General features: G+C 39.9%; 4 protein-coding genes across 4 annotated transcripts; 2 read left to right on the top strand and 2 right to left on the bottom strand.

The window, feature by feature from the left end:
• The first annotated feature begins 23542 nt into the window (after positions 1-23542).
• LOC138871492 (uncharacterized mitochondrial protein AtMg00810-like) lies at positions 23543-35153 on the top strand. The gene is made up of 3 exons (XM_070149372.1): positions 23543-23668; positions 34440-34536; positions 34678-35153. Exons 1-3 carry the CDS (start codon positions 23543-23545, stop codon positions 35151-35153), a joined length of 699 nt encoding a protein of 232 aa, XP_070005473.1.
• A 4693-nt stretch (positions 35154-39846) lies between these two features.
• LOC138871491 (uncharacterized) lies at positions 39847-40728 on the top strand. The gene has a single exon (XM_070149371.1). The coding sequence runs from the start codon at positions 39847-39849 to the stop codon at positions 40726-40728; it is 882 nt and encodes a 293-aa protein (XP_070005472.1).
• A 4410-nt stretch (positions 40729-45138) lies between these two features.
• LOC104227217 (uncharacterized) lies at positions 45139-47232 on the bottom strand. The gene is made up of 2 exons (XM_009779411.2): positions 46369-47232; positions 45139-45465 (listed from the first exon to the last, which is right to left on the bottom strand). Exons 1-2 carry the CDS (start codon positions 47109-47111, stop codon positions 45396-45398), a joined length of 813 nt encoding a protein of 270 aa, XP_009777713.1. The 5' UTR covers positions 47112-47232; the 3' UTR covers positions 45139-45395.
• A 1050-nt stretch (positions 47233-48282) lies between these two features.
• LOC138871490 (uncharacterized) lies at positions 48283-48965 on the bottom strand. The gene is made up of 2 exons (XM_070149370.1): positions 48717-48965; positions 48283-48582 (listed from the first exon to the last, which is right to left on the bottom strand). Exons 1-2 carry the CDS (start codon positions 48963-48965, stop codon positions 48283-48285), a joined length of 549 nt encoding a protein of 182 aa, XP_070005471.1.
• Between the last annotated feature and the right edge of the window lie 23124 nt (positions 48966-72089).

Here is a 72089-nt window from a genome sequence, read left to right as displayed (position 1 = left end):
AAGATGAAGGGGTAAAACATCTATAGGTAGGTCATCCTAGCTCCAACTCTTAGTACTCCCATAAAGGGGGGAATATGGAGTGATGTAGCATTAAGTCAGAAATATGGAGTGATGTAGCATTAAGTCAGAATTAAGTGGTTCTAGTAACAATAAAATGGTAAAGGAAGAATGCGATAAAAATAAGAAAGGAAGGAGATCGCACTTATCCAAATCCTACAGATATGCTATGATTCTAGAACATTACGCAAGCACGATGTCAAGGAAAGGAAGTAAGGTTGCCTGTCCGGGATGTTATTGATGAATAAGGAGCCGGTGCGAGAGGTAGGTTAAGACAAAGTAAATTACCCAAGAAAGATTACGTGGAATATAAATATAAGAATGGGCCAATAAGTAGTTAGTAGTTGATTCAGGAAGAGCCTGGTTATGGCTAGACAAGAGGATACAGACAAAGCAATAGATCGTGCAAGATAAACATAGCAAAACCTAGTATAGTGAATTCAACCTCGCAGTAATGTCACTATAATACGTGAGATATATTCAAATAGGAGTCGGGGTAGTTAAAGATATTGTATGTATGTTACGGGGATAAAAGAAAGTGCCACTGGGAAGGCAATCAAAATATCAGTTCAGAAGCAACCCTACAAGCACAAGGGCACAGAGATAAGCAACTACGAATAATTATAGGCAAGAAAGGACATCAAAAAGTTTGTAATAAGCTCACAGCTTTATGAGGGTCAGAGGATCCCCTCCTAAGTACTACAATGAAAGACTAGCTAAGGAAATAAGGAAGAAGACTTCAACCTAAACATGGTAACTTGAAGGAGACATGGTCATGTAACAATAGTCTCACAACAACATTTTACGCACTTCATAAGAAAGTTGCACCTACCGTGGCTAATGAATGGGGAGTAAAATCAAAATTGATATTCGAGACCATATGAGTTGCACAAGAACCCCAGCATGCGTGAAAATTAAGATAAGCTAAGTATGCATGCAACAAGGGGGCAGAAAGATCGGAAAAATAAATAGCTTACATTAAAGAAAGCTGAAAAGGAACGAAAGGAATTATTCGATGATTAATCCGGAGTTAGTTACGTTATGAACGCACTTAAGATTTCGGGCTACTATGCAGCATATATGTTGACAATCATATAGCCGTAGAAGACTCTGGTATAAGTTAAAACAAAGAATTGAGCCCAAGTCATAGACAAAGGATTAAATTGTTAAAAGATTGTATCATGAATATTCCATAGCGTCCATGAAGGGATAAAGTAATAACTAATACCATGAGCCGCAGATCGGAAGATAGCTTAAACCTACATAAAGGTTGATCAGAAGGAAGAAGAAACTAAAGAGTTACATTAACGAAGTAAATCAGGAAATTATAAACCTAGTGTGAGAACCTTGCAGGATTACTCTTAATATCCGAGGTACAAGAGGGATAGTACAGTAGCCATATTCTATAACGACCTTATGTTTAAGCTAGTTAGAATAGTACCAGCCTCATAAGAATTTAGTACGAAGATCCCACCGGATTGTGTATGCACCAGAGGTGCAAGTATTATAATAGAGCTTCAAATTATGGACGTGAATTACACCTTGGGAAAGGGAGGTCATGAAAGAGATAGAAGATACTATGTGAGATTTTAATGTAAGGTAAAGGTGAACAACGTATGAGGTACTCAAGTGCAAATGTGAATGGTCCATACTTCAAATAAAAGGCTAGAAGCGTGGGGATTCATTATCCAGGAATGATAGCAGCGTCGTTAGTGGCATATCATCTCATATATGGTTTCTAGGTACCGAAATATCTAGCCAAAACGGAAAAGAAGGGTTAGAGATGATGTGATGTCTCGCTAGATGTTCCAGAATAACATAAGCAAATCTATGGTGCAAGTTAAAGGAAGGTTGCGAATAGTATAAATAGATGCATATAGGCCGCAAGCTAAAGTATAGTAAAGCAACAAGGTTTTATGACATGAGTAAGGATGAGAAAGGGTGAATGAGATGATGATGAGAGTGGATAAGTCCTCGGGATTGAGCCCATCAAAATAAGAGAGCTAATGATTTATCTAAGTTATAGAAAGCTCAACATAGCCCAAACGAACTTAAAAAAGTCTAAGAGTAATAGCATTTGGGAGAGATGGAATGCTGCCCTGCTAGTAGGATAAAGGTGTAATTGTGATAGATAAAGGATGACGGTTGGGCCTTCGATTGAGTAATGATTTGAAGAAGATTTCATAAATTCTACCGGATTAAAATACCCATGTAAGGTAAATCACATTGGGATGCTATGAAATACATTTATGGAATTATAGTATGGCCCTAGGTGGATCAGTCTAATCATTTCAGATGTTCGCCGATGAGACGTGAGCCCTAGCAGCAGTGTTACATAAGAGGCCACATTATTAGTAGTAGATTGCAGATCAACATCAAGGTGAATCAACAATGGATGTATAAAAGTTACAAAGAATGAGATGAGATTGGGCCATCTGTCTTAAGATGAACAGTAATGAAGAAGCGTTAAATGATTTAGCTTTATGCATATAGGATAAGCAATGAGAGTAACCTGGAGTTCGGTAGCAGACCTCAGTAACAATAAATCAAAGTAAGAATTATGGTATAGTATGGCCTACTTAGATGTAGTAAAGCTAATGAAGCCCAAAGGGACAGCTTGACATAATTTTGTATATGTTCACAAAGTGAAGCCTAGAGATTGGCTAAAAGCTAGAGGAAAGAGAAGAGAAGAGTCACATAGGCGCACATACAAAGTTAGAGTCATAAATGCTTCACGATAGAAGGTAGCAACAGTTACGAGATTAGAAGGATTCCGACTACAAGTCATGGTGTGAGAAAGAGACTTAAAAGGGAGAATGCCCTGGCCTTTGGATTTATTCACAGTACAGTTGTGTAGATGGAAATGAGAGTAATAAATCATTCGGAAGACATATGCTATAAAAATGATAAGTGCACTAGTCAACATTTGAGGACGAATGTTCCAAAGAGGGGAATGATATTACACCCCATGTTTTTGTACATAAAAGTACGCCATGAGCAAATTGATATAAGCTCGGGAATTAGGTTATTTTTGGATTTTAAGTATGATGCTATTTCGAACAAGTGATAAGTAGATTCGTGAAGGTAAGAGGGTAAGTAAATAAAAGAAAATAAATTTCGTCAAGGTTTGTAATGTTGGGATAAAATACGGCCAGAGCTAAGAGACCCAGTATTTATGGACTAGTGTCATACAAGGTGCCATATGACCATGGTAGTAAGGTGTATAAGGTGTGTTAAAAGTGAGTAGTATTATAAGTAATTTGAGATAATCCTTAGTTATGTGAATTATTGGATAATGGGGGAATTAACTAGTTAATTAATAATTAATGGTTAATTAACCAAAGTCTTTGAATAAGACTAATGAGCTAAAATGTGGCAGCAAGAATGAGCATAAATAAGTGACTCTTACACCATTAACAAAGTGGCACACTTGGGGAAATTGTTTTGCTAAGTAACTTTTACCAAGTGGGGCCCACACTACTTTAATAATAAGCCTCTCTAATTCATTTAAGAGTGTTATCCATCAGATTTGCATTGGTAACATTATTAGCTACAAAAAGGCTTCTTAAAAATCACAAAATGAGAAGGGTTATATTCACTAAGTGAAGGATGAATCTTCAGCGAATGTAAGATGCAACTCCAAGAGAAAATGGTACCATCTTTCTCATGAACATCATACGAATTTTTTCCTACTTCGATCTGCCGTTATGTATTCTTTGCAAAAGACATGTGTTAGAGCAATTGTCAAGGGAATCGGTCCAGGTACGTTAAGGCTATCCCTTCTTTCTTTTGGCATGATCCATACGATACAAATGAAATGAGCAAAATATGCAACTTTCATAAATGAATCTATTCATAGAAATACTAGGGATGCCTATATTCTTGATTCCCCATGTATCATATTATTCTATCATATGTTCATGGGTATCAGAAAAATACGAAAATTGAAAAGAATTTACTTTATGATGTTACTCAAAAGAAAAATGGTCTTATGACATTCCGAAAGATTTTAATAACGTACTTTTCATGCATTGCATTCATGTACATTGACCCATGACCAGATGGCGTTATATACGCGTATATATGTATGTGTGTATGTATATATATATATATCTGTGTGTGTGTGTGTATGGGATATGAGAAAGGTTATGGCGTTATATAGGTACCACCACCTGATCAGCTGGTATACGTTGATGATTTTTGCCACAGTGGCCAAGATAATATGATGGGATGCCCTCAGAGGCTGATGATGTTATGAAACATGTGCCTATGCACGACATGACATTCATACACATATACATGATACTATAATTATTTTATGATTTATAAAGTTATTCATACTTATAGGTGAAGTCATTTACTCTATATTTCCTCCATGTCTGTCATACACTTATTTATGTGCCTTACATACTCAGTACATTATTCGTACTGACGTCCCTTTTTACCTAGTTACACTGTGTTTCATGCCCACAGGTCCCGATAGACAGGTCAAGAGCCCTCCAAGTAGGCTATCAGCTCAGCAGAAGATGTTGGTGTGCTCCATTTATTTCGGAGTTGCTTGTTTGGTTAGTATGAGTTAGATGTGTATTGTTTGTTATGGCGGGACTCTGTCCCGACCTTTATGAAAATTATGTATTCTTAGAGGCTTGTAGACAGATGTCATGTACGTAAAAGATTATATAGCCTTGTCGGCCTACATTCAGTGTCCAAGTGGTTATTTTGGTCCTAGAGGCCCATATGTCTTATGTATAAGTTGGCATTACCTGTTATATTCTACCTATTTCACGACATCCTCTCCAACTCAGTTATCCATGATAGTATGACATGAAAAGATACATTATGTTGGTACTCGGTTGAGTAAGGTACTGGGTTCCCATCGCGGCCCATCGATTTGGGTTGTGACATAGAACTGCCTAAGTATAGAGGTCCTAAACAGCTCTGGGACCACAAGGAAGGGACGGGTAAAGCACGCTTAGAGCTTGTTAATTAAACTCACTTATATAACCACTAAGGGGGTAATGGGTAGTAAAAGGATATGATCACATGTGCGCCAATGCCGTGTGTAACCCCTGTATTTGAGGATGGCTTACCGGTTATTGTACAGATAGGATCCTATAGGCTAACCAACTTCGGACTTCCCTTCCTTAATTTATGTTTGCTTAGACTGTCCAAACTTCTTTAATTTAAGTATGTGTGCTTAGACTGTCCAAACTTCTTTAATTTAAGTAAGTGTGCTTAGACTGTCTAATATTCTTAAATTTACATATGTGTGCTTGAACCATCGAGACTTCCTTGATTATATATGTGTGCTTAGACTGCATAAACTTCCCTTATTTGCAAATGTGTGCTTAGACTGTTTACCTGTTAAATGACTAATTTACACCACTAAGTTCGGCCAGGAACTACCCTTGTGGACCACGAGGGATGTCTAACACCTTCCCCTCAAGGTTATTTCGATCCCTTACCCTAATCTATGGTAATGCAAACTGGTTATATGATTTAATTGCTCTAGGTGCCCTAATGAACCTTAATCCGTTAGGTGGCGACTCTTCAAATACCCAATTCCCAAAAGGAAATGAGTTGTTCCCAATGAATGTCGAAACCCGGACTCCACAAGAAAAAAGGGGGGCACGACAACATGGTGACTCTGCTGGGGATATTTTAGGCTCTTACCATAACGAACTTGTTTTTGTGAATTAGTCTTAATCATGCTTTATCCCATGCACCCTCCCCTTTATTTGGATTTAACTGTTTATTTTCAAGTATTTATGATTTCCTTTACTTCCTGAAACTGACTTGTCTCTTTGTTTTCTTTTCTGTAACTGTCTTTTAATTATTTAAATACTGTATTTATCATTTTTTTAACGTGCAAATACTTGAGAACATGCTATTTATTGTTGCATAAATCATGATTAACATCATAATCCACTTGTGCGCAATCAATACTATAGAAACGCTTGATGAGTGTTTGCGCTCTTCCTATATATCACCCTTTAAATTCCCAAAGGCGTATTTTGCGGTAAAACTGGTCGATCAAGTTTTCCGCTTGAGGGTCCCAGTCTAGACCTCTATAGCAACCTTACTCTGATTAATTGTGCATGCATCATGATCAAACCTAGCCGAGTTGATGTGTTGTCCGCATAATAACCCTTTAAGACAAGCCTCGTCCAAAAGTCCATCGGGTTTTCCATAATTCCAACGGACGCAACCACGATTGTGTGCATTAATTTGGGAGAAATAAGTTCCAATATGCGAATCATTGTTGTATAAATAGATGAACCTGGAGGGGGAAAGAGCCTAACCATCTTTTGTTTTGCAGAAAATGAGGCACGGAGTCCCCAGATTCGGTATGGTCGGTAGCATACCTTAACTTTTGCTAGATTAGTAGAGGGATCTTCCCTCAAGTGACCAAAATCATGTGAAACGAGTTTTAGGAAATTTGCCTTCACTGTTGCATTTTAAGCCAAATAAAATGTTGATTGAAGCTGCCACTATGTTTTGGGACAAGGAAAGGGTTGTGTTCCGCTTTGGGGACATAGAAATGACTCCTCTTCTAGAAGAAATAGGGGGATTTGTTGGGCAGCCTTGGGATAGCCCTGGTCTATTGGCACCTGAAAATCGCACCACTAGAGTATTCCTTAAAATGATGGGACTGAAGAAAAAGGATGATCTGGAGTGCCTGAAGAACTCCTACATACCTTTTGACTTCCTCTATGAAGGATACAATCACAGTAGTTCTTACCGTATTTTTGATGATGAATTCTCAATCACCTCTTTGGGCTGGGTTCATCGTAGGGTCTTCGTGTTCATTATGTGTTTCTTGGGCATGCTGGTATTCCCAATCCAAGGGGATAGAATCCATACTAGGCTGGTCATGGTGGCCAAAACTTTGATGGACGGGATCGAGGGGCAGACATATGCCATTGTCCCTATGATCATTGCAGATATGTACCGGGCCTTGGAACGCTGTCAGAAGGGGTCCAGATTCTTTGAGGGTTGCAATTTTCTGCTATAGGTTTGGTTTCTAGAGCATCTCCAAAGGGGTCAATACCATCAGGAGTTTCCACGAAGGCCATGGAATGACCACATAACTTTCCATCACCCTAAGAGAATGACTTACATTTCGGACATGTTTGCTCAACCTAAGGATGTTGTAGGATGGGTGCAGTTTTTCAACAAGTTAACTGAGGACCAGGTTAAGTGGATAATCGAGTGGTTCCCTGCCAACGAGTTCATCATCAGATCCAAAGACATCCCACACTTGGTGTTGATTGGGTTAAGGGGGATATACCCTTATGCTCCCCTCAAGGTTATGAGACAGGCAGGCAGGACACAGGTCATACCACGGGTCGCTAAAATGAGTCACTTCATAGATGATTTCTAGGGTGACGCCATCCCATATAAGAATTAAGCACAACATATGTGGACTTTGAAGATCATCGTGGAGAAGGATACCATCGAGCAGGACTGATATCATGCATGCCACTCATACTTTTACCCCTCATGGTTGGATGATAATCTATCAGGAATCTTCGAACCAAGGGTTGGTCCAGGAAACAGGGTCATAGATGAGTTTGCTGAAGCAGAGGTGAAGTATAACAAGCTACAAAAAAGAGTTCGAGAGTCTGAAGCTGAGCATATGCCGCAACATAAGGCCGATATGAAAATGATTAATGAGTGGAAAGAGAGAGCTATTAAATCCAGAGAAAGGATATAATATTTGGAATATAGTTTAATGGAATTGGAAGGGATGATAAGAAAGAGAGTCACTGACTGCCGGAACGCTGAGGGAAACGAAGGAGGGCATTTGGCAAGGGCATTCTTACTGCTGAACCTACGCGAGCTAGGAGAACTGATCGACAATAGCATCCTGTCTGGAGAGGGTCCTTCTAGAACCAAGTAGATTAGGCTTACTCGATTTTCTTTTAAATGTAATAAGGCCAAGTTCCATTAGTAACATTATTTAGTGTCGTTTTGGGTTATTTATTTTTACATTAATGAAATGAGGCAATTATTGGCACTGAATTTCTCTAAAATCTATTTATCGGTAGGCCTACCTCGGGCACAACGAGGCTCCTAAATTAGGACACAAATGTACATTCCCACAATGTGTTTAAATACTGAAAATATTTCAGAACCCTTACTGACTTGTTTACCTTTTGTTTTTCTTTATTCTTTATTCCCATCTCCTAATATTGGTTCGTACATACTGGCATCATCAGTGTATCACACCAGATCTAGAGGCCCTCCACTTCCTCCTCCTCCAAGTAATACAAAGAATAGAGGGAAAGCTAAAATGGAAGACTTAAGTGGTATCCTAAAGGAAAATGTGGAGAATGTAGAAACTTCGAACGGTCAGAGTACTCCAACACCAAATGATTTGGTTTTACGGTTAGAGCAAAAGATACTGGAGCTACATGGAGAACTTGAGCAGGTCCGTAACTTAGCAAACCTATCCCTCACCTGAATGTCCCTAATATCAACCAATAAAACACCAAAAACCCAACACCTCCCCCAAATGCCCCAAACCAGCATCCACAAAACCCTCTCACACTGCATCAATATGCAACTCCACCTCAAAATCTCAATCCCTTACCAATAGAAACTCCACCACAACACCATCATCAACCAATCCAATAACCACCAACCGCTACTTATCACACTCCCCATATCACACAACAACCCATTCCCGATCCTCAAAACTCAACCAATGACCACTACTACACCCATGTCCCTGACACTCACGAAAACAACCCTATATATGTGGAAACCATACCTCACTCTACTCAACCAATCTCCTATACACCAGAATCCGCTGAGAAGGACCTTCTCATCAAGAACATGGCCGAGGAACTCAACAAATTGACAAGTCGAGTTCAGGGTGTCGAAGGAGGCAAAGGGGTAGAAGGTTTGAATTTTGAGGATCTGTGCATATAACCGGACGTGGGACTGTCGGAGGGTTACAAACCTCCCAAATTTGAAATGTTTAATGGAATAGGTAATCCTTGGATTCATCTAAGGACCTATTGTAACAAGCTTGTCAGGGTCAGAAAGAATGAAAAGATCCGGATGAAACTTTTTATGAAGAGTCTTACGGGAGATGCTTTGTCCTGGTACATCAGCCAAGATCCTAAGAAATGGTCCAACTGGGTGAGTATGGCATCTGATTTCATGGACCGATTCAGGTTCAACACAGAAAATGTACCAGATGTTTTCTACATTCAGAACCTCAAGAAGAAGCCCATCGAGACTTTCCGCGAGTATGTTACTCGTTGGAGGTTAGAAGCGGCCAAGGTCAGGCCAGCTTTGGACGAGTAACAGATGAACAAGTTCTTCGTCCGAGCAATGGATCCGCAATACTATAAAGGTTGATGGTTATTGGAAACCATAAGTTCTCCAATATCATCAAACTTGGTGAAAGGATCAAAAAAGGCATCAAGAGCGGAATTGGAACAAACTTTGAGGCACTACAGGCCACGAACAAAGCACTACAATCAGGCGACATATCAAAAAAGAAAGACGTCGGGGCAGTAATGGTGGCTCAAGGCCCAAAATCTCCACTCACATACCAAACATCTCCACTCACATACCAAACACCTCCACCCACATACCAAACACCCCCACCCACATACCAAACACCTCCACCTACATATCAACCCTCATCTCTTAGATATTCCCAACCAGCCACTGTCTGTCACACCTATAATTCCCAACTATCTCATTTCCAGTCACCTCCAACTCGTCAAAACTACCTAAGACCGCGACCCAATTTTGACCGCAGACTACCAACACAATACACCGCTATTGCTGAACCCATCGACCAATTGTATGAAAGGTTGAAGGTCGTTGGTTATGTCACTCCTATTCTCGCTGTGGTAGTGGAGAACACATCCCAATGGGTCAACCCAAACAAAACCTGTGCATATCACTCTGGTATGAAGGGGCACACCATCTACGAGTGCCAAACATTGAAATACAAAATCCACACACCGATTGACAACAAGATCATACAGGCAAAAGAAGTTGCACCCAACGTTCACAACAATCCTCTCCCGGATCATAGGGGTGGTGGAATACATGTGATAGAGATAGACAAAGAATGGGATCCTGAGGGGTCGATTGGGCTTATTCGAGAAGGCGATGACATTAAACCTGCAATTACACTTACTCCTATTGTAGTACAGACTCAGTCGCCAGTTAAGGTTGAGGTAGCCGCATCGGTTCTATTTGAGGTTGAGGTAGCTCCACCTGCAGCCACACCTGTTCCATTTGAAGTAGAAGTAGCCACACCTTTCACAATGACAGTATCAACCACACCTCCTTTTGATTCAAAAGTAATACCATGGGATTACGTTGGCGAAGCTACGCAAAAAGTAAAGGCAAAGATGGAAGAATCTGATGTTGCACAAGGAACGACCAGGACCGGAAGGGTCTATATACCTAAACACTTGGGAGAACCAAGTAAGGATACCACTACCAAGCAGCCTGTCATTGAAATAGGACCAGATGACCTTTGGAGGAAAGTACAGGTGAGGGAATACTCCGTCATTGATTATCTGAACAAAACCCCTGCCCACATCTCCATCCTGTCACTACTGCAAAATTCGGAGGCGCACAAGAATACTTTGATGGAGGTGTTGAATGAAGCTTACGTGCCCAACAATATCACCTGTGGGGATATGGACAACATGGTAGGGCAAGTGCTGGAAAATCATAAGATAACCTTCCACAAAGATGAACTACCGCCTGAAGGGTTGAATCATAACCGAGCGTTGCATATCACGGTACAATTTGAAGATAAGTTCATTGCCAGCGTCCTAATCGGTGGAGGTTCAAGCCTCAACATTTGTCCGTTAGATACTCTGAAAATATTGGGCAAAGGTTTCCATAAAATATGGGCAGGAAGCATGAACGTGAAAGCTTTTGATGGGTCCCAAAGGGCCACGACTGGGAAGATTAATCTTTGTCTACAGATAGGGCCAACTTGGTTCGATGTTGAATTCCAAGTTCTTGACATATCAGCTTCATACAATCTTCTATTAGGACGACCTTGGATACATGCTACTGGGGCTGCAGCTTCCACACTACACCGGGCCTTAAAGTTCGAATGGAACCATCAGGAGGTGATCATTCACGGGGATGGGAGTAACCCCATTTTCACCAGTCAAACCATCCCAGTTATTGGGAACAGAAAAAGGCTAGGAAAGGAAACTTATCATCACATCAAACATGTCAATGTCGTTGAGAAAGACAAATTATGGAGTAATAAAATAGAAAGCATACTAGCATGGCTGGCTATGAACCCGGCAAAGGGCTTGGGAAGAATCTCCAAGGCATCACCAAACCAATACAGCTGAAATGTCATGGTACTACATTCGAGCTTGGATACCAGTATACATGGCAGGAGTATGATGATTGGTCGCCTCCATGGCATGGAAATTATTACCCTCTCGAGCAACCAGTGCCACATCTGGGTCAGACTTTTCACCTGGCTGATACAATATGGGGAACTGCAGAAGAAGAAGTGTTAGCTGGATTGAGGAATCTATTCCTAGAGGACGAGGATATGGATCGCAGTGCAATAATTGAGGAGGAGGGGGAATAAGGCCTCACCATTCAAACTATGGAGAAGGGAGTTGTTCTCAGGAACTGGACTGCCACACCATCCCGGGCTCGCCGAGTCCCTAGGTAGCTTTACAATCAGCTTAATTTTATTTCTATAACCATGCTAGGCATCTAAGATATTTTTAGTAATTTTGTTTTAAAAACTCACTTGTTTTAAAATAATTGCTCGATTCATAGAGCCATACTTGTTTTGGATGTTTTCAGTTTTAATCAATGCATTGCTATTTATTATTCATTGCTATTTTCCACACTTTTCTTTCTAAAGAGTTATCATTACCTTTCCTGATGAATCAGTGAATATGACATATAATGAGACAACACAATATAAGGATAGTGACTCGGAGGAAGAATATGAAATACCTGAGGAGGTTTTTAGAGAAGTTGAGAACTTTGAGAATAAGCCTAAGTCCAACCTGGACGAAACCGAATCAGTAAATTTAGGAGATGCCGAAACCTTCAAGGAGACTCGCATAAGCATTCACTTATCACCGACAGAGAGAGAGGGGTACAATCGTTTCTTAAAGGAATGTGAGGACACATTTTCATGGTCATATGATGATATGACCGGTCTAAGCACATCTATAGTGGCTCACAAGTTGCTTACCAATCCAATGTGTCCACCGGTGAAGTAGAAACTCAGAAAGTTCAAACCAGATATGAGCCTGAAAATCAAGGAGGAAGTTACTAAGAAGATCAAAGCCAAAGTCCTCAGGGTTGTTGAGTACCCAACCTGTTTAACCAACATTGTACCAGTTCCGAAGAAAGAAGGAAAAGTCAAAGTATGTGTCGACTATCAAGACTTAAATAGAGTAAGTCCTAAGGACGATTTCCCACTACCAAATATCTACATCTTGATCGATAATTGCACCAAGCATGAGCTCTAATCCTTTGTAGATTTCTTCACGGGTTATCACCAGATCTGGATGGATGAAGAAGACGCAGAGAAAATAGCTTTTATTACACCATAGGGGTGTACTGCTAAAAGATGATGCCATTTGTTCTGAAGAACGCTGGAGCTACTTACATGAGATCCATGAAAACTATCTTCCATAAAATGATACATAAAGAAATAGAGGTGTATGTTGACAACGTCATAATCAAATCTAAGATGGCCGCAGATCGCATAACAGACTTAAGAAAGTTCTTCGACAGGTTAAGGAGGTATAACTTAAAATTGAACCCCGCAAAATGTGCATTCGGGGTTCCTGTAGGAAAGTTGTTGGGATTCATTGTCAGTCATCGGGGAATCGAGTTGGACCTGTCCAAAGTTAAGGCTATTCAAGAGTTACCACCACCAAGAAGCAAGAAGGACGTGATGAGCTTCTAGGGCGTCTCAACTATATAAGTCGCTTCATAGCACAGTCCACAATTATATGTGAAGTCGTCTTCAAGATGTTGAGGAAAGATGCCGAAACAAGTTGGACCGAAGATTGTCAGAAAGCTTTCGACAAAATCAAGGAGTACCTATCCACACCACCAGTATTGGTCCCGCCAGAGCCAGGTAGACCTTTGCTACTCTATCTATCTGTATTAGTTGGAGCCTTCGGATATGTTTTGGGACAAAATGATAAGACAGGGATAAAGGAGCAAGCCATATACTACCTGAGTCAGAAATTAACACCTTATGAGGCACGATACTCTCTATTGGAATGCACTTGTTGTGTTTTGACCTGGACGGCCCAAAAATTGAGGCATTACTTCTGTGCCCATACCACGTATCTCATATCGAGGATGGACCCCCTAAAGTACATCTTTCAGAAGCCCATGCCGACAGGAAAATAAGCCAAGTGGTAGATATTGTTAAGTGAGTTCGACATCGTCTATGCAACTCAGAAGGCGGTCAAAGGACAAGCATTGGTAGATTATCTTGCTGAAAATCCTGTAGGAGGAGAATACGAACCCTTAAAAACGTATTTTCTAATGAATAAGTGTCATTCGTAGGAAAGGATATCACTGAAACTTACAACGGTTGGAGGATGTTCTTTGATGGAGCTGCAAATTTCAAAGGAGTGAGCATTGGAGCTGTCTTGGTATCGGAAACTGGCCAGCATTATCTGGTGTCTGCTAAACTCAGATTCCCCTTTACCAATAACATGGCATAGTATGAAGCCTTCAGCATGAATATTCAGGAGCTACTGGTAATCGGTGATTCAGCTTTTCTTGTGCACCAGGTACAAGAAGAATAGGCCACCAATAATGCCAAGATTTTGCCATATCTGCACCATGTGCAGGAATTAAGAAAGAGGTTCATGAAGATAGAGTTTTGGCATGTTCCCAAAATTCAAAACGAGTTTGCCAATGCATTGGCCACTTTGTTATCTATGATACAGCATCCAGACAAGAATTTCATTGATCCCATCCTAGTGAGGATTCATAATCAGCTAGCGTATTGTGCCCATATTGAGGAGGAGACTGATGGAAAACCTTGGTTCCATGACATCAAGGAATATTTGGCGAAAGGAGAATACCCGGAGCATGTGAACCATACTCAGAAATGCACACTTCGAAGATTGTCCAATCACTTCTTCCACAGTGGAGGAAACTTGTATAGAAGTACCTCTGATTTGGGGTTGTTAAGGTGTGTCAATGTAAAAGAAGCTTTTAAGCTACTTGAAGAGATACATGATGGGACATGTGGCCCACATATGAATAGTTTTGTCTTGGCCAAGAAGATACTTAGGGCCGGTTATTTTTGGATGACTATGGAGACAGATTTCGTCCAGTATGTCTGTAAATGCTACCAATGTCAAGTACATGCCGATATGAAAAAAGTGCCGCCAAATGAGCTAAATTCAACAAGCTCACCTTGGCCATTCGCTGCCTGGGGAATACATGTCATCGGTCCGATCGAGCCTACTGCTTTTAACGGGCACAAGTTTATTCTAATGGCCATTGACTACTTCACAAAATGGGTAGAGGCTATATCCTACAAAGCTGTAACCAAGAAAGTCGTTGCGGACTTTGTCAAGGATCGTATTATTTGCCGATTCGGAGTTCCCGAGTCCATTATCACTGATAATGCCACCAATCTCAATAGTGATCTGATGAAAGCCATGTGTGAAACTTTAAAAATCAAGCACAAGAACTCCTCAGCATATAGACCTCAGATGAATGGAGTCGTAGAAACCGCCAACAAGAACATCAAGAAGATACTAAGGAAGATGGTAGAAAACCACAAACAATGGCATGAGAAGTTACCCTTTGCCTTGTTGGATACCGCACTACATTTCGCACATCAACCGAGACAACTCCCTACATGGTGGTTTATGGTACCGAAGCTGTCATCCCAGCCGAGGTAGAGGTTCCCTCTTTAAGGATCATACAGGAAGCCGAACTCAGCGATGCAGAATAGATAAGGAGCCGCTATGAGCAATTGGCCCTTATAGATGGAAAAAGAATGAACGCAGCATGTCATAGTCAGCTTTATCAGAACAGAATGTCCAGAGCTTTCAACAAAAGGGTCTAACCAAGACAGTTTGCACCAGGACAGTTGGTGCTGAAGAAGAACTTCTCACATCAAGATGAAGCCAAAGGGAAATTCTCTCCCAACTGGCAAGGTCCCTATATAATTCACTAGGTGCTAACTGGAGGAGCACTCATACTTGCAGAAATGGACGGAGAAATCTGGCCAAAACCAATCAATTCAGACACAGTCAAAAGATACTATGTTTAGACTACTAACATTTTCTTCATCTGATGTAATTGAACTACGCTTCACCTGATTACCGTTTAAGAGGGGATACGTAGGCAACCCTGTGGGTTCAATCATATCATAATAAAATTTTCATTTCCCGTAGAACCAAAAACTAGGGCAGAATTTTGATGAGAACCCACAAAATTCCGGAATAAGTCCAGCCGATGCTATCGCATGCCAGGAAGTCAGAAATTGGGGGAGAATTTTGAGAAGGATTCGCAAAATTCCGAAGAAGGTTCAACAAGTTTCATCACTTGCAAATAGCCGAAGGATCACTTACCAAACTGGGGCAGAATTTTGAGGAGGATCCTCAAAATTCTAATACAAGAAAGCTACAACATCTCTGAAATGTGTTACAATCACTAGTTCATCTAAAATTACGTGATATTTCCCTATATTTTCTAAAAACAATAACTTTATTTTTAACCAATAATTGGATATTTTTGAAAACTCTATTTCTGTAACAGCCAGGTGTTACCCAGGGAAACTAAAACAAGGCCTCCAGAACAAAAGAGCAAAGCCAGCAGACGAAGGCACGAACCAACCTCCCCATACAAAACTTACAATTTTTCTTTGAGCGCATGCACATCTGACGTAACCATAGCATTCGCAAATATATGCACGCAATAGAATCACTATCAATCGGACCTTCAAGCACCGAATATATCTCCAGCTAAGACATATTCTACTCTTATTTTCTACTTGTTCTTTGCATGGGACTAAGCCATGTCCCACACCTTGCATGAGGCTAATCCCTTCCTCCATACTGCTTCCATATTTGCATAAGGCTAAGCACTGCCTTCCATTTGCATGAGACTAAGCCATGTTTCCATATTGCATGAGGCTAAGCCCTGCCTCCATATTTGCATAAGGCTAAGCCCTGCCTCCATATTTGCATAGGACTAAGCCCTGTCCCAAATCTTGCATGAGGCTAAGCCCTGCCTCCATATCTACATAAGGCTAAGCTCTGCATTCCATCTTCATGGGACTAAGCCCTATCCCGAATCTTGTATGAGGCTAAGCCCTGCCTCCATATTTGCATAAGGATAAGCTTTGCCTTCCATTTGCATGGCACTAAGCCATATCCCGAACTTTGCATAGAACTAAGCCCTGTACCGAACTTTGCATGGGACTAAGCCTTGTCTCGAACCTTGCATGAGGCTAAGACCTGCCTCCATATCTGCATAAGGCTAAGCTCTGCCTTCTATCTGCCTGGGACTAAGCCTTGTCTCGTATCCTGCATGAGACTAAGCTCTGTCTCCAGTTTTGCATAAGGCTAAGCACTGCCTTCTCATGGGACTAAGCATTGTCCCTCCTTGCATAAATGTCGCTCTATTTCGGCATTATCTATTTTCTCCTCATTCAGGCGAAGCTCTTCCCTTAACCTCATAAGACTAAAAATTGTCTTGTTGACTTTAGCATCATATTATTACATCTCATGGGCTGAAATATCAACAACTTGTCCAAAGGCGTCATCGTCTAAAGGCATCATCCTCATAGCCGGAAGACACCATGCCATGGCCTGAGGATCTCTCAAATTTGCATATCATTATTCAAAGGTGTAATAGTTCAGAGGCACCATTTTCATGGCCCGAGAACATCATTTCATGGCCTTCAAATCTCTTATCTCACAATTTATGGCCCGGGACATCATATTCTAAGGACGTCATCCGCATCGTCCAAAGGCAATCTTTTATGGTCCAAAGGGAATTTGCATCACGTTTAAATTTTCGCAGTAACCTATGTACTTGCATGCGTCATATTTTGAGTTTGCAGGTTGTCCCGGAGGTAACCGTTTTCAAATAGGAGCAACCTTCGTTCCGATTCCTGCTCATACCATTTTCACTTTGCCATTCATAACCGATTCTCATATGTTACCCATCCTACCTCGTGATATACAGCTGTCTGCCCTATAATACATCTGATACACTCCATACCCATAATCATAACTCCATCCAACATTACCCTTCACAAAAGAACCCTTCCTGAAATTAGCTACCATTCCTATAACAACTCCATCGGCTTTCGCTCGTCGTTGGGTCCGGAACTACACATGGCCTGGTTCCTGTAAAACCAGGGATATGTAGGCATCTCAAAGACCAGAGTTCGGCCTCTATTTTTCTAAAAACATCCCATTTGGTCAAAATTAGCCATCATTTCTTTACCCGAAAACTCTTTCATCATTACCGGATAAAGAGGGGCAGTTGTTGATACCTAATTTTTCCCTATAATATTTTTAAAGTGCATGTATACCTTCAAAACTATGCATTAGCATCAATTGATATTTTTCCATAATTTCTATATTTTTTAATTTAATTTATCCTAATATTTTATTTATATAAATAATTACAAAATTGCATCACAAATGACTTTATAGCATTCCATGATTTAATATTACTATTTATGGTTGTATTTAAGCTCAAATTATTTCATAAATGGCCAGTTTTGTACCCTTTGGCTACAATTGCAATAATTTTGCAATTATAGCCCATGTGTACCTTATTACATTATTTTAACAGAAAATAGCTCATTGTATTTTCTAAAAATTTAATAATTATTTTAAAACATTTCTATGCATTAAAATTATTTTTTATACTCTGTTACTTATTTTATAGAATATTTCTATTTAATTACGTGGGTATTTATTAAATAGCCCCTTATTTTCAAATTTAACCCACCAAACCAGCCCAAATACCCTCTAGAATTGGACCAATCCCTTTAAGCCCAACACACACCTATCTGACCTAATCCCTCATTCAATCCTGATCGTTGATCATTTTTGATCAACGGTCCACAACCCATCTTACCATAATTAACCTAAATGACCCCCTTCCAAACCCTTTCATTCACTCCCTCACATGTCGTCCTCATCTCTCTCTTCTCATAAAACTTTCTCAACTAAACCCTAGTTCTCAAGCACTGTCACTTGTGTATATCTCAGCGTGGTGATGTTTTCTTGTCTTCTCCGCTCAGTCTTGGCCTCTTACACGCCATGGCTCTTTGATATCTTGGATCCTTGAGAAGATCTCAAACAACCTAGCTAGTTCTGGGTTGAAACCTTCGTTTATTAGCCTGTGTCAGGCCATTTTCTCAAATGTGAGTGAAAACTTCTCTTTTTTTTGTTACGAATCTATGGTTTCTAAACTTATGCTCTCATCTCGGTTATGTTTTCAGAAAACCCAAGTCCATTACCTTCGATCATTTCCAAATCTGTATAGATCTGAGACGAATCGAGCACTATTATATATTTTTCTCTGAATATTTCTGGTTTTAATCGACTATTCTTACTTTTCCCTAAATCTAGGGTTCATTACGAGTTGTTTCTCAAAGGTTTTCTGACTTCTAATGTTTAATCGATCCTCTTTTCATCTTCTTGACTAACTTGTGCAAAAGATGCTTAAACACTAGTCAATTTTATGTGAAACTCTGATCTTCTAATTTTTGATTCAATTTTGAGTCTTTCAGTGTTACCAATCGCATTAACTCATCCTGTATTTTTAACTTACACGATTTTCCTTTGTCAAATCCATATTCTATAAATTTACCCTAATTGAGCCCTATTAGGGTTCGAATCTGTCTTTCTAGCTAATTTCTATATTTTTGTGAAGTCTTTACTTAGTTTATTTTCTATTTATGGGAGTTGATATATTCTTTCCAGAAATCATTGTTACTTAGAAATTTGGCTGATTGATTTGCTCTATTAGAGAATTGTATGCCTAAGTCTTGCTTGTTTCCCTATTTACGACCTTAATTAGTCATTCTTGCCTTATTTGATTACATGTATATTTACTGATTCTTTTACATGATTCTTCCCTTAATTAGACCCCTGATTATTTTATTCTGAACTCATTTATTTGGTTTGACTTGAACTTCTTTCCTTAATTAGACTCCTTATTATTACCGTTTGGCTAATTGCCTTCAATTAAGAGAGGTTTATTCTAAACACTTATGTGATTGGATTCTGTGACTTCCTTAATTGACTGAAGTTGATTCTTTTACCTTAATTACTCTACTCTCGAACTACTATATAATCTCTCTTATTTTTACCTCTCAGACACGAACACACAGTTCAGAATACACATACATACATTCAAACTCTCTCTTTTTTCTTTGTTAATTGTGCTAACTATTGGTCTAGCTGGCATAAAGCCAAGGCTAGATAGTGGAATTGCACCTGTTTTTACGTTCTGCATTTTCCTCTTTAACTGGTATGTTTCTAGTTAAATCTTGAAACTCAACTTTATGTGTCCCTCCATGCTTATTACCGCACTAGTTCAATTGGCTATGTTATTCAATTTGTTTCCCTGTTTGCTGTTTTATTAAGCATGTCTAAATTTTGCCTTATGTGCAATCAGCATGTCCAACTTCACTTGGTTAATTGATACTTGCCTAGCATGTTTACTTAGTCCCTGCTTACCCCCCCCCAACTGATGCGATCATGTTAGCAACTTAGCCTCCTAATGAACTTGATTACCCCTAATTGTATGATTAATCTTGTCCAATGCACCCCTGTTTCAACATGACTTCTTTTTGCAGTCCTGCTCTATGTTCTCACTATCTATTATCATGGCTAACTAGTTAAGTCTCTGAGTCAACAGACTTCTAAGTATTCTGTGCATTTGTTGTCTATATACTTCCACCTTCATGTATCCCTGACATAAACTCTATATGTCCCCAACCCCCTTCACCCTTGTGTGTAAACTGTCTGTTAAATGGTGGTGATTCTAAGTGTTCTAAGTCTGTGTGATTGTATCCTTGCTCTTCTCATAACTGATTTCAAAATTGTTTACCCCTCTTAATATTTCTTAAACTTTTTCTGAAAATCTTTCCATTCCTAAAGGTTGTCTTTATATTGTTTTACTAAGTCTTTCAAAACTATGTCAAGTACTCTCACCCTACTCTTAGACTATTAAGTTCTGCCCCTCTAGTGTTTGTACTGCTTAGGGATCCTTGAGATCCCTCTGAACTCTAGCACACCAAGGTTGGCCCTTCCACACTGCACATAACCAATCCCTATTTGAGAAAGGTCTTGGTGTGAGCACTGCCCGGGATCCTTGAGCTTCTTAGGGAACTCTGACACATCACGACACATTATTGGTTGTGATATCTTTGGCTTCTGAGACTGTATTGAAGGCTTGGCATCCCCAGGTTTACTTTGGGCCTGATTTAGGCTCTATATAGTATAATTTTATTTACTTATGTAATTCATTTGATCCTGGTTTGTAATAATTTTCTTTGTAAACAGATATTAGGGTGATTAGTAAAAATGGGAGGGTTCCTATATGATTTTTATAGGGAAACCGGGTAGAAATTATGCTTTTAGGTTTATATATGTTGAGCTGCAGTAGAAATCATGCTCTTAGGTTTATATATATGGATTTCCTACTTTGGGTTTATATTATGATAGAAATCGTGCTTTAGGTCTATATGCTATGTTACTTGCATTAGAAATATGTTATAGGTCTATGTTATTTGCATTAGAAATCCTTCCTTAATTACTTTTGCATATTAGAAAACATGTTATAAGTTCATCACTTCTCTTATGATTCTACATAAGTTGCTACCATCTCTCTCTGTGCATTAGGAATCTTGCCTTAGGAATCTGTTTTGCATTTGCTCTAAATTGTGTCTACGTCGCTTAAATGAATAATTGTCTATAAAAGGGGTTTTAAAACAGTCCAGCATGTAGATATCATGTTCTAGTGTAAACATGCATGAAATCAGTTTGCAACATTAATTACCTAGATCAACATGCCTATAGGACTGAATAACTTTAAGGTGTTTTTAATTAGTTCTCAGAATTATGATCGCACACAGCCCATGCCTAGGCAAGCCTTAGGTAATTAATGGTCTAAACTGTAAAGTTATGCTTTGCTTATTTGTAAATTTGCCCAGGTTTAACATATTCTAAATCAGTAGGCAATTGATCAGGTTATATTACTTCGCTTTTAAAATAATGCTGCATATTCTGTGATACTCATCTAGATATCATTTTCCAAGGCCTTCTGAAATTCTATAAAATCGGTTTTTTGAGACGTGCTAATTATTTATTTACATGTGGAGGTAAACATGAGCCCCTTAATTGCTTCTCTATTTGATAGTCCTATATGTTCTTTGTTGTCGCTTAGATTTTACCTTTTAAATACCTTAGGAGTGTCTAGAACTGCCTAAGTATAGAGGTCCTAAACACCTCTGGGACCACGAGGAAGGGACGGGTAAAGCACGCTTAGAGTTCGTTAATTAAACTCACTTATATAACCACTAAGGGGAGGATAATGGGTAGTAAAACGATATGATGACTTGTGCACCAATGCCACGTGTAACCCCTCTATTTGAAGAAGGCTTACCATGTATTGTACAAATATGATCCTATAGGCTAACCAAATTAGGACTTCTCTTCCTTAATTTACGTATGCTTAGACTGTCCAAACTTCTTTAATTAAAGTATTTGTGCTTAGACTGTCCAAACTTCTTTAATTTAAGTATGTGTGCTTAGACTGTCTAAACTTCTTAAATTTACATATGTGTGCTTGAATTGTCTAGACTTCCTTGATTATATATGTGTGGTTAGACTGTATAAACTTTCCTTGTTTGCAAATGTGTTCTTCGACTATTTACCTGTTAAATGACTAATTCACATAACTAAGTTCGACTAGTACCCACTGTTGTGGACCACGAGGGGTGCCTAACACCCTTCCCTCAAAGTTATTTCGAGTCCTTACCCTAATCTCTAGTAATGCAAACTGGTTACATGAGCTAATTGCTCTAGGTTCCCTAACGCACCTAATCCATTAGGTGGCGACTCTTTAAATACCCAATTCCCAAAAGGAAAAGAGTTGTTTCCAATGAATGTCAAAACCCAGACTCTGCGAGGAAAAGGGGGCGCGACAACTGCTATTCAGGAATTAAAGAACATTGTCACTCTCAAGATCTCACTACCTATGAATTGAGAAGGCAAACCATGAAGATGGATGCACCTAATCTCAGAATAGTTGAAGGTGCAGACTTAGAGGATGATGAAATGGCTATGATCACAAGGGATTTCAAGAAGTACGTAATGAGAGTAAAGGGTTCTTCGAGAGGTGCAACCTTCAACAAACCAAGGGCCCCTAAAAATAGACCAACGAGGGCTGCTACAAATGTGGTAAGACTGACCACATGATCAAGAATTGTCCTCAGTGGGAAATTGAATGGAAGAAAGAAAGGGCTGAACGAAGAAATAGGAAGAAGGAACAGGTTCAACCCAATAAGAACAAAGGATCAACAAAGGCTATGGTTTCTGCTTGAGGAGAAAGCTTAGAAGAGAATTCAGAAGATGAAGCTGGAGATGAACAAGCACTTATGGCCATTGGAGAATCAGACGATGAACAAGAGGTAAGTGTGATTCATCTCAAAGACAAGATTAAATTTTTGTCTAAAGAAAAGCTATCTGAATTACTACTAGACTTTATTGATGAGTCTGAGATCATAAACAATGAGAAGGAACAGCTGTCAGGGGAATGCTTGATCCTAAAAGCTAAGTGCAAAAATCAGGAACTCAGGGCTAGTGAAAGTGATTGTAAAAATACTATGTTGAAGAACCAGGTTCTTGAACTTGACACCACTGTCTTAGAACTTAGATCTGAAAATTTAAAACTGAAGTTAGGAACATGTAAAAATAAAGCTGATCACACACATCTCACCTTAGAAGAAAATCTAGGAAAAATGAAGGATGAGTTGTACAAGAGAGATGAGCAGATAAGAGTCCTAAAGAAGATCTAGGCAAGGTGAAGCATGAACTAGACAGAACTTGCAAATGGAATAATTCCTCTGATGCACTATCCTGGCTACAAGAGCACCACAGTAGCAGTAAGAGTGGACTTGGCTATGGGACCCCAACACCTAAGTGGGATCCCAAAAGCGAGTACATCATACTTCCTGAGAACAAAATCTGCACACACTGTGGCAAGACTGGTCATTACAAAAATGAATGTAATGCAAAAGAAAAGGCCAGTCAAAAGAATAAAATCTTTGTTCTAGAGAAAAATAGGCTGCCTGGATGGGCTAAAAAGAATTTAATTCACCCATTTGCCTATAGAAAGGGACCCAAACTAGTTTGGGTTCCTAAGACTAACCCCTGATTTTGTTTTGCAGGACCAAGTGAAGGGAAGTAGCTAAATATGGTACATGGATAGTGGCTGCTCAAAGCATATGACTGGAAGTAAGAACCAGTTCCTTTCACTTAAGGACCTAAAAAGAGGTAATGTCTCCTTTGGAAATGGGAAGAAAGGTGAGATCATTGGGGTTGGAAAGGTAAGTAAGACAGACTCACATTCCATTGAGAATGTATACTTGATAGATGGCTTGAAATATAGCCTAATCGGTGTATCACAACTATGTGACAGAGGTAACCTAGTAGCATTCACCTCCACCAAATGTTTTGTGATTAACCTTACCACCGACAATGTCACGACCCAAATCGATAGGCCGTGACGGACACCCGGTACCTTACTCAACCGAGTACCAACGTAACGTATCTTTCTTATTATATCATCATATACACATGACATACGAGCCTAATAGGCCAACATGATCATTTATAAACTCAAAACATAGGCCGACAAGGTTGTACAATCTTTCACGTACACGACATATATCTACAAGCCTTTAAGAGTACATAAATGTCATAAAGGTCAGGACAGAGTCCCGCCATACCAAACAATACACGTCTAAATCATACCAACCAAACAAGCAACTTCGAAGCAAATGGAGTACACCAATATTTTTCGCTGAGCTGATATCCTACTCTGAGGGCTCTCGATCTATCTATCAGGACTTTCGGGCATGAAACGCAGCATCCCCAGGCAAAAGGGACGTCAGTACGAATAATGTACCGAGTATGTAAGACATATAAATAAATACATAGGAGACATGGAAGAAATATAGAGTACATGACTTAACCTGTAAATCTGAATAACTTTGTAAATCATAAATTACTTTTAGCATCATGCATATGCGTATGATTGTCATGTCGTGCATAGGTACATGTTTCATAACATCATCAGCCTCTGAGGGCATCCCATCATATCAAATCGTCCACTATGGACAACATATACTAGCTGATCAGGTGGTGGTGCATATATAATGCCATAACCTTTCCCATATCCCATATACATATATATACATACATACATACGCGTATATAATGCCGTTTGAATCATATTTCAGCCATTGTGGGCAGTTGATCAGGTGGTGGTGCATATATAACGTCGTAACCTTTTCCCATATACCATATACCATATACATATATACGTGTATATAACGCCATCTGGTCATGGGTTAATGCACATGTATGAAATGCATGAAAGATACGTAATAATCTCAATATTCCATTCGGATAAATTTTTCCAACTACGTATTATTCTGAGACCCATGAGCAGAAGACAAAATATTATGACACATGGAAATTCAAGAACATAGATATCTCTAATACTTCTATGAATAGAGTCATTCATGGAATTTGTGCATTTGTACGTTTCGTTCGTATCGTATGGATCATGCCAAAAGAAAGAAGGGATAGCCTTAACATACCTGAATCAATTCCCTTGAGAAAGATTGCACCATACTCCCTTACAATTGCAAAATCTTATGTTGCATATGAAATATCAATCCAAAATGGATATTCCAAGTCAAATCCCTTCTAACTCGTAGTAAAAGTTTTTCTTTTTTTCCCTTTTTTTCCCATTCAGTGCCACAATTCAAAGCTTCTTTGAAGCTTACGTTATTTGCATAAAATTTCAGCTCCCCATATCATTTTGTTTCCATCAATAGCAGTGGTCTTAACTTAAAATAGCTTGAGAAACTGATGAGTCTTATAAACTTTATACTCAACTTAAAGAAGCACTATAATCTCTAATACAAAATATGTTGAATTAAAGTTGCAGACATATACTCCTTCCCCAAATTGCCTCTTAATCAACGTAATGGGTCCAAATATCCCTTCATGCTTCCGCTATTAATAATGTCTCCAAAGGTTCCCCTTTGAGTTGATATTTTATCCCTTATAAAATATGAGAGCTCTTAGCAAACATGAGACCTAATGTACTTATAGCCTTGAATCCTTAAATCTTTGCCACATAATTCATAAGTTTTAAGGGTCATCAAGCTTGGGGTGGCTTGTTGCCACGTTTGGGTCTTGGATATAAATATATATTCTTATCCACTTATTAGTTAATCGGGTAATGTTTCGTTACCCGGTAATTAATCTATTACCCGCATAATTTAAAAATTACCCCAAATTACTTAAAATTTTATTTATGACTAAAATACTTTATATATACTTTATAGGTTATACTACCATGGTCATATGGTACCTTGCATGATACTAGTCCATAAATACAATGTATTTTAGCTCGGGCAGTATTTTACCCCAAAATACCAAACTTGGACGAAAATTCATTTTTTCGACTTGCTTCCCTTTTCACCTTCACGAATTTATTCATCACTTACAATCCTTATAATCTCCAAATATTCTTTTCCTTGGACTGAGGTCGATTAACTTTCAACAAAATTCAACGCACAATATTACAGGGTGCAACATCATCGTAACTTAATATTGCGAAGCGTAACATCACCGTAATGTAATACTGCAAGGCATAACATCAACGTAATACTGTGGGGCGTAACATTATTCCCCTCTTTGGAACATTCGTCCTCGAATGTTGACTGATGCATTCATCATTTTCATAACTTATACCTTCCGAATACTTTAGAACTTCCCTTGCCATCTGGGAGATTGTTCTGTGAATGAGTCCAAAGTCCAGGGCATTTCCCCTTAGGCCTCCTTCTCACACCACAACTTGTAGTCGGAATCCTTCCAATCTCGTAACTGTTGCTACCTTTCATCATGCAGCCTGTACGATTTTGACCTTGTAAGTGTACCCAATCTCTAGGCTTCATATATAGAGCTTGAAAAGATGTCCCTTTGGGCATATATGAGTATACTGAAGTTTCGCTTGGTACTTTGTTAAATTTACGAATATTGCTATATCTCATCACATAGGTCCGTTTAGCCATTCGTATGAATTTAATGCCATAACTCTTACTTTAATTTATCGTTGCTGAGGTCTGCTACCAAATCCCAGCTTACTCTCATTTCTTATTCCATATGTATAAATTTAAGTCCTTTAATGCTTCCTCATTACTACTCATCTTTAGAATGACGGCCTAATCTCATCTCATACTTTGTGACTTTTGTCCATCCATTGTTGATCCACCTCAATATTGATCTACAATATACTACTGATAACGTAAAACTTCTTACGTAATACTTTGCCCCTAGGACTTACGTTACCTCAAGGAATATTCGAAGTGATTCCCATAATCGTATTTCATAGTGTCTTAATGTGATTCAATTTATGGGGGTATCATAATTTCATGCCGCCAACGAAATATTTTCTCCTTCTCTTTTTTTTCTTCCAAATCATTATTCAAACGAAGGCCCTAACGTCATTTTTTATCTGTCACAATTATACCCTCATTTTATTACCAGGTCAGCATTTCATTCCTTTTAAATGCTATTAATCTTAGGCTCCTTTGAGTTCATTAAGGCTATAGTGAGCTTTGTATAAGATAGAGAAACTGTCTGCTCTACCATACTTTAGCTTGCGACCTATCCATATCCATTTATAAACTTTCCTTCAACTTGCTTGCACCATAGATTTCCTTACGTTATTCTGGATTGTCAAGAGAGACATCACATCGTCTCCAACTTTTCTCTATTCTCTTAACTAGATCTCTCAGTACATAGAAACCATAGGCTAGAAGACATGTCGTCGATGATGTCGCTATCATTTCCGGTTATTGGATCCCTGTGCTTATAGCCTTCTATCTGAAGTATGGACTATTCACGATCTTCTGCCTTTGAATATCTCGTACGTTGTTCACCTTTACCTTAGTTACCTTAAAATCTCGCATTGTATCTTCTATCTCTTTCCTGACCTCCCTTCCACATAGGTATAATTCATGTCCGTAACATAAAGCTCTATTATAATTCTTACACCTCTGGTGCATACACAATCTAGTGGGAGCTTCGTACTAACTTCTTATGAAGCTGGTACTCTTCAGTTGGCTTCATTATAGAGCTATTATAAAATATGGCTAATGTACTATCTTTCTTATACTTCTGCTACTTAAGAGTGATCCTGAGGTCTATAATTCTCTTGGTCTCTCCTGTTTTTCTTAGTCGATGTAACTCTTTAGTCTCCTCTTCTTTCTGATCAGCCTATATGTAGGCTTAAGATATCTTCCGACCTGCGGCTCCTGGTATTAGTTATTACTTTAGACTTTCATAGACGCTGAGGGATATTTATGATAAAATCCTTTAACAATTCAATCCTTCATCTATGACCTGGGCTCAATTCTTCCTTTTAACGTATACCAGAATCTTCTACGGCTGTATATGATGCAGGTATAAAACTCCAAACTCTTAAGTGCATTGATAATGACACCAACTCGGGATCATTGATCAAATAATTTCTTTCGTTCCTTCTTAGCTTTCTTTAATGTAAGCTATTACTTTTCTTGGTCTTTCTGCCCCCTTGTTGCGTGCATACTTAGCTTATCTTAGTTCCCACGCATGCTTAAGTTTTTGTGCAACTCATATGACCTTCGAATATTACTTTTAATTTTTGTTCCCGTTCATTATCCACGGTAGGGGCCACTTTCCTTTGGAGTGCTTACAATGTTGTTGTGATATTGTTGTTACACGACCATTTCCTCTTTAGGTCGTTGTGCTTAGGTTGAAACCTTCTTTCTTATCTCCTCAGCTAGCCTTTCATTGTAGTACTTAGGGATAACCCTTGATTCTTGTAAGGTTGTGAGCTTACTACGGATTTGATGTCCTTACTTGACTATAGTCATCCGTAGTTGCTTGCTTCCATGTCCTTGTGCTTGTATGGCTGCTTTTGAACTGATATTTTGATTGTCTTCCTAGTGGCACTTTCTTTTATCACCGTAACACTCATACGGTACCTTTAACTACCCCGACTCTTGTTTGAATATATCTCAAGTATTATAATGATATTCTTTGAGGCTGAATTCTTCATGTTGGGTTCTACTATGTTTAATTCACATGATCTGATGACTCGTCTGTAACCTCCTATTTAGCCATAACTGGGATCTTCCCGACCACTAACTACTTGTTGGCTCATGCTTATATCAATATTCCTCGTAATCTTTCTTGGGTTATTTTCTTGGTCTTAACTTACGTCGCGCACTGGATCCTTAATTATCAATAACATCTTGGGCAGGAACCCTTAGTTATTCTCCTTGATGTGCATTTGCATAACGTTCTGGAATCGTAACATATCTGTAGCATTTGGATAAGTGCAATCTCATCCTTTCTTATTTTTATCGCATTCTTCCTTTTATCATTCCATATCCCCCCCCCCCTTAGGGGAGTAGTTAAGAGTTGGGGCTATAATGACCTACCTATAGATATTTTAACTCTTCATCTTTAGCATCATTTCACATCATCGATGATCGTTACTTACCTTGCAGTAATCCTTAAGTACCAAGGATGACAAATTCCCTTACTCGTGAGGGTGACACTAATGTAACTGGTACATATAGTCCCTTAAGCTTTTACTAACATTGCTTGCTTTAGGGAAGCGTCTTTCTGAATGACCATTCTTTGAATTTCTCATGAATCTTCTTCTGTTGTCCGTCCTATTATTTCCGAAACGCGATATGAAATTCTCACAATGCTGACTATTATCAAATCACTTAGTCCCTAATTCATATTTAGTTTATCTTGTTCACCAGTCCATATTAATTTCTATTACTCTGGGGTCTAACTTCTCCTCTTGGTAATCGCACTAGAGTTGCGAACTTATTTCTAGAAATAAGGATATGACTTTATGGCCTATATTCTTTTGTTGACTTAAGGCCCATCACCTTTCGTCTCTTTCTTTATTTGACTATAGGTTCTGTAACACTCTATCGTTATCATCCATGTATCACACCTTATTCATAATGCTTCCTTATCTCTCTTCTCATTACTCTGCTATTATTTCTGTATATCACTTTTCTTGTGAAAACTTCAATACGACATTCTTTCGCTTTTAACTTCCCTATGCTCCATCCAATGGCTCTTCACGTTGCTTAACGTTCTCGCTTTACTAGGGACGCTAGCCACACTAAGGTAATATTTATTCCTTCAGGCTTATAGTGCATGTCTTTGTAGTAATCATATCTGGCTGCACTATTTTAGAGTGCACCATCTAGGTATCTCATAAAGAGATCTATTAGCACATTTGCATTATCCTTCGGAAATGTCAACTGACGCAATCAATTCATCCATCATATCTTCTTATACTACTTTTGTTAACCCCCATAGGGCATATCTGGAAAGGGTGCGACCAATTGTATATGCCTCTGTTACTTTTGAATATAACTCAAAAAGCTTATGTTCCTCTGCCTCAATTATTAACGTTGTTAACCTTCATTAACTGGGTACCTCGTACCCTTTTTCACCTTGCTCCTTTTACTTGCTGAAACTTGTATTTATCTTCTTAATCTCTCATTGTCCTTTACCATAAAGATGGATAGGCATTCCTGCCTTAAGGCTTCTTATGAGGAAGCTTACACCTTTCAGTACACCCATGATATGCTAAAGACCTCATATTTACTTATTGTAGGTATCATACAAAAAATCCAATTCCTCTGACTCAGCTCTTCTACAACTATCTCTCTTTCCAACCTTCTTTCTGGATGTAGGCATCGTCTTATTACGAATAACATACATTTTCGGAATTTGAATTCTTATAAGTGAGCTCTACCACACGATCTAGAGTAAGAAGAAAGAGTGACAATCTTAAATGCCCTATAGCCTCCTGCTTATAAGTGTGGTGCACGACACACCCATAAATAACTCTACTAGACACGGCTTGTAGACTTCCTAGGACAGAACTGCTCTGATACCACTCTGTCATGACCCAAATCGATGGGCCGCGATGGGCACCAGGTACATTACTCAACCGAGTACCAATGTAACGTATCTTTCTTATTACATCATCATATACACGTGACATACGCGCCGAATAGACCAACATGATCATTTATAAACTCAAAACATAGGCCGACAAGGTCGTACAATCTTTCACGTACACGACATATGTCTACAAGCCTCTAAGAGTACATAAATATTATAAAGGTTGGGACAGAGTCCTGCCATATCAATCAATATACGTCTAAATCGTACCAACCAAGCAAGCAACTTCGAAGCAAATGGAGCACACCAACATCTTCCGCTGAGCTGATAGCCTACTCGGAGGGCTCTCGGCTTGTCTATCAGGACCTGTGAGCATAAACTGTAGCGTCCCCAGGCAAAAGGGATATTAGTATGAATAATGTACTGAGTATGTAAGGCACATAAATAAATACATAGGAGACATGGAAGAAATATAGAGTACATGACTCAACCTGTAAGTCTTAATAACTTTGTAAATCATAAATTACTTTTAGCGTCATGCATATGCATATGAATGTCATATCGTGCATATGTATATCTTTCATAACATTATCAGCCTCTGAGGGCATCCCATTATATCATATCGGCCACTGTGGGCAAAGCATCATCTTATACCAGCTGACCAGGTGGTGGTGCATATATAATGCCATAACCTTTCCCATATCCCATATACATATATATATATACGCGTATATAATGCCGTTTGAATCATATTTCAGCCACTGTAGGCAACATCATTATAATATACCAGCTGATCAGGTGGTGGTGCGTATATAATATTCGTAACCTTTTCCCATATCCCATATACATATATTTACATATATACGCGTATATAATTCCATATGGTCATGGGTCAATGCACATGTATGAAATGCATGAAAAATACGTAATAATCTCAATATTCCTTCCGAATAAATTTTTTCAACTACATATTATTCTGAGACCCATGAGCAGAAGATAAAATATTATGATACACGGAAATTCAAGAACATAGATATCTCTAATACTTCTATTATGACACATGTATAAATTTGTGCATTTTCACGTTTCGGTCGTATCGTATGGATCATGCCAAAAGAAAGAAGGGATAGCCTTAACATACCTGAACCGGTTCCCTTGAGAAAGATTGCATCATACTCCCTTACAATTGCAAAATTTTATGTTGCTTATGAAATCTCAATCCAAAATGGCTATTCCAAGTCAAATCCCTTCTAACTCGTAGTAAAAGTTTTTCTTTTTTCCCCCTTTTTCCCATTCATTGCCACAATTCAAAGCTTCTCTGAAGCTTACGTTATTTGCATAAAATTTCAGCTCCCCATATCATTTTGTATCCATCAATAGGAGTGGTCTTAACTTAAAATAGCTTGAGAAACTGATGAGTCTTATAAACTTTATACTCAACTTAAAGAAGCACTATAATCTCTAATACAAAATATGTTGAATTAAAGTTGCAGACATATACTCCTTCCCCCAAATTGCCTCTTAATCAACGTAATGGGTCCAAATATCCCTTCATGCTTCCGCCGTAAATAACTTTTCCAAAGGTTCCCCTTTGAGTTGGTATTTTATCCCTCAGAAAATATGAGACATCTTAGCAAATATAAGACCTAATGTACTTATAGCCTTGAATCCTTAAATCTTTGCCACATAATTCATAAGTTTTAAGAGTCATCAAGCTTGGGGTGGCTTGTTTCTACGTTAGGGGTTTGGAGATAATTATAAATTGTTATCCACTTATTAGTTAACCGGGTAATATTTCGTCACCCGGTAATTAATCTATTACCCGCATAATTTAAAAATTACTCCAAATTACTTAAAATTATATTTTTAACTAAAATACTTCATATATACTTTATATGTTATACTACCATGGTCATATGGTACCTTGCATGGTACTAGTCCATAAATACTGCATATTTTAGCTCGGGTCGTATTTTACCCCAAAATGCCAAACTTGGACGAAAACTCATGTTCTTTGACTTGCTTCCCTTCTCACCTTCACGAATTTATTCATCACTTACAATCCTTATAATCTCCAAATAATCTTTTCCTTGGACTGATATCGGTTACCTTTCAACAAATTTAAACGCACAATACTATAGGGTGCAACATCGTCGTAACTTAATACTGTGAAGCGTAACATCACCGTAATGTACTACTGCAAGGAATAACATCGACGTAATACTGCGGGGCATAACAGACAAGATTGTTTTGCAGGGAAAAGAGTTAACAATATTTACATTGTAGATTTGTCTACTCTTTCATAAAATGAACCCATTTGCTTAAGTGTGTTGGACAATGATCCCCTCCTATGGCACAAAAGACTTGGTCATGCAAGTCTAAATCAACTCAACAAATTAGTCACCAAGGACATGGTGATAGGGTTACCTAACATCAAGTTCAAGGAAGACAAAGTTTGTGAGTCTTGTGCAAGGGGGAAGCAGGTAAGATCCTCTTTTAAAAGCAAGAAAATGGTAAGCACGACCAGGTCGAAGGAACTGGTTCATATGGATCTCTGTGATCCAATGAGAACATTGAGCAGAGGTGGTAAGAAATATGTGATGGTACTTGTTGATTATTACTCTAGGTTTACTTGGGTATTGTTCTTAACATCTAAGGATTAAACATTCGACATGTTTACTGACTTTGTTAGAAAAATTCAGAAACAACTAGGTAATCAACTTGCATCAATTAAGTCTGATCATGGAACTGAATTTGAAAATGCTAAGTTTGTTGAATTTTGTGATGAGCATGGTATAGATCATAATTTCTCTGCCCCTAGGACTCCTCAACAAAATGGAGTAGTTAAAAGAAAGAATAGGACTCTTGAAGATATGGCTAGGACCATGCTTCTTTCTAGTAAACTGCCTCATAGCTTCTGGGCAGAGGCTGTAAATACTGCATGTTACATCATTAATAGGCGCATGACTAGACCTCTTGTAGAGAAGACTCCCTATGAGTTACTTAAAGGGATTAAACCAAATATATCCCATCTTAGGGCATTTGGATGCAAGTGCTTTGTGCACAATAATGGAAAGGACTCCCTAGGTAAGTTTCATCCCAGAAGTGATAAGGGAGTATTCCTGGAATATTCTTCACATGGCAAAGCTTATAAAGTGTACAACAAAATAACTTTGTGTGTAGAAGAAAGTTTACATGTAGTTTTTGATGAAACTAACATTCTTTATGAGAGACAGGAACATGAAGATAAAGCTATTGGGCTAGTAAAATAATTGAGTGAAGTCACAGCTCAAGATGAAGCTGCACCAAAAGAAGGAAAAGGTGATGAAACAGGTTCTTCCATCCAGGGCAACCTGACAAGGAGAACTGAACAAAGAAGAAGTGAATCTAATTTCCAAATGGAACCTGTCCATGAGCCTGTTCCTCAGCAATAGAACATGGGAGAAATTCCAAACAGAAATCAGTTGGTTGTGAAACCTTACAAGTATCAAAGTTCTCATCCCATTGAGAACATCCTTACTGACCCAACTTTTGGAGTTAAAACAAGATCTCAATTAAAGAATCTATGTGCCAACTTTTGGAGTTAAAACAAGATCTCAATTAAAGAATCTATGTGTTTTTTGCATTTTTATCTCTTATTGAACCTAAAAATATTGTTGAAGCTTTGCAGGATGCATACTGAGTGAATGCAATACAAGATAATCAGTTTGAAAGAAGTTAAGTGTGGCATCTGGTCACAAGACCAAGGACAGATCAGTAATTGGCACTAAATGGGTCTTCTAAAATAAACTTGATGAAGATGGAACGGTTACAAGGAACAAGGCAAGGTTGGTGGTCCAAGGTTATAGACAAGAGGAGGGCATAGACTACGATGAGACGTTTGCTCCAGTTGCAAGACTGGAGGCAATAAGACCCCTTATAGCCTTTGCGGCACATATGGAATTTACCCTTCACCAAATGGATGTAAAGAGTTCCTTCCTAAATGGCTACTTAAAGGAAGAAGTCTTTGTCTAAAAACCTCCAAGGTTTGAAAGTAAGGAGTGTCCAGATCATGTATACAAATTGGACAAGGCCCTATATGGACTCAAGCAGGTTCCTAGAGCATGGTATGAACGCCTATCCAAATTTATGCTTGAACATGGATACAAGAGAGGTAAGATTGACATCACTCTATTCTTGAGGGAAAAAGGTAATGATCTAGTAGTAGTACAAATATATGTTGATGGCATAATTTTTGGGGCAACCACTTAAAACCTGAGTAAGGAATTTGCTAAATTAATGGGGAGTGAATTTGAAATGAGTATGATGGGTGAGCTTAACTTCTTCTTAGGCTTACAGATCAAACAAAACCCAAATGGAACCATGATCCATCAGCATAAATATGTAAAAGAGCCAATTAAGAAGTTTAAAATGGATGAATCAAAGGAAATAGACACACCTATTGCAATAGCTACTAAATTAAACATAGATGAACCTGGTTCATCTTTTGACCAGAAGTTGTATAGGGGTATGATTGGTTCACTTTTGTATATTACTGCTAGCAGACCTGACATTGTTTTCAGTGTAGGGATTTGTGCTCATTTTCAAGCAAATCCTAAGGAATCCCACTTGATTGCTGTCAAAAGGACACTGAGATATTTGAAAGGCACTACTGACCTTTGCCTTTGGTACCCTAAAGGTAGTAACTTTAATCTAGTAGGATATGATGATGCTGACTATGTAGGTTTCCTTATGGATAGGAAAATCACCTCAGGTATGGCTCATTTTCTTGGTTCATGTCTGGTATCATGGGCCACTAAAAAGTAGAATTTAGTGGCTTTATCTACTACTGAGGCTGAGTATGTTGTTGCTCCCTCTTGTTGTGCTCAACTGTTGTGGATCAAACAGCAGTTGATGGATTTTGGCATTAATGTTGGTTGCATCCCTATTTTTTGTGATAACACTAGTGCTATTAGTATGACTAAGAACCCAGTTCATCATAAGAGGACTAAGTACATAGATGTTAGACATCACTTCTTAAGGGACAACTATGAGAAAGGATTGATCACTATAGAATTTTGTGCTACTAATAAGCAGATTGCTTACATCTTTACTAAAGCACGGAGTAGAGAAAGCTTTGAAAGGAACATGTTAGAATTAGGGATGATTAAGATCACCTAATGGGACCTGCTCAGAATGCACAATGGAAAAAAATGAAAAAAAATTGGCTAGGAAATCTTGAACTTGTGTAAATATCTAGATTAATTTTCACTCAGTTTCATACTATAAATAGTATACTCCTATGACATGTGTTTATATGACTCCCTGATATCTAACAAAATTTTCTCTATTTTGGTAAATTGAGGCATGATCAAGAAGATTCTAAATGAAGAACCTGGTTCATCAGTATTGGTTCATCTGAATAACGAGGTATGTTTTTTATACTCTGCACAATTAGAAATATAAATATTTAAATCATGAACAGAGTCTTACTTATGTTCAAAAAACATCATAAAATTCTATCCATTTATTTTTGAACCAGTTCCATCTCTACTAGAATTCTCACCACAAAAAATGCCTAAAATCTAGGAAAGCTTAACCGCTCATTCAACTTGAAATTTCAGGTTAATTGGACTTCTAATTGACTGCAAAAAGCTACCGTTAGTCATTAATTAAGTTTCTCTCTTTAAATACCCATCATCACCTTATGCCACCCTCATTATTCCAAACCATCAAAATTTCTTTCACTCTAAATTGTTCACTCTTCCAAAATCCAAACTCCCAAATTCTCTCACGAAATCAGTCACAATGTCGAACCCTCAAGATAACCTAGGCACTCCTCCACAACCCACTTCTTCTGATTCTTCCACACCTCCTCAACCCAGTAATACCCCCCAGCCTATGAGGAAACATGTTAAGATGCTCGCTCATAAAACTATGGCTACAAGTACACTGTTAAAAAGATTGAATGCACAATTAAATGCTAGACAAGCCCAAGAATCTGAACACTCAGACGATTCCTTCAAGTCTGCAAGTGAGGGGGAAGGAATTAGGTCTTCTGATTCTGAGAAAATTCAGAGTTCCCCTTCTGAGGTACGTTCTGTTTTGGTTGAAAGTATAGAAAATAGGTTTGTTCTTGTTGGGTCTGTTAGAGATATGAAAATGCACGAGTTGAGAAGAAGAGGAGGTAAAAATAAAAATGAAAAAGAAAAAGAGAGAGAGAGGGTGCAAGCTGTGATGTAAAGGGAACAGGGGTAGAAGTGGTTGACTCATCACCTACCTCTGAGATGATTAGACCAGCAATTTGTGGGACTGGGGGTGAAATTGTAGGAGAAAGTGGCAAGAAAATAGGGGGAAGTGGATCAGGGTAGGCTGCTGAGGGATTGGTAAATTTGAGTTCTCATGTGGATGAACCCGGTTCATCTATTGAAAAAACCCTAGCAGACCTTCTGAAGAAAGTAGGTGCCAGTTATAATCCCAAGAAAAAGAGAACTCCAACACCTAAGGTTCCAAGCACTACAAAGAATACCAAGAAAAGAAAGGCCAATTCCCCAACAACTGCTGAAATTCCCTTGCCAAAGGGGAGAACCACAAGAAGTATGGTAAAATACAGTGAGAGTGAATTACAAAAGGTTTTGGCTGAAAGCAACAAAAAGAGGATAGATAAAGGAAAAGCTAAGGTTGCAGAGACTTCTGAGGTTGTTGATGTTGAGGAGATGGAACAGGTCCATTAAAAGGAACATACAACTGTGGAGGTTCAGACCCCCAAGCCTAAAAAGACCAATACCTCTTCTAAGAAGTCTTTATCAGGGTCTAAGGCTGCTGAATCTTCATTGGCCAAGAGGACAATGTCTGCAATAAAAAACAAACCAGTTAGAATTGCTGAGGATGAGGAATGGAGTGGTGAAGAAGAGAGTGAGTCTGATGGTGAACAAGACAAGTTGGCCAAGTTTGGCAAAAGAAAAATTTTGAAGGGTAGATTATTGAAAGACTTGGTGGAACCAGGAATGGTTTGTTTGGTTGATGCACTAGCTGCTCAGGGCTGGAAGGACATGGTCCTTCAGATGGATGGAAGGCTAGCTAGGAATTAAATCATTGAATTCATGGCCAATGTCGAGGTCAAGGATGGCAGATTCACCAGCCAAATGAAAGGGGTTCAAGTGACCTTCGATGCAGAGAAGTTGGGTGAGATTATTGACATCCCTGCTGAGGGATATGATGACTACACTAGGCAAAGATGGCCAAGTTTGGATTCCCTTCCTCCTGCCTTTGAAATCACTATGAGATTTTGTGATGTTGAAGAAGTGAATGAGGCCAAGTTTTTGCACAAGAGTGAAATGAATCCACAACACAACGTCTTATTTGAGTTTGTCAACAAGTGCCTACGGCCCATGCGGAAAAAAGGCACATTACTAACTATATGGACTTAGTTTTGATTGAGTGTCTTAAAAGTGGAAGGAAAATCATTGGCATGCATTCATCATCAAGCTACTGGACAGGGTTATCAATGGCTCCAAGGCCCATACCACCCCTTATGAATTTATTCTGACTACTGTTTTGGATCGGTGCAAGGTGCCTCTAAAGAAGTGGGAAATGGCCACAAGCGAGGACCAATTTGGCATTAATACTTTGATTGCTTGTGACTATCTAGTCAATGTCATTCCCAATGAACCTTGTTCATCCAAGAATACACCTATCAATAGTAAAGTCAAGGCTCTAGTTCTGGAAAGTGGGGCCAAGGATGCTGAGATAGCTAGGCTGAAGGCTCGCTTAGCAGAGGTTGAATCTGAGAAGGATGCTCTCAGAACTGAGCTCACCAAGGAAAAGGAGAAGAATGATGGCATTCTTCAAAATATGTTGAACCTTCTCCAAGCCCAAAACCAACCCTCTAGCTCTCCCAAGCCTTAGGACTTCTAGCCCTCATCTCCTGAACCTGTCTAGTACCACCAGTGACCCAGATTAGGGATTTCTCTTTCTTTTGCTCATGTTTTGAATATTTTTGCTTTCTTTTTGTGGATTGTGGTAGCAACATATCTTCTATCAATGATATCTAATATTTTTTCTCTTGTTGATTGTTTATATTTCCTTGATAGTTTGAATATTTTTGCTTGATTACTGATGATTAATCCATGATTGCACTTGATGTTGCCCCAGTGGCCATGAGTAATTGTTAAAATTCTAGGACTCACACTTTGTTTATGCAACTTTTCGATGATGCCAAATGGGGGAAGAGATATTGTGCTTTATATATTCTGAATAAGTGATGTTTATAACCTAATAAACCTAGTCCTTGATAATAAGTAAATTTTTCTAACTTTGTGTTGATGAATAGGTTGAGTTCTGACAGGGCCTAAGTGAGTGAAAAGCATAGAGTTTGTCATCATAAAAAAGGGGGAATTTGTTAGCCCAAGCAAAGGTGAAGTTTTGAAGACTTATAAAGGAACTCAGACATGGGCCAGGTCCATCTTATGAAGCACAGTTATCATAAACTCAAACATGTGAGATGAACGTGAAGGAGACAAACCTAACTTATCAGAAGTGATATCTCCTGATCATGATTGAAAAGGTTGTATATTGGATAAGGAGAAAGACTCCTTACACAAAGAGAATACGGTTTAGGAAAAGGATAGAGTTAAAGTATGAGATCAACTAGAACTCTTCCACCATGAAAGAGTAGCATCAGTATCCTAGTCAATCTCTAATTGTTAACTCCTTAAATATTAGTGTTGTTCTCTTTTACAGGTAATGCACATAAGCAGAAGTTAAACGTGAATTGAGAGCAAAATAGCAAGGCAATTTTACAAGAAATTTATGTGTGATTCAAGCGTGCAAACTTGAAGCTACTTGAACCAGATAGAAGAACCAGTTCCAAGTGTCTATATTTTATTCTAGTTCAATTGTAGTGGGTGATTTTACATTATACCTTTCATCTTATTTAGAAGTAATTGTAAGTTTCCAAGTTAGAGTTAACTTGAAGTTGTCGCAACAGTTGAGGTTGTATGCCACAACGGGATTAGAGTTAATCCTAGGTTTAAAAAAGAGTTTTTTGTAAATGTAGTTTTTGGCTCAGCGATTTTAGTGGAGAGTTTGGGAAAATCCTACTGGAAGGTGGGTTTTGGTTTTTTCACCTTTTGAGCAAGGTGTTTTTCACATAAAATCTTTGTATTCTTTATTTTCTGTATTTATTATTTTGCAACAGTAGTAGTTGGAACACATAGAAGAACCAGGTCCTTCTATAATCAAGTTAAGTGAAAATTGGGTACCACACAAATCATCCCCTCCCCTCTTGTGTGGTATTGAAGTATAAAACATCAGGTCTGTACCACTCCCTAGGGTGGGCATGCCATGATCAAGGTAAGCCACAACCATCCTAAATGGCTTTTCTCTGCTATCTATGCTAGCACTCACTTACATGATAGAATTAGATTATAGCAAGCCCTTGAGGATATGGCCTCTATCTATAAAGGAAGTTGGCTTGTATGAGGGGACTTCAATGAAATCCTAAAATCCAGAGATAAGCATGGGCGGGAATAGCATTAGTGCTAATAGAAGAAACCATTTCTGGAGTTTCCTCAGCCACTGTAAATTAGTTGACCTAGGCTTCAAAGGCTCAAAGTATGCATGGTCCAACCAGAGGTACACCAACAGGCAGGACCTTATCCTTGAAAGGTTGGATAGGTGCCTTCCCACTGAGGACTGGATTAAGTCTTACCCAGAAACCTTAGTTACCCACCTCCTCAGGACTCACTCTGACCGCTGCCCTCTTCTTTTAAGCATCACCAGCCACCAACACAGTGATGATAGTAGACCATTTAGGTTAGAGATAATGTGGTGTGGCCACCCTGACTTTCACAACATTATGCATAATAGTTTCACCTCTACCAATGACCTGTTGGAAAATACCAAAACTTTTAAGGCAAATGTGACCACATGGAATAAAGTAGTGTTTGGTAACATCTTCCACAAAAAGAAGCACATTCTAGATAGGTTGAATGGCATTCAGAAAGCTAGTGCTTACCCTTTCAGCTCCTTCTTGCAAAACCTAGAAGCCAATCTCCAAGCTGAATGCTCAGCAATCCTCCAAAATGAGGAAGATTGGAAGCTGAAATCTAGAGTCGATTGGCTATCTCAAGGTGATGCTAATACCAAATTCTTCCACACTATCACACTCAACAGAAGGAGGAGGAATAAGATTCTTAATTTAACTGATGAGGTGGGGAATCAAATCACAAACCCTAAACTCATCAAAGAAGCTACTAGAGATTATTTTAAGAACATCTTCACCACATCCCATACATCATCCACCCATAAGAGAGGTCACAGTGAGAATATTCCTCAAACTCTAACTGACAGCATGAGGGTGTCCCTAGACCAACCGCTTAGAACTCTGAAACTAAAGTAGTCATGAACTCTTTCAAATCACTCAAGGCACCTGGTCCTGACGGGCTGCACCCATTATTCTACCAAAAATACTGGTCCATCCTATCAACCCATGTCAACCAATTCTGCCACAAAGTCTTTAACACTTCAACCATGCCACCTGAAGTTAATAGAACACTCATGTGTTTGATCCTTAAATACCAAAATGCTACCCTTTTAAAGAGCTTTAGACCCATAGGGTTGTGCAACACAATGTATAAATCTGTCACAAAAATAATAGTTAAAAGGATCAAACCTATCCTTCAAACTATTATTGGGCCATCTCAGGCAAGCCTCCTCTCTAATAGAAGAGATTCAGATAATGCCATAATTGTTCAGGAATACATCACCCATTTCTAAAAGATGAAAAGGAAAAATGCAAACATGATCCTCAAAATTGATCATGAAAAAGCCTTTGACAGACTTCAGTGGTCTTTCATCAGGGACTCCCTCATTTTCTTCAATTTCCCTCTTAAGCTAACCAACCTGATCCTCTCATGCATCTCCACCTCTTACATATCAATACTGGTCAATGGAAGCCAAACTAATCCTTTCAATCATATAAGAGACATTAGGCAGGGAGACCCAATCTCCCCTACCTCTTTATCATCTACATGGAAAGGCTCTCAAGAGACATTGACCAGGAAGTCCTTAAAAAGGAATGGCTCCCAATCACCATCAGTAGGAATGACCCCAAAATCTCCCACCTATTTTTTGCTGATGACCTCACTTTGTTTGGCAGAGCTACCAAAAAGAACAGTGAAGTTATCCTGACTACCTTGGAAGAGTTTAATAATGCATCGAGCCAAAAGGTAAACGTCAAAAATCTAAGGTTATCTTTTCTAAAAACTACCATGAGGATTGGGCTAACACGTGCAGCTCAATGTTAGGAATTAGGAAAAGCAATTATTTTGGTAAGTACTTGGGCTTCCCATATCTTCCATATAAGGCCCACCAACAGAGAATTCCAATTCATTCTTGACAGTATGAACACCAAACTAACAGGATGGAAAACCAAAATGCTTAATATGGTTGGGCGTACAACTTTAGCCAAAGCAAGCCTAGGGAGCATTTCCAACCATGTCATGAGTTATATTAAGCTATCGTCCCACATCTCTAACCAGATTGATAGAATCCAAAGGAATTTTATCTGGGAAACAACTGCTGAAAAAAGGAAGCTTCATATGATCAATTGGGATGCCATCACCAAGCCTAAATGATGTGGAGGCCTGGGAATTCAGCAAGCACTCATAAAAAATAAAGTTAGCATGACCAGTCTAACTTGGAGGCTTTACAATAACACTGACACCATGTAGGCTAGAGTTCTGATTGGAAAACACTATAGTGAAAATCATACTAGAGCAAAACCAAAAATTAGGACTTGGTAGTGTATTCAGGAAGGCTGGAAAGTTTGCCTTAAGGCCTCTAGATGGATTGTCCACAAAGGGGATAGAGTCAACCTCCTCTCTGACAATTGGATCCCATGCACCCCCTCAATAAACTCATCTAGGGGCCATGGTAGAGCAACGACCTAACCATCAAGATAATTCTATCCTCAGCAATGGGGAATGGAATTTTGATGCATCCACTACCCCATTCACATAGACATCAAGCGTGTGATCCAATCTACTTTCATTCTCATATCTTCCAACTCTAAGGATCAGCTCATATGGAACCTCACCAGCAATAGGCTTTTCCGCTCAAAATTAGCATACAATCTGATTAGTTCTGAAACCAACCTCTATTCTTTTTATGATGATACCTTCAGCTGAATCTGGAAGCTAAAAGTTCCCAACAAGATTAAATTCTTCATCTGGATGATGCAACATAACAGACTCCCCATTGTCATGCACTTAAAAAACATAGGATTAAATGTCAATCCACTGTGCCATTTCTGCTCCTCTAGTGTGGAAGATATCTGCCACATCTTCTTCGAATGCACCAATGCCAAGGCATTCTGGAACTCTCTAACTATGAAATGTATCAATGAATCCTCCCATCCACACCTTCAATTCTCAATGACCCACTGGGAGGATACTTGGCACAAAATCAAGAGCATGCAGTTCAATAATGCTATCACCTGGAAATCTCCGCTACCATTATGCTTTTGGGGACTATGGCTAACTAGGAACAACAACCTTTTTATAAACAAAAAGAACAATGTCCCAGTCAAACAGACTATTGCTAGAGCCACAGAATACTATAATGTTGCAGTGCAACATAAGGTTAGGACTGGAAAAAAATGTGATCCATATCAAATGGAGTCCATCCCCTGCTGGCACATACAAACTCAACATTGATGGAGCAGCATACCCAATATCCCGAGTAGGGGGAATTGGGGGGGGGGGGAATAATTAGGAACAACATGGGTGACTGGGTTATGGGCTACATGAGAGGCCTACCCCATGCCACAGCCCTTGAGGCTGAAATTCAAGCCCTATGGAAAGGGCTAACACTGACACTCCAGCACAAGCTCACACCACTTATAATCTCCACTGACTTAGAACAGGTTATCAAAATGATGAAGGAAGGGAATTTGCATTTTTAGCTCTGTTATTCATGAACGTGGGTCCTTGATGGAGCAGTTGGGGAATCCAGCACTGGAGCATGAGTTCAGGGAACAAAATCAGGTGGCAGACCTCCTTGCAAAGGAAGGAGAAGGGAAAAAGGCTTTTGATAGGACAGAAGTTTTGACAGTTCCTTCGGTGTTTGTAACAAGTCACTGTGGGCAGACATCCTAGGAATTATATTTGTCTGTAATGTAAATGTAAACAATTATGTAGGACAAGACAATGATAACGAAACAATAGGGAGCATCAGCTCCCAAACAATGTTATAACTATTTTTGGTATGTATATATAATTATCCAGTTCACAAACAAAAAAAAGTTACAGACACTTTGTTTAATAAGTTATATATAAATCAATTCTTAATTTTATACGCATTTCAAATGATAGATTTAATATAAGGACAAGTTACGTTATCCTCTGCGAAGGATTGAAGGATAGATTTATCATTTAGAGTTGCGACGCAAAAAACAAATTATATTCATCTAAACCTAAATAAAATTGACATTGGAGTCCCGTCGAATGATTTATGAACAATTAATTTGTACTCTAAGAAAGACTAGCCAACTACCACAAAATAGAGTACATGATGATTATGGTTACGTAACTCAATAAAGAGTTTGAAAAAAAGATAGTTTTATTGAAGTACATCAAATAATTCTGGCTGTTATCCCGGGAAATGAATTAGGACAAATTGACCTAAAACTACTACATATAAGTTATTTGAACTTTTAATTTGGCATAAATATTTGGGACCCCTAGATTTGACAACTTTTGTTTTGTATTTTCTTACACTTCATGTGATCTTTAACACCCCCTGAACTTGAAAATTTGATAGTCTTGACCCTTTTAAATGTTGATGTGGCAAAAAACGTGAATACACTTTCTTAATTAGATGCGTGAGAGGGAAGAAAAATCGAAAAATTAGCTTGCAAATGGAGTATTTTAAAATTTTAATTGCTATATAATCAAATATAATAATTTATTTGTTCCAAATATATTTCTCGTTATTTCTTCTTAATATAGATTGCATATTTTTTTCTGAATTGTATTTTTTTCTTAAATACAATGAATATATGTTACTATGTAATTCTTATCTTTTTTGCCGGTCCAAATCTACAAAAATTAGATAAAACTCTATTTATTTTAGCCAAATGAAAAAGAAGATTTAGCAAAAGTAATGCAGTTCAAATGATATATTTTCTACAAAAAAAAGTATTGTATATTTTTATTTTTATTTTCATGCAATGATTATTTATTTAAATTATGAATTTTGTTTTAGTCTAATTCGCAAATATTTGCTCGAAATTTTATTATTCTTAGCTAAAATTCTTATTTAACCAATATATGGAGTTCCAACAATGTATTTTTATTTTTTTAAATGCAATGATAATATGTTCTAATTGTGTATTTCTTCTTTTCCTGGTCAAATATATAACAGTAACTTGATTAAATATCATTATTTTTAGCCAAATAAAAAATTATAGTCAAAATAACGTTGTTTCAAATTTTTTTATCCATATTTTAGCACGAAAAAAATAATTTAAATAATTGGTGGACTTAAAAAGATAAATATATATATTATTGTGAAAAAATACCATATGAAAAAAAAATTCATGTGGTATTGCGGGTCGAGCCTATGTAATTGCCAAGTTTAAGAAGTGTTAATGACCACATGAAATTTAAGGAGGAACTAAACAAAAGTTATCAAGAGAGTCCCGAACTATTCTGACTTTTAATTTTGTGAAACAACTCAGTATTCCATATACGAGATCTACACTCAATTTGCTCGGTTTTAATATTGCACGTTTCTTATAGCAAAAATATTTTAGTGTATTGCAATATTGACATCTCAAATTTCAATTTTGATTTAACAAATAAATACTTGCCAAAACAAGAAGAAAGCAAATGAAAGAGCAATTCAAGGGGGAAAAACTTTCCCAAGAATATAGCTCAAAGATCTGCTTAGAGCTGTATATTTATATATTGTGATCTACCACAAACTTATACATCACACTATTATAAGGTTCTACAAGACTTAAACGTATTATGTGTAGGTGGCATCACCAATCACTTGTTATTCTCATCCTGCCGATATGCTTTTGCTGAAGCATAACCTTGACCAACAACTGCTTAAAAATCCTTTCCTTTTCCTGCATTACATAAAAAACAAACATGTCTTATTTTAAGTGGGTGGGTGGGTGGACGGGTGTTTCTTTAATGTCACAATAATAATAAATGCTAAAACAATCAGAATCTGATTAATGATCTGGTATCTCAACAACTACTTCTCTTTTAAATGCAATGTGCATACTCAGCAAAGCTTCTAACAATGATTAAATGAAATATGATAGTTTTTGAAATATATTATAATCGACTAATGCTTTCCATTAGAGACAACTCACAAAACTGGTTTTCTTGGATCTAAAGGTTTCCATTCTTTGTTTTGTTTCTGTTCTGTTCTGTATGGAAGCAGGATTTCCCAGAATCATCCAACTAGTGAAGTGACCATAGAATAAGTTAAAGAGAATGTATTGAATAATCTACTTTAAACTTTTTTTTTAATCTTTAAACTCGGACAAAACATATGGCAGGAACACTCCCAAGATTACATGACCAGGGGTGAAGGTAGCATGCATGTAAGTTACGAGTTTGGCTAGACCCAGTAACATTTTGCTCGTATTCTACTTATATATTAAAAGAATTACTCCTAAAGATGTACAAATATTAAATTTCCTGGTAACTCTAATAGTCAGTGCTCAAATCCTCGCTCCACCTTTCTACATCCCAAGTCATTTTAGCAAATTCATCGTCCGTTAAAATTTTCAAGCAGTGGCAGATTCAGACTTTAGATATTATGCATTATAAGTTGAGAGAATTAGTTTTGAAGTATATATTTAATTCTATCTATACTTATTTTTGCGAATATTTACAAAAATCGATCTCAAAATATTAAATTCTACTGAACCTGCGAACCCATGTTTGGATCCCCTTAGTGATCACAAGAAATATCCAGATTTGTTTGAATTGAAAAATTAAGTAATGAAGATATATACCTGTTGCTGTTATTTCTGCTATTAGTGCTACTGCTAGAAGTGCTGCCACTGCTTCTATTTCTGCTACTACCACTCTCACTTGAACTAGAAAATCTCTTCTTCCACCAGTCTTTTTCCAAACTTTTTGAAGAGTTTTCACACTCTTCAAGCTTAGGAGAAACTTTATTAGTTGTATTTGTTTTTCTCTTTGATCTCAAAGGAACAGGGGAAACCATCTTCAGAAATAGCCCTCCATTGTCAAGACTTCTACTTTTCATCATTTGATTCTTCTTCTTCTTATTCATGTTGCTACTCTCTTGCCTCTTTATCTTCACCCTATGCTGCACAACTTGGTTTTTCTCCTTATTCATTAAGCAATTTTCTTGAGATTGAAAGGATGTAGTAGGCTGCTCAACAAGATCCTTTAATGAAAGCTCATAGCAAGATTCAGGCATGTTCTTAACCATTTCCATTAGTTCCCATTGGCCTCTAGCTATGGCTTGAGCTCTAGAACTCGGCGAAAGTGACCGATAATTTATACTATGATGAACTGGACTTATTGGAGGGCTATTTTGCCATAAGGGTGGTGATGAATCACCAGATTCAGCACCACCATCTTCATGTTCTTTCATTTCTTGAATTCTAAATTGAATCCCTTCTCCACTATCATTGTTAGTCCAATTGCCATGCTTTTTTGATACTTCGAAACCAAAATTTAGAGGCTCCCAATCGTCATTTGGTGTTTGTTTTCTTGGATCAAACATGACTATTAGAGGGAGGAAATGAGGTGAAGAGAAATAGGGAAGATAGGAAGAAGTGGAAAAATCATGAAAGAGTATGTATGAAGGAGAGGAAGGTGTGTGTTATTGATGTGTGTTTGGTCCATTTGTCACTTTCATTTTAATAACAACAATTTTTTTATTGGTGTGTGTCTCATATCTTTTGTTTGTAATGTTAGGTCCTTACTTTAACAAAGAAAAATTCGGTTAAAATTTTAGGAGAGAGAAAGAGGTTGAAAATTAGTACCCTAAAAGTAAAGTTGTCCAAATAAAGTAAAGTATGAGTTCGAAAGCATAATCAACAATAATATGAACCACATACAACAACAATAACAACAACAACAACGGCCCAGTATAATCCCACAAGTGGGGTTTAGGGAGGATAATATGTACGCAGACCTTACCCCTACTCCGAGGGGCAGAGAGGCTGTTTCCAGGAGACCCTCGGCTCAAGAAAGCAACAAGAGACGATATATTAGTACCATCAATAGACTCATAATAAAATAACAGCAATATAAGAGATACGAAATACGGAATACGAAATACGAAATAGATGGATGGTATAGTAAAAACCAGCAGATAAAGCCCTGCATCAGTAGACGACCAATATCATCCTCAGACTAACTCCTAACTGGCTAGTCTCACTCTATTATGATGTTGAAATATTCACAACTTTTCCCTAACCTACAACCTTAATGCTCGACCTCCATAATTCCCTTTCAAGAGTCATGTCCTCAGTAATCCTAAGTCGCGCCATGTCCTATCTGATCGCCTCTCCCCAATACTTCTTAGGTCTCCATCTCATTCTCCTCGTGCTTACCACAGCCAGTCGCTCACACCTCCCTACCGGTGCATCAGTGCTCCTCCTCTGAATGTGCCTGAACCATCTGAGTCTTGCTTCCCGCATCCTGTCCTCCATGGGAGCCACGCCCACCTTCTCTCGAATATCTTCATTCCTAATCTTATCCATCCTTGTATGCCCGCATATCCACCTCAACATCCTCATCTCTGCTACTTTTATCTTCTGGATATGTGAGTTCTTAACCGGCCAACAGTTAGTCCCATATAATATAGCAGGCCTAACCACTGCTCTATAAAACTTACCTTTTAGTAACGGTGGCACTTTCTTGTCACACAGGACTCCCGACGCTAACCTTCACTTCATCCACCCCTCCCCTATACGGTGTGTGACATCCTCGTCGATCTCCCTGATCTCCTGAATAACCGATCCAAGGTACTTGAAACTACCCCTCTTGGGAATGACTTGAGAGTCAAGCCTCACTTCCACTCCTGCTTTCGTCGGCTCAACCCCAAACTTGCACTCGAGGTATTCCGTCTTCGTCCTACTTAACTTGAAACCTTTAGACTCAAGAGCATGTCTCCCAACCTCTAGCCTTTCGTTGACACCGCCCCGTGTCTCGTCAATTAGAATAATGTCATCAGCAAATAGCATGCACTATGGCACCTCCCTTGAATATGATGAGTTAGTGTATCCATCACCAGGGCAAATAGGAATGGGCTGAGCACAGACCCTTGGTGCAACCCCGTAACAACTGGAAAATGCTCGGAGTCGCCTCCTACTGTCCTAACCCGAGTCTTAGCTCCAGCATACATGTCTTTAATCATCCTAATGTAGGCAACTGGGACCCCTTTATCCTCTAAGCAGCTCCATAAGACTTCCCTAGGAACCCTGTTGTACGCTTTCTCCAGATTAATAAACACCATGTGGAGATCCTTCTTCCTATCCCTGTATTGTTCTACCATCCTCCTAATAAGGTGGATAGCCTCTGTGGTAGATCGCTCCGGCATGAACCCGAACTGGTTGTCTGAAATAGACATCGTCCTTCGCACTCTCATTTCTACCACTCTCTCTCAAACTTTCATGGTATGACTCAATAATTTGATACCTCTATGGTTGTTACAGGACTGGACATCACCTTTGTTCTTATACACAGAACCATTGTACTCCACCTCCACTCTTCAGGCATCCTATTAGTCTTGAATATAACATTAAACAATCCAGTAAGCCATTCCAAGCCTGCTCTACCCACACATCTCCAAAGTTCAACCGGAATTTCGTCTGGCCCGGTAGCTCTGCCCCTTCTCATCTTACGCATTGCCTCCATGACCTCATCGATCTCAATGTCCCTACAATTACTTAATTCATGGGGACTGTCGGCATTCCTCAATTCCCCTAGTACAATATCCTGATCCTCTTATTCACATAGAAGTTTATGAAAGTAGGTCTGTCACCTCCTCTTAATCTGGTCATCTCCCATCAAAACTTTGCCGTCATCATATTTTATGCACCTCACTTGGTCCAGATCCCGAGTTGTCCTCTCTCTCACCTTAGCGAGTCGGAATAACTTCTTCTCCCCGCCTTTGTTCCTTAGTTCCTCATACAGACGAGCAAAAGATGTCGTCTTAGCCTCCGTTACTGCCATCTTCGCCTCCTTCCTAGCTACTTTATACCTCTCATTGTTCGCTCTCTTCTCCTCCTCGCCAGTGCTCCCTACTAATATGAACCACATATTGCTCGAAATATATGATATTCTTTTGTAGCAAAAATATCATGCTAGAAAATTAAGCTTTATTAGTGTTGTACGTTGTGCTGTGGTGATTGTACTACTGCATTTGATTGAGAGGGGATGAGAATGTAATGGCTTTCAAGATGGTTGGTTGTAGGGCCTCCTTTCCTCCTGAATTTCCTGGTTTTTGTCTTGCATTGTGGAATTAATTATGGCTTTAGTCTCCTTTTTTTATATGGCATTTAAAGAATCTCTTGTCCTAGTTGTCTCGCAACGTATCTTTCTAATGGAGAAATCATTGCTTGGTATGCCAAAATATATTAAGCTTAAAGTAATACGCCTCTTCTTTGCTTAATGGAGTAAGCTAGCTCTAAAAATCTTTGTTAGAGTCATTCTAACTTTCATGTATTACCAAAAAAATGTACTACTGAATATGCTGCCCGGTTTATTAAGATTATTTAAAATAGAATAATACAATTTTATAATTGAAAATTCTTTAATTTTGACCTCATTATTTCACCCTAATGGCATGCCCTTAGAGACATAAAAGTGTAAAGATCACAAATTTTATACATATGTTTAGTATGTGCCAAAAGTCGTTCGTTCTTCTTAAATTTTATATCTAATTAAATAATTTCAACAACAATAATGACATATGTCATATGTCATTATTTGCAGCAACAGTCTATTATACATGGCTGGAAAGGAACATGCGAAGGTTTCAAAAGCAATAAACTACATATGCAAGGAGAGTTCGAGAGATTGTATTGCAGTTTTATATCAAAGGCCAACAAAGGAGTAAATAGAAGACCTTATTAGAACAGTTAAATAGATTTCCTACTTGAGGCAATGTATAACATACTAGTCTATTAGGAAAAGAAACAGAATTGTAGTACTGTAATAGGAGTATTATAAAGGGTCTAGCTCTAGAGTCCCATGGGCTAGCGGATGTACATATTTTAATTGGTTAAATACAAAAAATTTGATTTGACCAAAAAAAGAAAAAGAAACTTTCAGAAATCACTATGTTTTAGGGGTTATTAGCTAGTTGTAGCTACCATTTACTATATTACTTCCTATAGCTATGTTTTCAAGTTTTTAGGGTGTATTCGATGTATTTAAGCTACTGTATTCATGAATACAGTAGCATTTCTCGGCGTAAAACAGGGGATTACAGCTAGACAGATTATTGTAGTCGACTGTATTCACAATATGTATTTGTGAATACAGTAACGTAAATAGCGCAATTCATGGTCTATTCAGCTGTTTTTAAACGGAAAGTGAATCAATTAGCACAATAGACTCCTAATATAACTCAACAAACACAATTATAAATCTGAATACATAAAATACATAAATTACATTAATTAAAAAATATATGAATACATTGAAGGAATAGCGACACAGTGAATACAATGAAATACATGGAATACAGCGAGATACATTGAAATACAATGAAAAAAAGAAAACAATGAATATAATGAAATACATAGAATTCATCGAGATATATTGAAATACATTGAAAAAATATTAACAGAATCTTCAAGTTGCTCGGCCCCAAACTCTGTTATCTTTGTTCAAGAACAACCCTAATGTCGTCTCGTCAAGAGGGCCGCGATAAAATTTCTCTAAATAACGGAACCGATTCGACTTCCACCCAAAATCATCACTTCGAAAGCTTTCTGCTTCAGAGTCTCAACAATGGCGGCTTCGTTACAATTACTGCAACACCTCTCAACCAACTCCAATTTCATTCAAAAACGCTGCCCAAACACACCGCTAAATGGGGTACTCTTCGCTGTTTCGCGGCCTCACCCACCAAAAGCTACGACATCACTCTTCTCCCCGGCGATGGGATTGGAGCTGAAGTTATTTCTTGTGACGACCCGAAGGGTCATCACCGTAGTTCTTCCTTGTTCCGTGCTTTCGAGGCCTTGAAAACCTCACTTTTAGTTGCCTCGATTGGCGTGCGTAGTTCGGGCGCATAGCCGAAAAGTTTTTATGTTAGAATATGTGAATTATGTGAAACATTTGATGAATTTTGGTATTAATATGCATAATGTTGACTTCGGTCAACATTTTGGGTAAACGGACCCGAACCTGTGATTCGACGGTCCCGGAGGATCCGTAGAAAAATATGGGACTTGGGCGTGTGCCCGGAATCAAATTCTGAGGTCCCAAGCCCGAGAAATGAATTTTTGAAAGAAATTGTTTTTCTGAAATTTGATATGAAAATTTGAAATGAAAAGGAGTTAGAAAATATAGGTATCGGGCTCGTATTTTGGTTCCGACGCCCGGTACAAGTCTTAAATATGTGTTAAGCACTATCTGTAAAGTTTGGCTAAAAACGGACGTCATATGACGTGTTTCGGACTAAAAATGGAGAATTTGAGTTATGAAAGTTGAAGAAAGAAAATCATGTGTTTGAGGCTTGATCCTATGTATATGATGTTATTTTGGCGATTTGATCGCACGAGTAAGTCCGTAAGATATTTTTAAGGTTGTGTGCATGTTTGGTTTGGAGCCCCGAGGGCTCGGGTGAGTTTTGAATGGGGCCCGGGAGGTCTTGGACATAAGAAAATGCAGGTTCAGGTGTTTCAGACACCAGCGTGGCCGCGGTCATTTCCGCGCGGTCCGCGCAAGAGCCGCGCGGCCGCGATGCATTTTTGTGCGGTCCGCGTGGCTGAGTCTGAGGGCTAGGGTTCCAGGTCAACCAGCGCGGCCGCGCACCAAAACAGTGCGGTCCGCGCTGGAAGAGTTCAGAGAAGCCCCAATTTTTCTCTCACTCGGCGCGGCCGCAACACATTTTTGTGCGGTCCGCGCCAGGTTCTCAAAAAGGTATACAAGTTCGGAAATCTCAGTCATTTTTCACTTTTCAAAAACCCAAAACCTAAGAGGCGATTTTCCAAACAACTTTTCTTCTCCAAAACGATTGGTAAGTGATTTCTAACTTAATTTCTTTATCCCTTAACATCTTTTAACATAATTTCAACTTCAAATCAAAGATTTTCATGGGGAAAATTGGGTGTTTTGGGTAGAACCTAGGTTTTCTACAAATTGAGAAGTTGGACCTCAATTTGGGGTCCGATTTAAAAACAAATCATATATTTGGATTCATGGGGGAATGGGTAACCGGGTTTTGGTCCGAACCTCGAGTTTCGACCACGTGGGTCCGGGGGTATTTTTGACCTTTTTGGGAAAAACCTTGAAAAATCTATTTTCATGCATTGGGGATGATTCATTTAGTAATTATTAATGTGATTAAGTAACTTATGACTAGATTCGAGCGGATTGGTGGTGGAATCAAGAGGTAAAGCTATACTAGAAGCGTGAGTTGAGTTTGGAGCATTCGAGGTAAGTGTTTGTTCTAACTTTGGCTTGAGGGATTAGGATTTAGATGTTATTTGCTACGTGTTAATTGTGGAGTACGGTGTATAGGCATGGTGACGGTTATCTATGCACCGGAGTCTAGCATGACCGTGAGTCGTAGTTACTTTTAAATTCGAAAGATGTGAAACAGTTGAGTTAATTACTTGCTAATATAATTATGAAGTGATAGTTGAGAAGCAGATGAGTTAAAGAAGGAAGTGTGGTATTTTTCCCTTGCCGGGACCTACTGTTGATTTGTTCTCCCTTGCCGGGATGTTTAATCTTGTTGTATATTCCCTTTTCCCGATTGGTTATGACTGATGATTGGGTGAGAAAGAGCGATTATGCACGAAGGGTCTTTCCGTGCCATGTTTTGATAATTATGCACGAAGGGTCTTTCCGTGCCATGTCTCTATTTATTTGAGCACGAAGGATGATGTCGTGCACTATATTTGACAGTTTTGGTGAGAATTGAGAGTAAAAGCACGAAGGTTGGTGCCGTGCAGTTGTTGATTCACTTGCTCTCTTTCATAGATGCTAATTATTCAGTTTCCATCTCTCTGTTCGTTGGTCTTATATCTAAATTGTTACACCCCACAGCATGTCCCCTCCCTATTATCTGTTTAAATTCTGTATATCTTTCCGTTGTTGCACATATATCTGTATAGGTTATTTGAGGTAGGTCCGGTCTAGCCTCTTCACTACCTCGCCGGGGTTAGGCCAGACACTTACCAGCACATGGGGTCGGTTGTGCTGATGCTACACTTCTGTGCCCTTTTTGTGCACAGATTCGGGAGTAGCTTACGGACCGCAGTAGCAGTTGATTGGGAGCGCGCCTTCAGTCAAGAGACTCCTAGGTAGTTCGCTGGCATGCGTGGGCCCTAAGTCTCATCTATTTTATTTCTGTTTGTTTTCATTGTATCGAAGTAGACTCCTTATGTATTTTCTTTCAAACTCTTATTTGTAGTATCTTATAGTAGTCCGTGAGTATTGTGACACTAAATCTTGGGTAGAGGATGATGTTAATTTTTCCGCACTTTCGTTCATTTAATATTAAATTAAGGCTTCCGCTTGAATTTATTATTTTTATTATTATCTTGTTGAAAATTAGTTGAAAAGGTATGTTAAGGTTGGCTTGCCTAGTTCCGATAGTGGGCACCATCACGACTCCCGATGGTGGGGAATTCGGGTCGTGACAAGTTGGTATCAGAGCCTTAGGTTACTTAGGTCTCACAACTCACGGATAAGCTCAGTAGAGTTTGAGGGATCGGTATGGAGATGTCTGTATTTATCCCGCAGAGGCTACTGAGTTAGGAAAACTTCACCTTGTTCATTCTTGTCGTGTGATTCTGTTTCTCAAGTACTGATTGTCTTTCCACTCTGTTCTTTCGCAGATGGCGAGGACACGTGCTTCCTCTTCTACCGCGCAACAGCCTGAGCCCCCAGTAGCAGCCCCTATTAGGGGCAGAGGGCGAGGTCGAGGCCGTGCCAGAGGCCGAGGCCGGGGTAGAGTTCAGCCCCGAGCAGCATTTCCAACGACGGAGCCTCAGGTCGATTTTGAGGAGGCGGTTCCGGCCCCAGCTGTTCCAGTGGGCCCAGCTCAGGTCCCAGAGGGTTTCATAGCCACTCCAGTGCTTCAGGATGCTTTGGTCCGACTGGTAGGCTTTATGGAGGGCATTTCTAGGGCGGGTTTGCTTCTCGTAGCTTCAGCCACATCTCAGGCTGGGGGAGGAGTTCAGACTCCCGATACTCGTACTCCAAAGTCGGTAGCTCCTCAGGCTCAGGTTCCGGCAGTTCAGCCAGCTGTGGCAGCCCAGCCAGGTATTGCGGCTCAGTCCAGTGATGGTGCGGCTATGTCTGCGGATGCTTTGTGGAGGCTTGATCGTTTCACCAAGCTCTTCACAACCACATATAGTGGCACCCCCTCAGAGGATGCTCAGGATTTCATATTCAGCTGTCATGAGGTTCTACGGACTATGGGCATTGTAGAGACCAATGGGGTCGACTTCGCCACTTTTTGCCTGGCAGGATCCGCCAAGACTTGGTGGAGGGATTTCTGTTTAGCCAGGCCAGCAGGGTCGCCATCATTGACCTAGGATCAGTTTTCAGAGTTATTTCTGGGGAAGTTTCTTCCAATTACTCAGCGAGATGCTCTTCGCAGGCAGTTTGAGCGTCTCCAACAGGGTCCTATGATGGTCACCCAGTATGAGACCCGGTTCATTGATCTCGCTCGTCATGCCATTGTGATACTCCCCACCGAGAGAGAGAGGGTGCGGAGGTTTGTTGATGGGTTGGCTCAGCCGATCTGTGTTCAGATGGCCATGAGTGCCGGTGGTGAGATTTCATTTCAGGAGGCGGCAGATGGTGCCCGCCGGATAGAGATGGCACTTGCTCAAGGAGGTGGTCATGGGTCTGATAAGAGGCCCCGTTATTCCGGTAGATTTAGTGGTACCTCATCTGGATGTAGGGATTCATATGACTGAGGCCACTCTCAGAGGCCCTTCCAGTCGGAACTTCAGGTTTCTCATGGTACTCCAGGCGGTGGTGGTCCTCAGTAGTATTATTCGGGTCAGCAGACCTTCAGCGCACCACCAGCCCCCATCAGTGCTCCGCCACTTCAGAGCTTCAGGGGAGGACATACAGGTCGACAGGGCCAGCAGCCCCAGCAGCCGAGGGCATGTTATGGTTGTGGTGACCCGAGTCACATTGTTAGGTTTTGCCCTAGAGCCTTGAGTAGTTCTCAGCAGCAGGGTCCTCGCCCTACGATTCAGGCAGTAGGTGATCCACAGGATGCCCAGCCAGCTAGAGACGGGGGTAGGGATCATAGGGGTGAAGGGAGAGACCGTAAAGGTGGAGCTCGGACCGCCAGAGGCAGGGGTCAGCCAGCAGCCGATCGCCCCAGAGACACAGTTCAGGGAGGTGGGGGTCAGCCCCGTTGTTATGTTTTGCCGGCCAGGCCAGAGGCCGAGTCATCAGATGCTGTGATTACAGGTACTATTCTGGTCTGTGGTGGGGGTGCTTCTGTGTTATTGACCCGGGATCTATGTATTCTTATGTGTCGTCCTATTTTGCACCCTATTTTATCATGCCTAGTGAGGCTTTGGGTATTCCTATATATGTGTCCACACCGGTTGGTGAATCTATAGTGGTCGACCAAGTGCATCGTTCATGTGTGGTGGTATTTGACGGTCTTGAGACCCGTGTCGACTTATTGCTTTTAGATATGGTGGACTTTGACACTATATTGGGGATAGACTGGTTGTCCCCGTATCATGCTATTCTGGATTGTCACGCCAAGACCGTGACCTTGGCCTTGCCAGATTTGCCCCAACTTAAGTGGAGAGGGACCCCAGGCCATGCCACCCGTAGTGTTATTTCGTATGTCAAGGCTCGACGTATGGTCGAGAAGGGGTGTCTAGCATATCTAGCGTATGTTCGCGACTCTAGCGTAGAGGTTCCATCAATTGACTCTGTTCCTATTGTTCGGGAATTCCCCAAGGTTTTCCCTTCAGACCTGCCGGGTATGCCGCCCGACAGGGATATTGATTTCTGTATTGATCTGGCTTTGGGCACTCAGCCTATTTCCATTCCGCCATATCGCATGGCCCCGCCAGAGTTGAAAGATCAGCTTCAAGACTTGCTTGATAAGGGTTTCATTAGACCCAGTGTATCACCTTGGGGTGCACCAGTGTTGTTCGTGAAGAAAAAGGATGGATTGATGAGGATGTGCATTGATTACCGGCAGTTGAACAAGGTGATGATAAAGAACAAGTATCCACTGCCGCGGATTGACGATTTGTTCGACCAGCTTCAGGGTGCGAGGGTGTTTTCAAAGATAGATTTGAGATCTGGCTACCACCAGCTGAGGATTAGGGCGTCTGATGTCCCTAAGACAGCATATCGCACTCGGTATGGGCACTATGAGTTTTTGGTCATGTCATTCGGATTGACTAATGCCCCAGCAGCGTTCATAGAGTTGATGAACTGAGTGTTCAGACCTTATTTGGACTTGTTCGTGATAGTCTTCATTGACGATATTCTTATATACTCCCGCAGTCAGGAGGAGCATGAGCAGCACCTCAAAGTGGTCCTTCAGACCCTAAAGGATAGTCAGTTGTATGCTAAGTTCTCAAAGTGTGAGTTTTGGTTGAGTTCGGTCGCATTCCTGGGTCATGTCGTATCAGCAGCAGGTATTCAGGTAGATCCGAAGAAGATAGAGGCAGTCAAGAACTGGACTCGACCAGCTTCAGCTATGGATATTCGGAGTTTCCTGGGGTTGGCAGGTTACTACCGTCGGTTCGTGGAGGGGTTTTCATCCATTGCAGCCCCTATGACCAGATTGACCCAGAAGGGTGTCCAGTTCAGGTGGTCGGACGAGTGTGAGGCGAGCTTTCAGAAGCTCAAGATGGCTCTGACTACGGCACCGGTATTGATTTTGCCCACAGGTTCAGGGCCATATACGGTCTATTGTGATGCGACTCGTATTGGGCTTGGTGCAGTGTTGATGCAGGAAGGCAAAGTCATTGCCTATGCTTCGAGGCAGTTGAAGATCCATGAGAAGAATTACCCGGTTCATGATCTCGAGTTGGCAGCCATTGTTCATGCCTTGAAGATCTGGAGGCATTACTTATATGGCATGACGTGTGAGGTTTACACTGATCACAAGAGTCTTCAGTATCTGTTCAAGCAGAAAGAGTTGAATTTGAGGTAGAGGAGGTGGTTAGAGTTGCTAAAGGATTATGATGTTACTATCTTATACCACCCGGGGAAGGCCAATGTGGTGGCCGATGCATTAAGCAGGAAGTCCGCCAGCATGGGTAGTCTTGCTTATATTCCAGTCAGCCAGAGATCGCTTGCTTTGGATATTCAGGCCTTGCCAATCATCTTGTAAGGTTGGATCTTTCTGAGCCTATCAGAGTGTTAGCTTGAACGGTTGCTCGTTACTCACTATTAGAGCGTATCCACGAGCGGCAGTTTGAGGATCCCCATTTGTGTGTCTTGAGAGACACGGTGCAGCGTGGAGGTGCCAAGAAAGTAACCTTAGATGATGATGGTGTATTGAGATTGCAGGGGCGAGTTTGTGTGCCCAATGTTGATGGGATTTGAGAGTTGATCTTAGCAGAGGCCCACAGTTCTCGGTATTCTATTCACCCGGGCGCGGCGAAGATGTATCAGGATCTGAGGTAGCACTATTAGTGGCGTAAGATGAAGAAAGACATCGTTGCGCATGTGGATCGGTGTTTGAATTGTCAGCAGGTTAAGTACGAGCATCAAAGACCTGGTGGTCTATCTCAGAGGATTGCACTTCCCGAGTGAAAGTGGGAGAGGATTACGATGGATTTCGTTACTGGACTTCCGATGACTCGGAAAAAGTTTGATGCAGTTTGGGTCATTGTTGATAGGCTGACCAAGTCAGCGCATTTTGTTCTTGTTGCAGCCACCTATTCGTCCGAAAGGTTAGCCGGGATTTATATCAGGGAGATTGTTCGCCTTCATGGGGTGCCACTATCTATCATTTTAGATCGGGGTACGCAGTTTACCTCGCCTTTCTGGAGAGCGGTTCAGCGAGAGTTGGGCACCCAGGTTGAGTTGAGTACATCATTTCATCCCCAGACGGGCGGTCAGTCCGAGAGGACTATTCAGATTCTTGAGGACATGCTCCGAGCCTGTGTCATTGATTTTGGAGGCTCGTGGGACCAGTTTTTGCCTTTAGCAGAGTTCGCCTACAACAACAGCTACCATTCCAGCATTCAGATGGCTCTGTACGAGGCGTTGTATGGTAGGCGATGTCGGTCTCCAGTTGGATGGTTTAAGCCGGGAGAGGCTCGATTATTGGGTACGGATCTGGTTCAGGAAGCCTTGGACAAGGTCAGGATTATTCAGGATAGACTTCGTACAGCTCATTCCAGACAGAAGAGTTATGCAGACCGCAAGGTCAGAGATGTTGCTTTCATGGTTGGTGAGCGGGTATTGCTCCGTGTATCGCCTATGAAGGGCGTGATGAGATTTGGGAAGAAGGGCAAGCTCAGCCCTAGGTTCATCGGTCCATTTGAGATTCTTGATCGTGTGGGAGAGGTGGCTTATAGACTTGCCTTGCCACCTAGCTTGTCAGTTGTGCATCCCGTGTTTCATGTATCTATGCTCCGGAAGTATCGCGGAGATCCATCGCACGTGTTAGATTTCAGCACTGTCCAATTGGACAAGGATCTGTCATATGAGGAGGAGCCGGTGGCTATTCTAGACCGGCAGGTTCGACAGTTGAGGTCGAAGAGTTTTCCTTCGGTGCGTGTTCAGTGGAGAGGTCAGCCTCCTGAGGCATCGACCTGGGAGTCCGAGTCCGATATGCGGAGCCGTTACCCTCATTTATTTCCCGACTCAAGTACTTCTTTCTTTTGTCCGTTCGAGGACGAACGGTTGTTTTAGAGGTGGAGAATGTGACGACCCGAAGGGTTATCACCGTAGTTCTTCCATGTTCCACGCTTTCGAGGCCTTGAAAACCTCGCTTTTAGTTGCCTCGATTGGCGTGCACAGTTCGGGTGCGTAGCCGGAAAGTTTTTATGTTAGAATATGTAAATTATGTGAAACATTTGATGAATTTTGGTATTAATATGCATAATGTTGACTTCGGTCAACATTTTGGGTAAACGGACCCGGACCTGTGATTCGACGGTCCCGGAGGGTCCGTAGAAAAATATGGGACTTGGGCGTGTGCCCGGAATCAAATTCTGAGGTCCCAAGCCCGAGAAATGAATTTTTGAAAGAAATTGTTTTTCTGAAATTTGATATGAAAATTTGAAATGAAAAGGAGTTAGAAAATATAGGTATCGGGCTCGTATTTTGGTTCCGACGCCCGGTACAAGTCTTAAATATGTGTTAAGCACTATCTGTAAAGTTTGGCTAAAAACGGACGTCATATGACGTGTTTCGGACTAAAAATGGAGAATTTGAGTTATGAAAGTTGAAGAAAGAAAATCATGTGTTTGAGGCTTGATCCTATGTATATGATGTTATTTTGGCGATTTGATCGCACGAGTAAGTCCGTAAGATGTTTTTAAGGTTGTGTGCATGTTTGTTTTGGAGCCCCGAGGGCTCGGGTGAGTTTTGAATGGGGCCCGGGAGGTATTGGACTTAAGAAAATGCAGGTTCAGGTGTTGCAGACACCAGCGCGGCCGCGGTCATTTCCGCGCGGTCCGCGCTGGAGCCGCGCGGCCGCGATGCATTTTTGTGCGGTCCGCGTGGATGAGTCTGAGGGCTAGGGTTCCAGGTCAACCAACGCGGTCGCGCACCAAAACACTGCGGTCCGCGCTGGAAGGGTTCAGAGTAGCCCCAATTTTTCTCCAACTCGGCGCGGCCGCAACACATTTTTGTGCGGTCCGTGCCAGGTCCTCAGAAAGGTATACAAATTCGGAAATCTTAGTCATTTTTCACTTTTCAAAAACCCAAAACCTAAGAGGCGATTTTCCAAACAACTTTTCTTCTCCAAAACGATTGGTAAGTGATTTCTAACTTAATTTCTTTATCCCTTAACATCTTTTAACATAATTTCAACTTCAAATCAAAGATTTTCATGGGGAAAATTGGGTGTTTTGGGTAGAACCTAGGTTTTCTACAAATTGAGAAGTTGGACCTCAATTTGGGGTCCGATTTAAAAACAAATCATATATTTGGATTCATGGGGGAATGGGTAACCGGGTTTTGGTCCGAACCTCGAGTTTCGACCACGTGGGTCCGGGGGTATTTTTGACCTTTTTGGGAAAAACCTTGAAAAATCTATTTTCATGCATTGGGGATGATTCATTTAGTAATTATTAATGTGATTAAGTAACTTATGACTAGATTCGAGCGGATTGGTGGTGGAATCAAGAGGTAAAGCTATACTAGAAGCGTGAGTTGAGTTTGGAGCATTCGAGGTAAGTGTTTGTTCTAACTTTGGCTTGAGGGATTAGGATTTGGATGTTATTTGCTACGTGTTAACTGTGGAGTACGGTGTATAGGCATGGTGACGGTTATCTATGCACCGGAGTCTAGCATGACCGTGAATCGTAGTTGCTTTTAAATTCGAAAGATGTGAAACAGTTGAGCTAATTACTTGTTAATATAATTATGAAATGATAGTTGAGAAGCAGATGAGTTAAAGAAGGAAGTGTGGTATTTTTCCCTTGCCGGGACCTATTGTTGATTTGTTCTCCCTTGCCGGGATGTTTAATCTTGTTGTATATTCCCTTTCCCCGATTGGTTGTGACTGATGATTGGGTGAGGAAGAGCGATTATGCACGAAGGGTCTTTCCGTGCCATGTTTTGATAATTATGCACGAAGGGTCTTTCCATGCCATGTCTCTAATTCTTTGAGCATGAAGGGTGATGTCGTGCACTATATTTGACAGTTTTGGTGAGAATTGAGAGTAAAAGAAAGAAGGTTGGTGCCGTGCAGTTGTTGATTCACTTGCTCTCTTTCATAGATGCTAATTATTCAGTTTCCATCTCTCTGTTCGTTGGTCTTATATCTAAATTGTTACACCCCACAGCATGTCCCCTCTCTATTATCTGTTTAAATTCTGTATATCTTTCCATTGTTGCACATATATCTGTACAGGTTATTTGAGGTAGGTCCGGTCTAGCCTCGTCACTACCTCGTCGGGGTTAGGCCAGGCACTTACCAGCACATGGGGTCGGTTGTGCTAATGCTACACTTCTGTGCCCTTTTTGTGCACAGATTCGGGAGTAGCTTACGGACTGCAGTAGCAGTAGATTGGGAGCGTGCCTTCAGTCCAGAGACTCCTAGGTAGTTCGCTGGCGTGCGTGGGCCCTGAGTCTCATCTATTTTATTTCTGTTTGTTTTCATTGTATCGAAGCACACTCCTTATGTATTTTCTTTCAAACTCTTATTTGTAGTATCTTATAGTAGTCTGTGAGTACTGTGACACTAAACCTTGGGTAGAGGATGATGTTAATTTTTCCGCACTTTCGTTCATTTAATATTAAATTAAGGCTTCCGCTTGAATTTATTCTCTTTATTATTATCTTGTTGAAAATTAGTTGAAAAGGTATGTTAAGGTTGGCTTGCCTAGTTCCGACAGTAGGCGCCATCACGACTCCAGATGGTGGGGAATTCGGGTCGTGACATTTCTGTTGAAAATTTTGCGAGACAATGGAGATTAATCAGTGGATAATCATGGTTGTATTCATGGAGAAAGTCTGGTGTTGAGAGAGAAAGGGTGGAGAAAAATCTGAAAGAATGAGAAAGAAAAATAATACAAAGCGTATTTTATGGCTTAAGGGTAGGAGGTGGCCATAAATAGATATTTGGCTATAAAAATCAAAAGGTAGCTATGTAATATATTTTTTTAAAAGGGTATTTATTTAAAATAAATAAGGTATCAACATTTGCTATAGGAGTTAAAAATTCCAAAAAAAAAATAATGGCATATCCAGTGTGATCTCACAAATAGAGTCTAGGGAGAGTAGAGTGTATGCAGATCTTAGATTTATCTTGTATAAGGTAGAGAGACTGTTTCTGACAGACTCTCGGTTTAAGAAAAATATTTTCAAATACATGTTTAAAAAATACAAGAGTAAAGACATTATGATGAAAATACAAAAGAGAAGAAAAATATTGGTAGCAAAAATAGTAAGATAACCAAAGCAAAGGAAACAACAGTGCAATAATAATAATGATAATAATAATAATGATAATAATAATAATAATAATAACAATAATAATAATAATAATAATAATAATAATAATAATAATAATAATAATAATAATAATAATAATAAGAGGGAACATCAAAGGTACTCTAAACTAGACCACATCCTCCCATAGACAAAAGAGAAATCGCTCGACTATCTGCTAATCTTCTACTCTAATTCTCGGTCTCCGTGCTCTCCTATCAAATATTATCATACAAAAGAAAACAAAGAGAATAAACTATTTAATCAAAGCAGGGGGGAGGTTCAACATAGTTGGTGGCCTAAAGCAAAATTTGGAGGAGAGGCCTTAATTTTTTTAAAATATTTTTTATATATTATTTGAAGTTTATTTTCCTAATCTTTTTAGATACAAAATTATTAATAATTTTCTTATAATCGAATTATATTAATAATTATTTTTCAACTGATAATATTGCTTATCCGATCCGTTTAGCTTCTCGTAAGACATTGTAGATCCTATACAAACCCTTTCTCCCCGAATGTAATTGTTATAGTAATATTATTCTATAAGGTATATCGGCATTTGACAAAAAAATCAAGTCTTGTTATCTTATTAAGTATATCGATTAGAGTCTTATCTTCTACTTGTAATATATCTTTTAATGCTATATAATTTAAAAAATAAGTCTAAACTATCATGTCAGAGTGGGTATTATGTTTTAATCGAGGGTAAGTCAATATCTTTTCAAATTTTTATCATCTTGTGACCTCAATTTTTATCCCTTAAATAAAGAATTAAAAGTATTTTTATACACTTCGGATTATTCAAATCTCAACTAAATTCATAAAATTACTATTGTATACGGTCAAAATCGAGCTTTCCCTTTTTGTGCAACTGATCGGGGCTGAAGCATGATTAGTCGAGGATCGGATTTGATTTATATCAAACTGTGGTGTAGAGTTAGGTTGTCAAACTCAAGACCCTGAGACTGATTAAGATCGAGACCGACCAAAATCGAGAACGACCAAGATCGGGACCGAGTAAGATGGAGATCGAGGATAGCTTACTGGGTCGAGTAACGTAAAGATGAAATATTTGCAATCGGGCGAGGATCACGGCACAAATCTCGGCACGTATCAAGAAGAGGCCGATTAATTAGCCAATCATGGGATTTCTTACTATATTAAGAATTCTACCGAGAGTAGGACTCCCCTACTGTATGAAGGGGCTGATCATTTGTAAAGAACCATCATATACACGTCACATAAAGCAATACACTATCTTCTTAAGTCTCAATACTTTGCCATTATCTTCATATTATTCAGTAAAATACTTGTTTGATTCGAGGGTGACCCAACTCGAGGATCAAATCTAGACATCTCATTTGGTTTTCTTTATTCTTATTGAATTTAAATATCTATTTACGTTTTCTCTCAGTGTCACGACTCAATTCCCGAACCCGGTCATGATGGCGCCTCTCGTGAAGACAAGGCCAGCCAAAATAAACGAAATACCTCTTTTAACAATTAATTAACATAAACAAGTCTAAAACATGATTAATATAGCCATCATTGCGGAAACAGCGATAATAACAAAAGGGAAACCATCCCGACATAGCCCAAACCGGGGTGTCACAAGTCATGAGCTACTACAGAATCTGCTATAAGTCTACGAAGTATGGAATCCGATACAATAGTCTGAAGAAAACATAAATGATAGAGGATAGGAGAGACAAGGGGCTGCGGACGTCAACAACGACCTCGTACCCCAAATCGTTGCCTGGTCTGGAAGGAATCAGTGCTCAGGTGCGGACTCTGCTATGCTTGAATCTGCACACATGGTGCAAGGAGTAATGTGAGTACTCCGACCCAGTGAGTAATAATTATAAATAATGACTGAAAGCATGAAACACGTAAAGGCACAAAGTAATTCTATATTAAAGCAGTAAAAATCATTTAAGGCAGTGAAACAGTGAGAAATCAGTAGGAATCCCTTAAAACCAAGTAAAACAGGTAATTTGACATTTAAATAACAAGTAGAAATCCACCCCTCGGGCACAGTGTAACTTGCTCAGAACAGTATCAGCCCCTCGGGCTCACTCTCAGTCACTCAGCATAGTATCAGTCCCTCGGGCTCACTCTTAGTCACTCAGCATAGTATCAGCCCCTCGGGCTCACTCTCAATCATATGGGTACCCGTGCTCACTGTGGGTGTGCAGACTCCGGAGGGGCCCCTTATGGCCCAAGCGCTATATCAAGCCACCTCGTGGCAACATCACTCGGCACTCGGCCTCACATCACTCAAGCCACCTCGTGGCATAGAAAGTATCTCATATCACTCAGCATGTCCTCACATATGGCCCTCAGCCTCACTCAGTCCAGAAATCATCACAAGCCCCTTGGGCATCAGTAAAATAGTAGTGCTCATCCCAAACAACATTTGAAAGATCATTTAAGTCTCAAATTCAAGTAAAAGTGGCTGAGTTTGTAAAGCAGTGTAAATCAATAGGACTGAGTTCAAGTAGTATGTCAAAATAGTGAGGAAACAGTGATAAAAGTCCACGAAGGATTCAAATAGTCAGCACGAAGCCCAAATATGGCAATAAGCCCAAGTCATGATGATAACAATTAAGTCTCAATCAAATACACGGTAAAAACATCAATGGGGATGGACCAAGTCACAATCCCCAATAGTAAACGACCCCGCGCCCGCCAGTAAGCGCGTGTCTCACCTCAATATAGCACTATGTTCTGCAATCCGGGGTTTCAAACCCTCAGGACATTATTTACAATCATTACTCACCTCAAGCAGGCCAAAACTCTAGCTCGTTATGCCCTTGCCTCTCAAATCAGCCTCCTCACGCGTCGAATCTGACCAAAACCACAACGAATACGTCACAATAGGCTAAGGGAACAATACCCAATCGAAAACAATTTAAAAATATAAAAAATCCCGAAATTGGCAAAACCCGAGCCTCGGTCCCACTTCTCGAAACTCAGAAATTTTTACATCAACGGGTTCCTTATCCTTCCACGAGTTTATACATATCAACAACATCAAAATCGGAGTTCAAATGACCCCTCAAATCCTCCATTAAAGGCCTCTTAAACTCAAGCCCTAATCCTCCATTTTTAGCCCCTTTAAACCCATTAGTTACAGTCCTAAATTCATGAAATTCTACTATATGAATGTGTTTTAAGTTCAAAATCCTTACCTCAATGAAGTCTCTTTGATTCCTCTCTTCAAAATCGCCCAAAGCTCCCAATTCCGAGTGCAAAAATGGTTAAACCCTTCAAAAATCGCGAAGGAAGTCATATATACATTCTGCCCAGACATGACCGCATCTGCGGTCCAAAATCCGTTTTTGCGATACCGCATATGCGGTCAACACATCCGCTTCTGTGGAGTTCATTAAACCGGCCTAAGCCGCATCTGCGAACCACTTCCGCATCTGCGCTTCCGCAGATGCAATCCCTTTAGCCACTTCTGCGGTCCAGCTCGCCTGACCCATTTTCGCTTCTGCGATGATACACCCACATCTGCGGCGCCGCATCTGCGGTCCACAAACCGCAGATGCAGAAATACCAGAAGCAGGAAATCTAAAGGTGCAACACAAATTCCAATTTCCCCGCCAACCGTCCGAAATCACCCCGAGGCCCTCGGGGCCTCAACCAAAAGCACGAACATGACCCAATACCTTATTCAAACTTGTTCCAATCATCAAAACACTTCAAACTATATCAAATCCATAAATTCACATCGAATTCAAGCCTAAGTTTTCTAAAAACTTCTAAAATACGCTTTCGATCAAAAACCCAACCAAACCACGTCCGAATGACCTGGAATTTTGCACACACATCACAAATGACATAACTAAGCTACAGCAACTCTCGGAATTCCTTTCCGACCCTCGGCTCAAAATCTCACCTATCAACCAGAAATCGCCAAAATACTAACTTTGCCAATTCAAGCCTATTTCTACTCCGGACCTCCAAAACCAATTCCGATCACACTCCTAAGTCATAAATCACCCAACAAAGCAAACCAAATCATAAAAATTCTGATCCGAGCTCATATACAAATAAGCCAACTCTTGGTCAAACCTTTCAAATTCAAAGCTTCAACTAAGACTGTTCTTTCGAATTCATACCGATTTTCGTGAAAACCAAAATCAACGATTTACATCAGTCATAATACATCATACGGGGCAAGTCATGCCCGAGAACTGGCGATCAAAGTGCAAAAGCTCGAAACGACTGATCGGGTCGTTACATCCTCCTACACTTAAACACAGGTTCGTCCTCGAACGTGCCTACAGTTGTCCTAAAAGCCAACCCGTAGCTGAATAACTTTACCATGCATATACCCGGGGGTGATCCCACGTCACCCTATCTCATATAGGTCCGATAACACATTGCAACTGAAATAGCACAATCCAATCTGGCCCATAAGCCATAAAACCACATTTCCACTTCTGAAACCATCAATACGATCAAAACCTCATGCCTATACTCTAAATAGACCCGAACCAGCTGTAATAACCCATGCCTGCAACCGCGGGAGCAATCCCATAATATACCACATAACTCAAACACTCATAGCGATAACTTCTATTCACAGCAACTGCCCACAATAATTGAATACTGGTAGAAAACCTCTTATCAACTAAAGTCTCATTCCAACACTTTCATATACTACCAACAATAAATGAAATACGCACTGAACCATAACCATTTCTGAGATCGACTATTCATGTAGCCACTTCTCCTTTGGCAAATACCATAGCAAATTTCCGAGCCGAACCTCGACATTATCCTCCCAACATGCTGAAATCGAATCTGTTCGTATTTATTAATGATCCCAACGATCTCCTCTAATCCAACACATCACTCTAGTGACATGACGCATCAATAGAGGCCTAAGCCACAACTGGCATAATACGCGCGCCAATAATCAACGGTCCTAACATACTCAATTATGAAAATGACTCAATGAAGAAGTTGTACCTCAAGCTCACCCGTACCACCACAACACAAGACTGAGGACTCGTCTCACATCATAGAAATAGAACACCCGAATCTAACCCACAAGGTCATATCCGATACGCCATTCACCGAGCAACACCCAATTACTCTTCCCGCTCGACTTCGACTATGAACCCCAATAAAACCGCACCATATGTGCCCATAACCAACAAATCATACATCTTGAAACACAGAAAGGTAATTCATAGACCTCCCCAAATTACTAATAAGCTCATTAACAGTCGAATTGACACATCCCTCAATAATGCAATTCGGAGCAAACCAAGCCGACTCAAGTTAGAACACACATCCACATCGGCCCACCAATGAACTCTTTATCAAGGAAATCCTGAAGTTGTTCCTTCCACTACTATAACTCTTGTCGGTGCCATACGATATGGTGCCCGGCACCAAATCAATACCGAAATCAACAACCTTGCCCGGCGCCATGCCCGACCATAAGAAACACATCCGAAAAGTCCCTCACCACCGGAACTGAATCAACATAATGAGCCTCAGAACTGACACTCGTCACAAGAGCCCAAATAAGAAAGACAAATCCTTCCCAGTCGTCCGCTGGGTCTTTGGCATGTAAAAAAATTCCTCCAATGGAACATAATCCGCCAAACATCGCCACTCAATCCGTAGCATTTTTCGGCATAGTCAACAGCATCGCCTTAGCGCAATAGTCCAGAATGACACAACACGGAGACAACCAGTCTAAACCCAATATCACTTTCCAAATCTAACATACCAAGCAACAAAAGATCTGCTCGGGTCTCCAAACCCCGATAGTCACTACACAGTGCCGACATATGCGACTTACGACCGCAACATAGTCTGAACATGAGGACTCCCAGTCTCCAACTCCATATAGCATACGAATCATCATACATGATCCCAATTTCGTCGTGCGAACACATACCACACCTCAAATACCAAATCACTCCACGAGAGATATTCAAATATTCCCCTGTGCCCCCAAGCAAACTCGAATGTCAGCAGCTGATCTAGCCAGAAAGTGTTGCAATACTACAAAAGTGCCATCAACTTAATCACATTGCCTTTCCTGAAACATATATTCTCGTCAAATCACTTATGATTGGCAATAACATTTCCTTAATCATCTGAGGCTACCCGCTGCCTAAGAGTTTCATGAACTTCCTTTTAGAACTGAACCGTAACCTTACACACGCAAATCTCGATCCGCACAACATATCGCATATACCATACCATCCTAGGATAACATGAGAACTTCATCTCCCTTCCAAGCCACAGACATCTATGCACTCAACTAGTCAAGAACTTTCCATCAGTCCCATCTAGAAGAAAAATCACTATACATCCCCTGCTCCGCATGCCCATAGAAAATATACATCTCCAAACCGCGGTAAAAACCATCAAGAACTCTCCGAGTCCCCTTTGCACAAATCAGACCTGCCAAGATTGAATCCTTCTAACTCGACCAATTTAAGCAAGCCATCAAAACATAAGAGCATTGCTGCAAAATACCCGCAACAACCCATTACCTCGAACACACACAAAGAATTAATCATATCTTTACCCTACCGGTCCGGTCTACTATCAAGCTACTCCATCTATCAAAATTTCCTTCTGATTCATCTTCAACTGGATATTCCCTCTTGTTGTAGCACCACAATGCCTCAACCCAGGCTTAACACACGAGACCCAAGCATAAAACCACACTATCTAAGACCCATAAGCCGCTGAATACTCTCTTAAATACTCCTAAAAACACCACATCCCAGAATACTTTGCTCTGAAGAGCTTCCTACGAATCTAACTCTGTTACCTTTACTTTCCTGATATTGATACATAGAATCCCATAAGTAACATAGAAATACCACAAGTCTTGACCTCTTCCAATGAAAACTTAGTTTCTAACTGCATATACAACTCTAAATACCTGATTGCTCCCTGTAGAATCTTGAACACATTTGAACATTTCTCGAGAGTCATTCACTCTTATTCAAACTGCAATTTACTTGACCCAAAGAATAGAACCACCCGTGCCTCATTAGCACTCCGACACAGCAGAATGAAATCCTCATCCCAATACAACTAAGCAACTTTCTGCTCTATGCACCGAGCAATCTTTACCAACCACAACTTAAGACATCCCGTGGTTTTATTACCCTATGAAGCATAATATAACCTTTGTCAAAAAAAATTCCTTTACTCGAGCCAACCTCTGTCTCAATTTCCGCAAGCCATAACTGATTCACTCGCACGCCTCAAACCGGAACCAACATAGCACCTAACCATGCAATCAACCACTCACAGCAAACTCCCCCACTTGGCTCGAAGCCATGGATCAAAATACACTTAATAACTCATAACACTTATACTCTATTGATGCCACAATACCATAGTGAGATTAAACTCAGATCCTTTGCAAGCGTGTGAAAATACAGATCATCTAGTACTTTAAATCTTCGGAAAATATCGCACTCATTCTCGCAACAATTAATCCCCCTCTCTCAAGCAACCCAAAATTCAAATTTCAACACTTACATTCCACTTGCACATGAGATCTTCTAACAGTCACATAAGGGTCACACAACCCTAGAATTCTTCGTAGGAGATAACCCACCTACTTTGCCTTCAATTAACATTTCTGTATACCTTCCACCGTCACAAACCGTACGCAGTTACTTAGTCTCCTTGAGTCTGAACTTATACCGCAACATGAAATCTATTTCACTCTCAACTGGGAAACATTAAAAGATCCTTCATATGCCCATAACTCGGGGTTGCACCTTGAATCAAGATTAAAATCAAGCACCTAATAGTTCTTCTATCCTCCAACAGACCTTCCTCATCACTTCCAAGTCATATAGATACATCTCGCAGTACTAACATACCCATCACATAGTTATCCAACCGTCACTCCCACTAATAGGGACGATACCGAACATATAAGTTCAAAACACTTGCTCACACAATCAGCACCTTGGTGCTCAAGCCATAGGCAAAAATCCGGCCTCAAGTCCCCCAGACTGGCCTCACATCAAACTCACAGAGATCACATATCGCCCCTCGATCAGGATATCACAAGCCATCAAGGCACATCTGATACTGAGTGCTCATGCGCGCATGCGAACGTGTGGAAGGAATTTCAAGAGTTACTTTTCAAGCTGAATCAAGGACACACGATAAGAATTCAAGAATGTGATGTTTTCCTAAAGGTTTTGCAGCCTCTCGAGGATAAATACAGACGTCTCCGTACCGATCCGCGAGACTCTACTAAACCTGCTCAAGACTCATGAGACCTATGTAACCTAGGCTCTAATACCAACTTGTTATGACCCAATTCCCGAACCCGGTCATGATGGCGCCTCTCGTGAAGACAAAGCCAGCCAAAACAAATGAAACACTATTTTAACAATTAATTAACATAAACAAGTCTAAAACATGATTAATATAGCCATAATTGCAAAAACAGCGATAATAACAAAAGGGAAACCATCCCGACACAACCCAAACCGGGGTGTCACAAGTCATGAGCTACTACTGAATCTGCTATAAGTCTACAAAGTATGGAATCTGATACAATAGTCTGAAGAAAACATAAATGATAGAGGATAGGGGAGACAAGGGGCTGTGGACGTCAACAACCACCTCGTAACCCCAAATCGCTGCCTGGTCTGGAAGGAATCAATGCTCAGGTGTGAACTCTACGATGCCTGAATCTGCACACACGGTGCAGGGAGTAATGTGAGTACTCTGACCTAGTGAGTAATAATTATAAATAATGACTGAAAGCTTGAAACATGTAAAGGCACAAAATAATTCTATATTAAAGCAGTAAAAATCATTTAAGGCAGTGAAACAGTGAGAAATCAGTAGGAATCCCTTAAAACCAAGTAAAATAGGTAATTTGACATTTAAATAACAAGTAGAAATGCGCCCCTTGGGCACAATGTAACTTGCTCAGAACAGTATCAGCCTCTCGAGCTCACTCTCAGTCACTCAGCAAAGTATCAGCCCCTCGGGCTCACTCTCAGTCACTCAGCATAGTATCAGCCCCTCGGGCTCACTCTCAGTCACTCAGCATAGTATTAGCCCCTCGGGCTCACTCTTAATCATATGGGTACCCGCGTTGTGGGTGTGCAGACTCCAGAGGGGCCCCTTACGGCCCAAGCGCTATATCACTCCAGAAATCATCACAAGCCCCTTGGGCATCAGTAAAACAGTAGTGCTCAGCCCAAACAACATTTGAAAGATCATTTAAGTCTCAAATTCAAGTAAAAGTGGTTGAGTTTGTAAATTAGTGTAAATCAATAGGACTGAGTTTAAGTAGTATGTCAAAATAGTGAGGAAACAGTGATAAAAGTCCACGAAGGATTCAAATAGTCGGCACGAAGCC

Source organism: Nicotiana sylvestris, chromosome 6 (assembly GCF_000393655.2).
Source record: "Nicotiana sylvestris chromosome 6, ASM39365v2, whole genome shotgun sequence".
In the NCBI taxonomy this organism is placed as follows: domain Eukaryota; kingdom Viridiplantae; phylum Streptophyta; class Magnoliopsida; order Solanales; family Solanaceae; genus Nicotiana; species Nicotiana sylvestris.
Note: the sequence above shows the minus strand (reverse complement) of the source record. Positions and strands in the feature narration are given on the sequence as shown.

What these genes read in the sequence shown, in the direction of transcription:
- LOC138871492 (XM_070149372.1), top strand. Translation starts at nt 23,543, where the DNA reads ATGGATAGTGGCTGCTCAAAGCATATGACTGGAAGTAAGAACCAGTTC. An exon ending in AGATCATTGGGGTTGGAAAG is followed by an intron (nt 23,669 to 34,439) that starts GTAAGTAAGACA and finishes GGACTCAAGCAG; the next exon opens with GTTCCTAGAGCATGGTATGA. An exon ending in TCTATTCTTGAGGGAAAAAG is followed by an intron (nt 34,537 to 34,677) that starts GTAATGATCTAG and finishes ACTTCTTCTTAG; the next exon opens with GCTTACAGATCAAACAAAAC.
- LOC138871491 (XM_070149371.1), top strand. Translation starts at nt 39,847, where the DNA reads ATGGGCGGGAATAGCATTAGTGCTAATAGAAGAAACCATTTCTGGAGT.
- LOC104227217 (XM_009779411.2), bottom strand. Translation starts at nt 47,111, where the DNA reads ATGTTTGATCCAAGAAAACAAACACCAAATGACGATTGGGAGCCTCTA. An exon ending in AGCAGAAATAACAGCAACAG is followed by an intron (nt 45,466 to 46,368) that starts GTATATATCTTC and finishes TATGTAATGCAG; the next exon opens with GAAAAGGAAAGGATTTTTAA.
- LOC138871490 (XM_070149370.1), bottom strand. Translation starts at nt 48,965, where the DNA reads ATGTCTATTTCAGACAACCAGTTCGGGTTCATGCCGGAGCGATCTACC. An exon ending in ATGCTGGAGCTAAGACTCGG is followed by an intron (nt 48,583 to 48,716) that starts GTTAGGACAGTA and finishes GAGGTGCCATAG; the next exon opens with TGCATGCTATTTGCTGATGA.